This window comes from Cajanus cajan, chromosome 4 (assembly GCF_000230855.2).
Source record: "Cajanus cajan strain Asha chromosome 4, NIPB_CcT2T_4, whole genome shotgun sequence".
Lineage (NCBI taxonomy): Eukaryota > Viridiplantae > Streptophyta > Magnoliopsida > Fabales > Fabaceae > Cajanus > Cajanus cajan.
Genome location: NC_138520.1, coordinates 67,617,358 through 67,689,446, shown reverse-complemented (window position 1 = coordinate 67,689,446; position 72,089 = coordinate 67,617,358). Strand labels below are relative to the sequence as shown.

Below are 72,089 nucleotides of genomic sequence, written 5' to 3'. Positions count from 1 at the left end.
AAAAAGTTGGTCCTTCTTTGTCAGCTTAGTCAAAGGAAGAGCTAGCCTAGAGAAATTCTCTATGAACCTTCTGTAATAACCGATTAGTCCTAAGAAACTCCTAATCTCAAATACTGATTTAGGTGTACTCCACTCTAACACAGCTTCTACCTTAGCAGGATCTACAGCTATCCCACCCTTGGATATCACATGTCCTAGAAAGTTTACACTATCCAACCAAAATTCACATTTTGACAATTTAGCATACAACTGCTTCTTAAGGGTTTGAAGAACGATCCTAAGGTGCTCAACATGCTCCTCCCTAGTCTTGGAATACACTAGGATATCATCTATGAAGACCACTACAAATCTATCCAAGTAAGGGTGAAAGATCCTATTCATGTAGTCCATAAAAATACCAGGTGCATTAGTCACACCAAAAGGCATAACTAAATACTCATAGTGCCCATAGCGGGTCTTAAGGGCAGTCTTAGGAACATCCTCAGCTCTCACTCTAATCTGATGGTACCCTGACCTTAAATCTATCTTACTGAACACACAAGCCCCAACTAGTTGATCCATAAGGTCATCTATCCTAGGCAAGGGATACTTATTCTTAATGGTCACTTTATTCAGTTGCCTATAGTCTACGCACAACCTCATGCTCCCATCTTTCTTCTTAACCAATAAAACAGGCGCTCCCCAAGGCGAAACACTAGGCCTAATGAATTGTTTCCCTTGCAGTTCCTCTATTTGTTTCTTAAGCTCAACTAACTCTTTAGGGGACATCCTATAAGGTGCTATAGATATGGGTGAGGTACTTGGTACTAAGTCTATGCTAAACTCAATCTCTCTCTCAGGTGGTAAACTAGACACATCCTTAGGGAATACTTCTGGAAATTCTCTCACTAAAGGAATCTCATCTAGCTTACTATCAGTCTCAAGTGTTAAGGAAGCTAAGATCATGTACACTCTTTCATTTTCTTTTAAACAAGCTTTAATGTCAGCAGCACTAAGAAATTCTGTACTCTTACATTCACCACAGGAAATAGATTTCTCAAAGCAGTTTAAAAGAACATGGTGAGAAGATAACCAATCCATACCAAGAAATACATCTAATTGACTAAGAGGCAAACAAATTAAGTCAACTAGAAACTGCTTATCAGAAACTGTCAAAGGACATTTCAAACACACTAGGGATGTAGTCACAGGACCATTAGTAGGGGTTTCAACAACTAAATCAAAATCTAACAAAGACACATGCAAATTAAATTTCTGGACACAAGAGACAGAAATAAAGGAATGAGTTGCACCAGAATCAAATAGTACAACAAAAGGAGTCTCAGCTATGAAACAAGTACCTTGTATCAAATTTTCTGACCGAGAAGCTTCAGTACCACTAAGAGCAAATACTCTCCCCACAGTCTTTGGACGCTCAATTTGCAAATCCAATCCAATAACACGTGTTCTTGGTGGTTCAGGATAGTGGGTGCTGATGTGACCCTTACCCCTGCAATTGAAGCAAGTAACCTCCTTGTCACAACACTCAAACTGATTATGACCAATACGTCCACACTTTCCACATCTTCCTGAAGGAGTGGACACGGACCCTCCAACACTTCTAGTAGCACTAACAGTGGATCCTCTAGTAAACGACTTGCTTTTATTAGTAGCAACTTTACTCCCTTGAAATCTATTAGAACCGGAGTAAGGCTTACTCCTACCCGAAGTACTAGAACTTACAGCACGGATAGGACCTCCAACTCCTTTATAGAAAGTAGCATGAGCACGGTTGTCACGATCATAAATGCTGCACTTATTGACCAGAGTTGGAAAGTGATATATCTCCTGATAGTTAATTGTAGTTTTCGCTTCAGGACGCAGACCATTTACAAATTTTATGCATTTAGCTCTTTCACCACCCTCACCATGGTAGTGTGTACAATAACGAACTAAAGCATCAAATTTGCCAGCATACTCTGCCACTGTGTCGTTCCCTTGATTCAGTTCAAGGAATTCCATTTCTTTCCAACTCCTCACATCATCCGGGAAATACTTCTCAAGAAAGACCTTCTTGAAGTTGTCTCAATTCAAGTGCACCCCTCCATCAATCATCCTCCGAAGTGCTCCTTCCCACCAAAAGTGAGCATCAGCAGTCAACATGAAGGTGGCCAACTTCACCTTCTGAGCGAGGGGACAATCTATAACATTGAAGATCTTCTCGATCTCCGTTAGCCAATTCATAGCAGCATCTGGGTCATATCCTCCTTTAAAGGTAGGTGGGTGATTTCGTTGAAATTGCTCCAACCAGTTAGGAGCGACTCCATCCCTATTGTTATTATTCATAGCTTGTGCTAATGCTTGAAGAGCATCAGCAATCGCACGATCATTTCTACCAGCCATAGTCTAAGGAAATAATACAATTAATAAACATAATCAATCATCATACTAACATACCAACAAGTTTCACAATCAATTCAATCTATCATTCAACTACTAAATAAGCATAGTAAACTCATAATTCATGGTCGATTGGATCGACCTGCTCTGATACCACTAAATGTGACACCCTCTACCCCAACATTAATAAACAATAAATGTAAACAATAATTTTTTCTTCTTTTTGAGTAAATAAAATCTTTCATAGTGACAACCTCTTTTATTGATAAAATAATTGTCTCAAATATCATAAGGTAGAAGATTCACATTCGTAACTCATAAATCATAAGAAGTCAACATATAAGTATCAAAACTCAAGAAATCATATAAAAGAAAATATAGAATTAATTCCAGCAAAGGTGGCAGTGCCTCCTAGTTAGGAATTAATTTATAACTTCCAAATAATGTAATAAAAATAATATGACAAAGATGTACATTTTAGTCTTTTATCCAAAATGTTCAAAATTACAAAAGAAAAGAAAAGGCTTTTATAACAATAATATCCCAAACTAAGCCTAGCTATGCCCGATGTCACATCCTATCAGAGCATGCCCAACTGAAGCCTTAAGCCTCGTCACCAACATCCTCATGATGATGATCACCTGCAACATAATTTAAACATATACAAGAACAACAAGGGAGTGAGAAACATCTCACTTAGTTTCAGGTGCAGAAATAAAGGTTAAATAGCACACACACACGCACAACAAATATAAGTCACATGTAAACAATACACATAAATAATCAATATCACATATATACTCGTTTATCATGTTATGATGTCATGGACTCGACTCATAAATGCATGCATGTGGCGCCATAAGGAAGTTTCACAATTCACCACTGGTGACCCTAAGGCACACTTGGTTACATAGTGACCCTAAGGTACACCTTGTTAGCATGTTACAATTGTGGGTGACCCTAAGGTACACCTTATTAGCATGTTACAACTGTGGGTGACCCTAAGGTACACCTTGTTAGCATCACCTGTATGCGGCCTCAGCGGCACACCTGGAGTAATATATGCATATGATGCATGTCATACATTCATTATTTCATGGACTCAACATTTGACTTATTACAGAATTTCATTTAGTACGTCATGTCATAATTTTTTATATTCTCATAATCACAGCTTGTCTCAATAGTCCATTCTTATGTCTCATGTCATTTGTATATATTTCACATAGTCATGTCATAAATACTCCTCATAAGGTCCACACAGGATTTCACAGAGATCCACAGAGAACATTTTTATTTAAAACTTATTTATTTTTAACATTAATCACATATTCATTTATTACTTCCAACAAGGAACAAAGTAGAGCAAACAGAAAATAAAATAGAACACCAGGCAAGGATTGGGGGCCAATTCGACAATCAAACTATCCAACAATTATCCCCACACTCCCGAGCGAGGTTTCTCACTCCCCCCTTACATGGATAAGCAGGAGCTGGAACTTGGGCAAGACCTCCTCCTCTGGATTCCCTCTTTCTTTCCCTCTCTTTCTTTCTCTTTGTCTCTTTCTCTCTCTTTCTTTCTTTGTTTCTTTCTTTCTTCTCTCTCTAAAATTTTTCACCCTTCTCAGTTGTAATTTTTTACCCCCCCATGCCTCCTATTTATAGGCATCCTGGCGCACCCGGAACAGTTCGTACTGAATTCGGAACGGCCCGTTCCGGAGCCTTTGAACATATGCAAAATTTCCAATTGGAACGGCACGTTCTAAAATGAGAACGACCCATTTTCAAAAAGCAGAACGGCCCGTTCTAAAATTAGAACAGCCCGTTCTGGAGTCCATGTGTGACACCCTTACTACCCCAACACATATATAATATAATTTAATTAAGAAGAATAAACTTTCAAAGGGTTCGTAAAAGGGTTCACATAAAACTTCAAAACTGTTCTTTCTTCAATATAAGAAAATGACTGAAAAATAAAACTTGAAAGGTAAAATTTAAGAGTTTACAATTTTAAAATCATTTATTACAATACCAAATCCATATAAATATTCTGTCCTAGAAATCATCTGCCCCGATGTCACACTATCAGAGCATTCCCATAATTTAACTGTTGGCATTCTAGATGCCACTCGTAGCCGGATCTTCTTCACCTAAAAAATCCACAGTTTATACGGTGAGAAAAGAAAATATCTATATGCAAAGTACATACAAACACATCACAATATAATCTCATCATAATTCATTAATTAATAAAATATATATATATATATATATATATATATATATATATATCAATCATTCATCATCTTCACATCTCAATTCACATTTAACATATCTCATTTCACATACATATCTCAATCCATCATAATCCACACCAATTATACAATTTACAACATCATTTCCATATCCATAATTCATGTCAATCTTACAATTAACAATATCATTTCCACATCCATAATTCACACCAATCTTACAATTAACACTATGCCAAGACCTCGCCACATCTGACACAAGTGATACAGGTTAATTGCCTCTCACACCAAACCAGGGTCACGCCCTCCTTGTAGCATCACTTACCCAGGGGCCGTGTCATTCCTAGTCATTAAGGAGTACGCTCGTCCCTGAAGCATCACCTACCCAGGGTTCGTATCATCCCTGATCATCCGGGAGTACGCTCGTCCCTGAAACATCAACTACCAAGGTTTGTATCATCCTTGATCCTTTAGTGTGAGGAACCACAATCAAATTACAATCTATACCGTCTCTTGCAATTAAGCCTATGTCAGGGCTGCCATAATCGACATAAGTGGTGAGTGTTAATTGTCTTACTCATCCCACACCATGTTAGGGTCACGCCCTCCCTGTAGCACCACTTACCCAGGGGCCGTGCCATCCCTAGTCACTGATGTGAGGCACCACAATCACAATCATAATCACATCCATACAACATCTCATCTCATAATTCAAATTCACATCACGTACACAATTCCACCTCACATACACAACAAATAAGCCCAACAAAATAAGGGTTTACACACCCCTCAAGTAATTCACATCAAGATATCATTCATTCTTATCAATCAATACAATAATAACATTCATAAATTAATATTATAAACAATGGAATTATCAATTTCATATAACTTTAACATAAACAATAAAACCCTCAATTCTTTCAAAACCTAACTCACAGACACTTTTCTACAGTTTCGTTCTCCCTCTCAGATCATCATTCTTACAAATTAAATATATATTTCTAATCCTCAACACATACAGAACCTGATGGTATCATTAATTCCTCAAACAGAAATATTTCAATTTTTCCAAAACCTAGCCTACATGCACTTTTCTATAATTTCGTTCTCTCTCCCGGAGCATCATTTTTACAAATAAATCATATATTCATAATCCTAAATTCATACAGAATCAAATAAGACCAATAATTCTCCAAACAGAAATAATTATAAAATTGCTCATAATCCTAAAGGATTCTTCCTCTATCCAATTCCCTCATGTAACTCTACATATAAATAATTCCCTTTTTCCCCCGTACCTGGATAAACAGAAATTGAAACTACAACAGGGATCTCTTGGTCTCCTCCTCTAAGTGTCCCATGGTCTTCAGAGAGAAGAAGAGGGGAAGAAGAAAGAACAGAAGAGAATAGGAAGAGAGAATGAGAGATGTGAGAAAATGAGAGGTAAGGCCTCCTATTTATAGGAATCTGCCTCAGCTAATCCGGAACGGCCCGTTCCAAAAGTGGAACGGCCGTTCTGGACCCTCCAGAACCAAGCAAAAATCTCAACTGGAACAGCCCGTTCCAAAACCGGAATGGCCCGTTCCAAAACCCAGTAGAACGACCCGTTCTCCAAACCAGAACGGCTCGTTCTCTAACCGGAACGGCCCGTTCTCAACTAGGTTTTTTAGGCAAATTCTTTATTCTGGAACGGCCCGTTTCACTTTCGAAACGGCCCGTTCCAGGCAACGAATTGGGCCCACGGCCCCGCGAAAATTTGGGCTGTTACACCATGTGAACACACATTGACTATTATTAGAATGGCCAGTTTCTACCTAAACTTTTTAGGCAATTTTTGAATCTTGGAACGGCCCGTTTCACTCTGGGAACAACCCATTCCAGAAAAACCCAAATAGGCCTTTTTATTACTTTGGAACGGCCCGTTCCACTTTTAGAATAACCCATTTCGGCGTAAAAGACAGAATTTTATAAAATTTTTCATAAATAATTTAAATTATTACAAACTTCTATAAAACCCCTTTAATTAACAAAAATAACTATATAAAAATAATAATCAACATTGTATTAGTAGAAAATTCAGGGTATTACAACTTTTATATTATAAATTAGGATTTGTAGTTATTAAGTAGTTATATCATCAAAATAAGAAGGATAATTTAGAATAACACGTAATGATAAAGGCATGACTTTCATATTATAAATTAAGATTTGTAGTTATTATATAATTATATCATCAAAATAAGATGGATAATTTAGAATGACACATATAATTATCCAGGTAAGGGGGAGTGAGAAACCTCGCTCGGGGGTGTGGGAATAATTGTTGGGTAGTTTGATTGTCGGATTGGCTCCCAATCCCTTGCCTGTGGCATGCTCTTTGAACATGCAAAGTATTAATGTATTCTGTTTTATTTTCTGTTTTCTCTACCTTGTTCCTTGTTAGAAGTAATAAATGAATATGTGACTAATGTTAAAAATAAATGAGTTTTAATATGAATAAGAATGTTCTCTGTGGATTCCTGTGCGAACCTTATGAGGAGTATTTATGACATGACCATGTGAAATGTATACAAATGACATGAGACATAAGAATGGACTATTGAGACAAGTTATGATTATGAGAACATGAAAAATGATGACATGATGTACTTAATGAAATTCTGTAATAAGTCAAATGTTGAGTCAATGAAATAATGAATGTGTGACATGCATCATATACATATATGACTCCAGGTGTGCCGCTGAGGCTGCATACCGGTGATGCTAACAAGGTGTACCTTAGGGTCACCAGTGATGTAACAAGCTAACAAGGTGTACCTTAGGGTCACCAGTGATGTAACCAGGTGTACCTTAGGGTCACCAATGATGAAATGTGAAACTTCCTTATGGTGCCACATGCATGCATTTATGAGTCGAGTCCATGACATCATTGCATGATAAATAAGTGTATATGTGTTGTTGATTATGTATGTGTATTATTTACATGTGACTTATATTTGTTGTGTGTGTGTGTGTGCTATCTAACCTTTATTTCTTCACCTAAAACTGAGTGAGATGTTTCTCACTCCCTTATTGCTTTTGTATATGTTTAAATTATGTTGCAGGCGATCATCATCATGGGGATGTTGGTGATGAGGCTTAAGGTTTCAGTTGGGCGTGCTCTGATAGGATGTGACATCGGGCATAGCTAGGCTTAGAGCGGGATATTATTGTTTTAAAAGCCTTAGTTTTCTTTTCTTTTGTAATTTTGAACGTTCTTGATAAAAGACCAAAATGTGCATCTTTGTATATTATTTTTATTACATGATTTGAAAGTTATAAATTAATTCCTAACTAGGAGGCACTACCACCTTTGCTGGGATTAATCTATATTTTCCTTTATATGATTTCTTGAGTTTTGATACTTACATGTTGACTTTTTATGATTTATGAGTTACGAATGTGAATCTTCTACCTTATGATATTTGAGACAATTATTTTATCCATGAAAGATGTTATCAAATTTTATTTACTCAAAAAAGGAAAAAAATTTATTGTTTACATTTATTGTGTATTAATGACTGGGGTAGAGGGTGTCACATGTTGGATAGTGGATTGACCCATAATCCCTTCTCTGTTGCTTATATTGTGTGAATAAGGTTTCCCAATTGATTGCATCATATGTTTTTTTTTGTCTTCTATATGATTTTGTTTTGTTCTATTTTATATTGTATAGTTGTATATGTCTCCAATTTCATGATTGAATCTGTAATTGTGAAGTTTGGATTGCTTGTGAGTTCTCATGAAACCCTAAATGGTTATTATGTGAGTAGTTAATAGGAGTATGTAATTAGATTATGAAATTGATATTGGATTTGAGTATTTGATGATATAATATAGTAGTGTTAAGTTTTAATCATGATTTTTATCGATTGGATTGAGAGAAGAGAGTTCGAATGTGAGTTGTGTCTAATTCTGAAAATTCTAGTATGAATATACCTTAGTATTTGTCTGATTTCTCTATGTATGATTAATGAAATTGAGTTCCGAATGTTAGGTTAGAAAGTAGACATTTAAAGCTATAATTTAGACTAAAAAATCACATAAAAATGTTAAGGAATAACCAAGTTATCTGAGTTAAAAGATGAACTTCATATTTTATGCACGAAATGTAATATGCGTATGTTGTAAGCCTTTCAAGTATACTTAAATGATAGAATTAAGTTCTAGATGTTATCTTTCAAATTCCATTAGAATCGCCAAAAAAGAAGGTTTAAAACTAAAGTTATGATCAAATTAGTAAACAAAAGTCAGACTGTTAGATTTAGACTGAAACGTTGCGACTTTGTATTTTTTAAAAATAGTAGATGACATAACTAGCTCTTGAGATCGAATTAGAGGTTGAAGATAATTGTCTTAACTTTATAAAATAATTAAGATCAAGCTTGATATCATATATATATATATATTGATAGATAAATAGATAGATAAGGTGTTTGGATCACACGATATCTTAAAAAATTAAGTTGTAAAAATGTAATTTGCAAATGAGAATGATGAATAGCTTTACCCTTTAAGTGTTTGATCTTATGAATGGTTTGAGGTAGTTATATCAATGTTTAGGAATGATGAATTATGATAGAAAGCAATTGTTAATAAGTTATGGTGTAATTTGATGGTTAATGACTTGAGCTGTTTTAATGATAGCAATATCTAAAGACTTAATGTGTGATATTGATAAGACTGTGAAACTAGTTAAGTTACTTTCAGCTTTACCAATCTCTAGGATTAATTATTCTCAAATCACATTATTTTTTCTTTTTCCCCATCAATTATCTCCTTTGAAAACAATTCAAAAGTAAAACTATAAAGAGATACAAAATGTCTTTTTTTTTTTCTTCTACTAGTGCATACAATATTAATTACTAATATTTTCACAAATAAATGTAATTATTATTTTTTATTTTCAAATAGTAGAATTTATATTAGTATGAAAATTGTTAAACTAAATTTTTTCCATCTAACATTATTCGAATAGCTCATAAAAGATGTATAGTCTTCGCACCAAAAGAAAAATTGATATTAAAATATTCCGACCTGCCGGATTCGAACCAGCGACCTAAGGATATCCATTTGGCATGTTACCAACTACAGTCCTCCGCTCTACCAACTGAGCTAAGGTCGGTTTGTGACAATGGCTTTACACTACTTAAAATAATTTATTATAAAACTATGTATTCGTTTTTTTATATTGAAGTAATAGTCTATATACAAATTTATAACATCTTTCTTAATATTAGAGTGTTGGTAACTCTATATTTAAAATAAAAAATGATAATAAAAGTTATAAAATAGTAGGTAGTTTGTAATAAAAGAGTGAGTGATTTGATATAATTAATTATGAGAAAGGAAATGTCTTAATGATTTGTGCATAGTTTTATCATCTCTTTATATATTATTACAGATTAAAATTATTTTTAAATTAGACGGATTCTCAAAATAACCGGATCTTACAATGATAATTTTTTCAATATTTTTATTTTTTACTTTTGGAATATAAATAGAAAAGGATATGTTTTCTTTTTTCATATTACTCTGCTGATAATTTTTCACCTTCAAATACAATGAATAAGTTGTTTCAATGAAACAAAGAATAATAACTCTTTTATTTCCTCCAAAGATGGTCTGTATAGGAACTAGACTAATTGGAGTGTTTTTTATTATTAGTTCATCACTAATGAATATTATTTATTGAACAAAATGACATTCTCTATTAGGAAAACTCGGCTAATTGGAATATTTGAATACACGTTACTATCCCAAATCTTTAGTTTTTCAAGATTGATGTACATTAATTAAGAAATATTTAATAGATGTAAATTTAAATTAAAAATTCTTATTTAATATCTTATTATCTCAACTCTATTATTTTATTTTTTATGAAAAATTAAGTAAATAATTGATAGAAAAAGTATCTATTAAATATGAATACAGTTGTAAGAAAATACCTTTTAACATTTAACATGTTGCCAATCAAAATCATCTAGAATTTTAAATACCTTTGAACATTTAACATGTTGCCACGCATTAAGTTACTATAAACTCCAATTTAAGTTTCAAGTACTACACAGCAAACGCAACTTAATTCTTACTATTACTTTCAGTTTACTAAAAGATATTAATGATTTACATTGCAGTAATGCAGAGAGATCTTGCTTACTAGTCACTAACTACATCACGTTATGCAGTTCTTCTAAACCCCAACATTTTGAAGTTAGGAAAGGCAGATAAAATTCTTCAAATTCATGTAATTTCGACAGCTTTATGTTTTGATTCATTGTTCAAAACATTCAGCAGTCGTATAAGAAAACATATTGACTCTATACCGTACAAGATTAGAATTTTGGATGATGGCAAACAGCAGAAGGATTGTTTACCATCAAACTCTTCCACTAATCCTTTTTCATTTTTCTACTCTGCCTCTTCAAAATCTTTTTCTTTTTTTTGTGTCAAATTCAATACACAGTTTTATATTAATTTTTTCACTTCACTACAGCAAGACCCCTTTTCTAAAGAAACCGACTGTCTTAGTATATCTCAATCCAGATTACAGATATCTCTTGTCTTAATATTTACAGCTCCGGCGCTCTGTGATCTTCTCTGCCAGAAAACCTTGCTTCTTCTCTTGACAGTAATCTGCCATTAATAGCAAATATTCAAAGATATCAGAACTCACAATAAGATATGCATTTCATGACACTCAATATCAGTCAAACTAAGTGCCTCCAAACACAAGAAGAAAATGCTCAGTTTATACTTGTAGTTACATCACATGTAACATAAGCACTTCTACAAATATAGGATCCAGAACAAAATCTGCATGAGGCAATCCGTCCTTAATAAGGAAAACCTTAGCCCTATATTTGATGGAATTATAATCTTATAGCTGATGGAAGAAAACAAAATAATAGAGACAATGATATTGATTTGTTATATTCCTAATCCAGGGATTAGGACATGTATATCCTATACCAATTGAAAAAGAGCCACTTCCATACCATTGTTGGTTTTTCCTGAACTCAGTAAGCACGGGATATATGTTCTCAAAGGCTGTGTAAGTCTCATCTCTAACCTAAAGAAATGAAAATGAAAAAACAAAAAAAAAAAATAAGTAGTTGAATCAGCTGCGAAAATGGTGAAATATAAAATTACAAGGGAACATCCCAAACACGATACCTTGGCGCCTGTCAGGACAATTTTTCCAGAGACAAATATAAGCAAGACTATCTTGGGTTGTTTCATGCGATATATTAGTCCTGGAAACAGCTCTGGTTCATACTGCCAACAAGAACAAGCAAGTTCAACATATGTTCATTCGCTAAACATATAGTATATAGCAAGAAAGTAGGTAACCAACTGCACATGCAGAAAGGCACAAACAACTGAAAATGGTTCTTTGCATCATCTACACCCCTTAACCACACAAGCATCATGACCTAAACATACTTCCACACTCCGTTCTTCCTGTTCTAATTATAAAAACTTCAAAAACTTTCAAAACATAAGTATCTGCAAAATGCAATTGGCAATGGATATCATAGGTCAAACACAACTTCTACTTAATTAAAAAAAAAAAAAAAAAGTTATGTGGTTGTTTGGTTTGTTAGAGATCCCACATCAACTACTTGGGGTCGGGGTCATATATATACTACTTTGGTCATATTACTAGTTTGCAGGATACAGAATCTTCAATACACACTCTTCACATAAAATTTACAAGATTGAGCATTTGTAGATAGTTCGATAACAACTTGATAGCGAGACCCAACCACAATTGCTAGAATGTGAGTTTCAGTGTAACACCGTCTAGTCAGGTTAGAGTTGCTTTCTCACTTATATACATCACTTTAGTCATATCATTAATTAATGTGAGATCTTCAACATGGCTGTCATGGAAATCAAGAATTGTTTTGCATTCATACTAGTTAATCCATGTTTTCCATAATGTTTACACGAAGATTGTCAAACTCGAGAATTTATGTAAACTAGTAGAGCTTTGTAAACTCATAAAAGTTTACCTAATATAAAAATAATATTAAAAAACCTATAAGTATTAAGTAACATATGTGTATGAAGCATAATAAAGAAAAATAGCATATTTGACACCACACATCGGGTATATAATTGAAACAACATAGAAATTATGTAATATGATACCAAACAGCAAGATGCCAAACAACAATTGGGCAATGATAACCATTTTTCAAATTAGACTCACTAGAAGAATATATAAGCAATATAAATCAAAAGAAAAGAAAGAAAATTCATCAAATCATGTACAACATCCTATAGAATAAACTCATGTAATGAGGGCATATACAGTACTGATTACTAGAACAAGAATTTGTCAAGACTAAATAATCAAGATCATATTTCCACAAATTCACCAGGAAAAACAGAAGATTATGACATTTCACACTTACACTTGAAAAAGCACTATGGGAATAGGCAAGACCCTCAAGCCGAATGGGAAACTTGACATCACAAGAGCCAACAATATTCTGAATCTTAAAATCCTAAATTGCAATAAAAAGAATAAATCAATGATCACACACTATTTCTGTAGTTTGAAAACAACTGAAATTTTTGGAGTAGATGTAGTACCTTAAATTTAGCAGGGAAACCAAGCTTTTGGATAATTCTAGCATACTGAAAAGGGAGAAAACAAGTAAAAAAAATGCAATAAATTTTCAAGAATAAATGTGTGGATCATGCTTATACATGAGTGAAGAGAACAACAAAACCATCCCCCTCCAATGTTTTAAAGAAGCTTATTTTTCTATAAACTACAGGATGAATAGGCTGCAAACCTAGCTAACATTGATGGAAAGGTTCTCCAGTTAATCAACCACAACTTGAAAGTTTTCAATAATATATATACAGTATAAGGGAGGCCCAGGAGGGGGGACCATTAGCATACCTTCCTTGCAGCCAATTTAGACTGTTGCTCACTCTTAGCTCCAGTACAGACCTAACCATGCCAATTAAATTAAGAAGAAAAAAAAAGGCATAAGAAATAGAAACACGTCACAAGCAAGCAAAGCAACATGCTTAATCAATTTGTTGTTGCATGAGAAGGAATAGAAGCACTTCCAAAAAGGGGGAGGAATCCTAATGTTAATTCTACACCTATAACGGTAAACTGGTGGAAAATGGACAAATCTGAATTGTATAAATATAGCATTTAAATTGGCACTAGTGTCCAAATTCTTGTCCACTAATCATATCTGCCATCAGCGTAGTTAACTATAAATTATTGTACAACTTCACCTGTACGTTTTTTTGAGACAAAAATGAAAACAACAATAAAATAAACTACAACAAAAAAATGGTTGTCAAATTGGGAATCGCAAAAATATGTATATAAATAGAACAGTTTCTTTATATACTTCTTTATATGCAAAACACCAACCAGTCTGAATCAATTAGTTGCAGAATCATGTGAGTTTATGGCATTTCCAACTAAACTGGACAGAAGTAAAAGATGCAGGACAAAAAACTGACCATCTTGCCAGATGCAAAAATGAGTGCAGTAGTTTTTGGTTCCCTGATCCTCATAATCACAGCAGCAAAACGCTGCAAAGATTCAATCACAAACATTAGCCCTGCAGACAAATGACCAATCTGTATAAAGACATATCTCTAGCATGCAAGTTAATTATTGATTTCAGATAACAAAAATGCAGTGGATAAGCGGTTCGAAATCAATAGTAACTTTTATAGAAAAATCACAGATCAACCTAGCCTCACTAGAACAAATAGAAACACTGAAATTTTTTAGAAGCAACAGACAAACTCCACAACTGAACAGAAACCAAGCCAATCTCACTGAAATTGCAATGCAAATAACAACAAAATGTACACGTGCACACACACACACACAAGATGGGAGCTATTCACCATCAACAATCAAGACTTGCCTTAGGATTGTATTCTGCATTACGAGCTTGAAGTGCAATTGATTTAAGCTCCAATTTACAGTCCAAATTGACGGTTGACACAATATTTCTGGCAGAACAAATAGAAACCTTTTAGATATTCCAACGCAAATATAATCAATCATTATCAAGTCTAGGTAATTAATATAAAATATACATAACGAGCACATTCAGCATAAATTTTGAGCTAGTCATAGAAAAATCTTGGAATTCACTACAAGAAATTCCACATTAGAGTTTAACCCCCAAGCCCCTCAAATCTCATTCACTTAGTTCTGATAGCTGAAAAGAATACCACAACATATCAAATATGAATTTGAATGCTCTGACAAATACAGAAAACAGGACAGACCATTTACAGATAATCTCAAGCATAAGTTTCTGTTTTGAAGCAATAGTTGCTATTGGAATACGAGTATATGGTACATTGACTAAGCAAGCATCTTTAACCCCAAATACTGGTAAACCCACATGATCCACCCCACATAAAACCACAAGGTGAATTCGGATAACAGTATACAGTACGATACCCTATCAGAAAAAGAGTTAAGTTTATCATCTTTGCAAGTTGTAACCTCAATATCATACATGGGGGTTCACTTGGATTTGGATATAACACTTTTTTTATATTCATGAGAAATGACCCACAGGCCACAACTCAAATTCTCATACCACTCATGTGAAGCAACTAAACCACATTGCATACAACACAGTTACTCATCTCATGCTTGCAATTGCAATCCAAAGAAGCATTCACATCAAAGAACAGTGATACTCACTGAAGGGTAGGCACAATCCCAGAAGGGTGCTTTGTTAAATCCACAGGTTGGCTAGCTTCCAATGCTTGATCGGCCATGAATAATCAACCCAATTGAACCTCACTCTTTAATCTTTATGCTATGCCTCAAAACCAGCCACACCCCACAGACACAAAGCTGTCCACCAACAGAAACCACCATGTTCCACAATAATCAGCACCAAAACCCTCATTCTTCCTTATAAAAAGTAACAAAATACACAAAAGAACCGCCTTTAAAAGAACCCAGATCTTGGAAGATTTTATACGCACACAAAATTCTTATTTTAGGCAAAAAAATGTAAAAACAATAAAAGGGCACGAAAATTTTCCCACGATCAGATTAAAAATATTAACAATAAATTGTTGGGTAATCCGTGTGTGACGAGTTAGATCTTATTGAGAAGATTGTTATGGGCATCAGACCTTTTTTTTTCTGTGTATATGTATATAGAACTAGGGTTTTTGATTTTGTTTTTGTTTTTGTTTTTGATAGAGAGATCTGAGAGATTGTTGAGTTGAGTTGAGTTGAGATGAGAAGATGTGTAGAAGATTTGGTGCGAGAATTCGAATGGGAGAGTTTAAAAAGGGTTGGATTGTGTTGCGAAATGAAGAGATTGAGAGAGAGACAGAGAAGGAGAGAGAAAGAAGAGGGTAAGTAAGATAGATCTGTCAGCTTCAGGGAATTTGTAGCTGCCCATACTGCCCTTTCATCCACACAGCCTACGGGGGAATCACAACGTGAAAAATGTGTCATGTATACCAATCATACATCCTCCCAAATTTTGACCCCAACCACGTCCCAATTAATTATGAGTGACGTTTATAATTTTTTTAATTATAAGATATAAATTTTAATTAAAGAGAAAAATAAACTTTTTAATTAGTCGGAGGATATAACTTTTTTCATAATTATATACCTATCAATCATCACACTTGTCACGGTTCAAAATCTAATAAATTTAAATAAAAAAATGTTTAAATTTTTCTAAATTTACTTTAAATATATACAAAATTGACATATAATATAAAATGTGTTTTTATAAAATTGTAAGTTATTAAAAAGTATTATCTTTGGTAGAGTTCATATATAACAACGATTTTCATGTAAGCATTGACATGACTCCTTTTGAGATGATGTATAAGAAAAGATGCAAGACTTGTATGTATTAGTAAAAGGAAGGTGAGTCAGTTGTTGTTAGGTCAAAGTTAGTTCTACAAACAATTAAAGAGGTGTAGCAGATGAAGACTGCCTAGAATAGGCAAAAATACTATGTTGATCGAAGTACTTAGAGGATAGCCGGTAGGCTAATCTCATAAGTAACTTTTAATGATGGAAGCTAATGTTGTGGTAAACTCATATCCAACCTGTTCTACCCTTATAATAGTACTAGACTTCCTAGTTTAAATGGTAAAATTGAGAAATCAAATTGAGTTGTTAGTTGACTTGGTTAAGATAGGTCATATGTTGTAGTTTGTTAGTGTCTAATTACTTAAATTGTTCACTGTGTTATAGGAGATCTTAGTAGTTGATATGTGTGATGACGCATCAAATGTAATAAATATGTTGTTGTGTTGAATGTGTTGATATTGATTAAGTTGTTGTGTTGAGATTGTTGTCATGTTGTGAGTTGTTATATTTTGATGTGATGGTGTGGTTTATATGTTGATTATGTTGTACTGATGCGCATTGTTAAATTTTGATATTATGTTGAGTTCTTTTCACAAGTTTATCTTTTGTTTTCCTTGTGATTGAAATTGTAATGATTATATTTGACATGAGAGCAGAACATGATTAACAAGATGACTTGTGTATTTGGTGATTAATCACGCTAGAGGTGCCTAGGTTTTATGTATGGCTACACTAATGTAGTCAGGTCTTGTATAGACATCCACTAATGCTTATATTTATGTTGCACTAAATACTATATTTGTATATAGCTTGTATGTACATGATACTAGTTACTAATTGTATGATAAACCCAAATTATAATGTATGTTGTTTAGACTTCAACTATGTAGTATTTGAGTCGTAGTAAGTATAATGACTAACTAAATCATTACATTAATAACTTATTTTAACATAATGTTAAATTTAATTTAAATAAATGAAAATGATATACATTATTAAAGATAAGGGATCATGAAAAAATCTCAAAGAAACTTCTGTACAAGAAAAATAGTTTGAAATAACTATTCTAATTTGATATATGTTAAATTATAGATAATTTTTAAAATAATATTAACTTCAATTTTAAAAATAAAAATGACATGTGTATTTTTTATTAAAATAATAATATTAGTACATATTTTAAAAATAATATATATATATATATATATTATTAAAGATAAGAGGTTATAAAAAAATATCTTAATAATATCTTAGCCAAAAAATTTATTTTGAACTGTATTACTTTTAGGAATCATTATCTAATGAAAAAATTAAGAGAAGAAAAAGTTATGCAAAAAATGTAAAATATTTTTAAACAAATTTACACTTTCATCTAATTATAAATTAGGTTAAATTGTACTTTTAATCTCTTTATTTTTATCAATATGCAATTTTAGTACCTTTATTTTAAAATAGTGACATTTAATTTACTTAATTTTAAAAATATAAAATTTTAATTTTCTAAAAAATTGACATTTATTAATTATTAAATTTTAACGTACACTCATACTTAAGTAATGTGATATTTAGTAACATAACAATTAAAAATTAAAAAAAAAACTAAAAGAAATCATGTAAATAATATTTATTAATAAAATAAATACTTATCACTCATTAAAATATATACAATTAAAAAAATTTTGTATTATTTTTAATTTTTATTTTTATATATCACGATACTAAATATCACGTCATTTAAGTGATAATATATCACTTGACAACAACAAAATTTAATAATTAATGAACTTCAAATTAATGATAAAACCAAAATTTTATATTTTTATAAATAAAAGGACTAAATATTTTTTATTTCAACCAAAATTATAGATAAACAAAATTAGAAAAACTAAAATTGCAATTTAACCTACAAATTGTCTTGTATAACAAATTTGTTAACTTTTATAATAAATATCTTAAAAATCGCACCAATGAATTTTTTTTTAATTTATAACTGTAATTTTTGGTATTGATAGTCCATGAATATTAGACTCTCTTTCTTAATATTTTATTTATTTTAATCTATTATTTTTATTTTAAGATTAAAGTTCAATATATATTTAACATAATTTTTTGTTGAAGGAAAATGGAAGAGAAAGAATAACTTTTTGTTTGTTTTACTATTGGAGAGATTTAAAGGGAAATAAAATAAATTTAATTTTTTTAATATAATATCTAAAATATTTTTATTTATTTTTTATAATTCAAAAGTATAAGTGTACATCCCATACACAGCAATTAGTTTACATAATTAATACAGGACCTGAATGATTTGTGTCCGTGTAGTATCTTTGAATTGTTTGTGGGCTAAATCAGGGGAAAATATGCAGGTTCATTATATATATACCTCTTTTTTTTATTAGCAGGAATTGCAGTGTCAATAATTGAATTTGAATTTAAAATTTTATACATATTATTTTAATTTCTCATCAGATTTATTCTAGTAGTGATTGTCACTTAATAGACAGACTCTAATGGTAATCATATCATTTAATAAATGAATGAAAATTTCACCAAGTAATAAGTGTAAAAAAGAAGAGCATATTCTTTTATCAAAAAATTATTTAACTTTCATCTTTTGAAATTTTGAATTATTATTTAATTTTTGTAAAAAAAGTTAATTTTAATTTTAGCTTTTATATTTTTTTTTAAATTTTCACCTTTCTAAAAGTTAAAATCATAATTGATAATCTCTAATATTAATATTTCAAAATTGACAATTATTTTAGAGTTCAATACAAACTTTAGAAATCACATATCACAAATTGATATTTTTTTTTGTAACTATACTACTGGTATGAATTCTCCACTATCAAAAGTGGTAACTAATCTCTATCAAAGATTAGTAAACATACATAAAGTAAATATTCTCCTTCCAACATCGCATTATTAAGTATCATTAACTTTATTTCACACAAATAATCAATCCAAAATTTTGAATCTAACTCAACCTAAAAAAAACTAGCCTAAAAGATAAATTTTCTATACTTATATACATTATTTTGATTCTATCAAGATTATGAAATCTCACATTAAGAAATATAATATTAAATTCAAGCAATGTAAATTTTGTTAAATTTCACCACGTAAATTTAAGGCCAAAATAACTTAATACTACATCTGATCCTTTTATAAGAAACAAGTTATAATATATTTTACACTATAATTTATTACTTATAAAAAAATAAAAGAAAAACAAAAAAGAAGAAGAAGAAGATGACCGGAGGTAGTATCAATTCACAGAAAGGAGTATCAAGTTTTAAAAATAAAAAATAAGCTTCAAGCAGTGTAAGTTTAATGTCTTTTTTTTATGACAGATAACCACACAAGTTGAATTAACAAAATTACTTGATAATTACTGGTTATTCAACAATATCCCAATGAAGCAATTAATGTGGCGTGTTAGATTTTACGTCACATGATCACTATGCGCGTTAAGCTTATCTACAATACAAGTTGTAGCTTCCACGTCCATTGCCAATCAGAAGCACAAACAAACATGCGTGAACTAATTGGCCAATAAAAGTCAAAAAATAATGCATATTGTCAATTTTTAATTTCCACCCAATCGCGTTTCAGAATCCCCTTTTAAATAAAATAAATGCATAATATAATAAGGCAGAACTTGACCAAATCAACTCATAGGAAATGGGTATAGGAAACAAAAAATTTAAGAACATTACATAAACAGATATAAAGCAATCTTCAAAATGCAAATGCCGGTTCAAAACATGTGAAGCAATATAAAGCAAACTAAATATTAAGAATGATCTAAAAGGATGGAATAAAAGACCCATTTGGGCAAATTTGCAATTTAGGTACACAAGGTTTAAATTCAAGTATCCATCAAACAAGAGGAGACTGAACCAACCACATTATTCTATGAATCCCATCAAATTAAGTACTTAACCAAGACAATGACAAAAGAAGCACAGAGCATAAAACAACCAAGTGATGCAATGTGGATCATGAACTAAGAGTGTTTGAACCAACATCATAAAATCACGTCAATAGGTTCAATTGATGCAGAAGTTACTTTTTGTTGTTTCTGTTGGAACATAAAAAGAGAGTGATGATCCGCATTGCAAATTTGGTTTCAAACATGCACTAAGCAGTATGGGTAGGCTGCTGCTGCTGCTGCTGGTCTTCTTCCTGGACTACTTCATGTTGCTGTGGTTGTTCTCCTTGCCAGGTCCAAACAATGTCTTGAAGTGCTGGTCTAATATCCTGTTTGAAAAGCTTCTGGTACTCCATGGTATCCCCATTGCACTTTCTAAGTTCCACCATATGGAAGTGTGGTGTGATCTCAAAGATCTCAGCATCAACACCCAAAAACCCTTTCCTGCCTTCCTTGGAACCTTCCAACTTGAACAAACCTCCATCTTTCTTCCTTACTCTCAACCGAAGCCGCTTACAAATTTCTTCCAACTTTGAGATTATGACTGAGGCCGGCTTCTTCGACGTAAATCGCATCTCTTTCTTGAGAACAGTGTCCTCAAACAAACCAGATAGATCAAAACCAGTTGAGAAGGAGATAATATCAAAAGCATTTAAGTTACTAGGCTTGGCCTGTTCTTGCTTTGGCTCGGCAATAGGACCTCCATTCTCACAAGCTTCAAATACTCCATCAGCAGCATCCAGAGTGGCTAGTTCTTCGTTTTCAGTTGCAATTATAGTAGGCTTCTGCAACCCCTTTTTAAACCAAGAACTTTCCATAATCTTGGCCATTGATATCCTGGTCCTTGGATTTGTATCAAGTATTCTGGACAATAACCGGCGAACATCGGGTGCAAACCATTTAGGAAATTTGAATTCCCCTTTACCAATTTTCCTGTACATCTCCATCAGATTTGAGTCATGGAATGGAAGATGACCAGCCAATAGAACAAACAAGATTACCCCACATGACCATATATCAGCTTTCATCCCATCATAACCCTTTCTGTTTATTACTTCTGGAGCAACATAGGCAGGGGTTCCACATGTAGTATGGAGCAAACCATCTTGCCTCTTAGATTCAGTAAGGGCACTCAACCCAAAATCTGAAACCTTCAAATTCTCATTTTCATCCAACAGTAGATTTTCGGGCTTTAAATCTCGATGACACACCCCCCGGCTGTGGCAGTAGTCAACTGCACTGATCAGTTGCTGAAAATATTTCCTAGCAACATCCACCTTGAGCCTTCCTTTGACTACCTTGTTAAAGAGCTCACCACCTTTTGCATACTCCATGACAATGTAAATTTTGGTTTTACTGGCAATTACCTCATAAAGCTCAACCACATGTGGATGTCTGATTAATCTCATCACAGAAATTTCACGCTTAATCTGATCTACCATTCCAACTTTCAAAACCTTTTCTTTATCAACTATCTTAATGGCCACACTCATGCCAGTTATAAGGTTCCTAGCATGGTAGACCTTTGCAAAGGTTCCTTGACCTAATAATTTCCCAAGCTCATATCTTTGCATAAGCACACTTCCCTTCTGATCCATTTTTTTAACACTTTTTGCGTACAACCAACACTACTGTCAATTGTATAATATACTAAGTATATACAAATAGTAAATACTCGTGCTTACGTAAGATGCTCAAAGCTCAGCCATCTTCACAAACATAATGTTTTGACATCACATAATTGCATAGATTTCCAGCCACCTCAGGCACATGAGCATAAAATTGATGTTGGCAGTGGTTTAAATATCCAATCCCAACAAGGATTAACAAGGATAGCTCGGATGGAGCTACAACCTCATTAACCTGACAGAGGGAACTCTTTACTTTCAACCACATCTTTCAGCATTCCCTGGTTTTGGTAAAGGGCACTATAGATTATTGAAGATGAACTCCTTAGAAACTTTCAAGAACCGTCAAGGAATAAAGCAGCACCTGGATAGCTTTACAGTTTCAACTACTCCAAGGCATAACATCTAATGAAGGCACACCTGAAAAAATGACAGAAAATTTAGTAGGCAGCCTTAAACAATGCAATCCAGCTAAATCAATTAAAAAAAAAAGGTGATTAATTATCTTATGATAGGTAAATTCTAACCTTATTCTATCAATAATTATAACTTCTTTCAGATGTCAGTGTTTAACAATCTGGATGTATGCAAAACAATCCAAGAAAAGGAGTACAGAAATCAAAACCCCAAATCAAAACAGCAACAGTTGACTTTTATTTATAAATTTACAGGATTCAACTTGAGGACAAGTTAGCCAAATGATTAATTACATTTTTCCTCTATTATTCCAGTGAACTAGTTGGTTCTTGAGATATCAGGAATAAGTAATTCAAGACAGAAAAAAAGAAGACAGGTTTGAACAACTACAGAAGTACATGTCTATATGGTGCCAAAATTTAATAGATCCACCCCAGAGATGACAGCACGCTTTTCGACAAAATCAAGTTTAATCAAATAGTCATTGAACTGGTTAGATAAGCACACTGCATTTGCCAATACAACACATATGGACTCCAGACATGAACAAGACACGTGTCTGTTTAAAAGTTATCAGCAGTGATTTCATACCAAAGCCAGCTAGACAAAAACAAAACAGAGCTCACAGATCCATGTGGATTTTCTCAAAGTAGAGGAATTTGGTGAAACTTCAAAAGAAAAGGAAATTCCACAAGGATGAAAATAGGCACTACAAGCTCCTATATGCATGTGTTTCCACTTCCCATCTTATCATGACCTAACTTTGATAATCTCCCCTTACATTCTGTCCACCGAATTTCATGATTGCTTCACATGATTGTCTGTGGTCCTTGCCACATCATGCTTTGAATGGTGTGATGAAAAAATAGAGAAATTTGTTATCCATGGTTTCTGGTTGGCAATAATATCACCATATACAGCAATTCAATCGAAGAAAAGAGGCAAAGTATAAGAAAGAAAACAAAGAACTTTTACAAGAAAGGATGGGAGAAACTAGAAAACTGCCATTGACAGGAATATACTAATACCAACAAAAACGCTATAAGAACAAAACCAGTATAACATTAACAAGTAAAGTTTCCACCACCATCACAACAACAAAAAAAAAAAAAAAAAAAAATCGGAAAATAGCACACCCTCTACGCCACCCCATAAATAAGAACATTAGAGGGGTATGAAGAGAGAGTGGAGAAGCTTGTGACTTTGCGAGATGCTGAATAAAACAGTGAAAAAATATTTTAAAAAATGACGCTAAAACTCGGTATGATCTCGAACTTGAAGCCAACAAAGTAAAAAGCCTCAAACTTTGAAAGAAGAGAAACGATTCTGTTTTGTTTTTGGTTGGCAAAAGGAAAAACTCAGAAAAATGATGCAGAAGAAAAAGTGAAAATTTACCTGTTACGGGGTTTAAGAATTATTGGGTATCTGTTTGTTGCCGCAAATTGCAGTGAAGAAGACGAACCAGAATTGAGCAAAGAATGAGAGAGAGAATAAGTGTTATCGTTTTAACGTTTGTTGAGAAAATAGGGAAAAATGGAATGTTGTGGGAGTAGTTTCTTATAGACTTGAATTCTTGTCTCTTCCCTGTAGGCCCCATGACTTGATTGTTACATATTCATTAAGTTTGTTAGGTTTGTTGATGTTTATTTCTTCTGTTTTTTTTAATATATTTTTTTTTTTATCTTTAACAATCAAATTATATATTTTTCTATTTTTCAAATAAAATTTGTTAATACTTTAAAATTATGATAATAATTATATTTATATTATTTTAAAATAAATTAAAATATTTAATATTTTAATATATACAATATACAAATATGTTTATTATATATAATAAAAATTTATAATGAGTTATATACATAAATTAATATTATCTTTAAATATATAAATTATATTTAAATTTGTATAAATAAATATTTTTAAATATATAAATTATATTTTAAATTTAGAATAAATAATTTATATGATACAATTTTATTTATTTGTTAATAATTTATTTTAAGATATTATTTAATTCATAATTAATTATGATAAATAAAACACAATCAGATAAGAAATTAAAGAAAAAATTACAAATTTTCTCATCAAATAAAAAGTTTTAAAAATATTGTCATATAAGATATCATGTTTCGTTCATTTTTTAAAATAAGAATATCTTTAACTTTTTTTAATGATAATATATATAAGATTTTTTTTAAACTTCTTATCTCTTATTTTATTGTTTTTATATTATTCTTAAAGTTAATCTTAATATTTTTAAAAATATATTATCAACAATTAAAAATAATTTTATATCACAAAAAAATTTATTTATCATAAATTTTAAATCTTAAATCTAAACTATTAATTATATTTTATATTTATGATAAAAAAAATTACATTATAAATATTATTTTAATTATTAATAATTTATTTTAAAATGTTATAATTAAATTTATAAATAAATATGATAAATAGAAATTAAAAAGAAGAAGTTAAAACATTAAAAATCCTCTCATTAAACCAAATGCCTAATTGTAAAAAAATAAAAATAAAAATAAAAGTTGAATACCTTAAAACGTTTTCGTTCACTAAAACTTCTCTCGCATAAAACAATTATTATTATTTTATTTTGTGCAATATGCATACATGTTTATTGTTATATAATAAAAATTATAATAAATTGTATATAAATAAATATTATATTGAATATATAAATTATATTTAAAAAATTTACATAACTAAGTACTTTTAAACATATAAATTATATTTTAGATTTATGATAAATATTTTATATTATAAAATAATGTTATTTTTATTCATTGATAATTTATTTTAAAAATATTAAAATTTAATTTATAAATAATTATGATAAATAAAAATCAAATTAAATAAAAAAATTGAAAAAATCCTAAAAATTCTCTCATCAAAGAAAAATCCTTAAAAATATTTTCACATAAGATAAATATTCGTATTTAATATATAAGTGTTGATTATAAAAAAAGATAAAGGAGTGAGAGGGAGAGAGAGAGGAAGAATGAGAAAGAGAGTAACAGAGATACTTTGAAAAGATGTACTCTAACTATATATATATATATATATATATATATATATATATATATATATATATATATATATCACGATTCTTGATAATTACGAATCCTAAAAATTATGATTCTTGTGGATAGTTAAAATATAAAATTGGAATATTCCCAAGAACCTTTATAAGTAATCAAATAGATTTTAACTATTCACAAGAATCATGATTTTCAGGATTTGTAATTCTCAGAAATCATGATTCCAAAATATGAAAAAACTTCTCCCCTATCAAATGTCCATTAGAAGGAATGAAGACTAAAAATGTTATTTTACAACCGTCTTCTACAATCGTATAAAAATGAACAAGTGTAATACTTAGTAATTTGGGCTAGTCAGCATCTGTGTCCAATGTCCAACTATTGTGACAAGTGTCTACATCTTCTAATTGTTAACAAATTCAAGACTTATCAAACATACGTGCCTTTAAATAAGTTATTCAAATATAAGTCTTGATAAGCATTATGATAATCTATGCCTGTTATTAATGCTATAATATTGTATTTCCTTATTTTTGTATATGCACAAAATAGTATAGTGAGCTAGACTAGCGCAAAACACAAAAAAGGAAAGTCAAGTCTCAAAGAAAATTATTAGCACTTAAAGTAACACATTTAGATCTTGCCTTCTAAGCTTTATCTCCTTTCATGTCTATGCATTTATGAAGCCCTGAAACTCTGAACAAGTGTGAAGAACAACCATATTTGTGAAGATCGAAGATCACACTTCAAATGACCAAGTGTCAAAGACTCTCACCAATAGATATATTTGAAGCCTATAAATGCAAGAAGACTCAAAGAGAAATTGTCAATTGTTGTGAATATTGTAAAATTCTTTAGTTGTGCCTAATCTCTAATATTTCTCTAAGTCTTGTATTCATCATCCATTGGACAATCATTTGAAAAGTGCTTAAGTTAGCAAGTTTTGCCTTAGCAAGTTAACTTCTTTGAGTGTCCTAAAGATATACATCCTCTCAATGAGATTTAGCTCATAAACACTTGAACTTTTTTGAACTTGTACGCTTGAAGAGGCTAGTGAAAGAATAATACAATGTATTGTTAAATTTGTAGTTAAGAGTGACAGAAAATACTTGTCGTGTAGAGTTATACGAGCTAGTAGAACCCTTTGAGTTCAAAGGTTATTGGACATAACTTGAATTGAGTAAATTAGTATAAAAGCACAAAATGTTTTTTTCTATCCCTTGTTCCCTCACATTCTCTAGACAAAAGGTTTTACAAACTTATAACGATTTATTTGTGAAAAAGTTTTTAAACCTACACACACATTCAATCCTTTCTATGTGTTTTCTTAACCTTCATTAAGTTGATTTGTTTTACCCTCCTAAGATTAATTATTCTTGTGAATTAAATTAAAACATAAGTTCTTTAATTATAGGTCCAATGCACTAGAAGACAGGATAGAGAAAAATATTTTTGCTTATTGAAATAAGAAAAATGTGCAGTAGCATGACATAAAGTGGTATTTATAGGTATTTATACAGATGCTTGATGACAGCTAATAATATTAATTAGAATATATTATAACACATAGAGAATTTAAATATTAAGCCATTAGGATGTCCACTAAAGTATCTATTGTATGTCAATATTTAGTCATTAAACAAAATATAATTTTTAATAAATATTAATTAAAATACATAAACAATATATATTATATATGTACAATCATCCAATATAAAATAGTATAGAATCCCAAGTGTCAATCAAACACGATTGTACAAGCTACACGCAGTAGTACCACCATCAACAAATTCACGCATCATACAACATGTATCAATATACAACTTATTAAAATCAGTTATCCTACAATGACAACCTTCACATAAAATAACACATAGGGAGTTCTACTACTCCTATCATGCTCATTCTTATCTCATGTGAAAGATAAGAAGATTTTCTACAACTTTTATGAAGAACTCAAGTTCTAATTCCATCATCTACCATGTTGAAAATTGTAAAAATCGCAATAGTTTGCCTAAATGCTAGCAGCTTGACCTTTGCTAACTAAAAAGGTTATAACTGGAATTCTATACCTCCTTTTTAGATGATTCTAATGTCATTGAAAGCTAACATCTAAGGCTACAACTTTCATCAAGACATCAAGACCAAATTCGGTCATCTACCCCCACCACTACAATGCTCAATTTAGCACTTTAGCGTTGGATCTTTGCCGGTCCAATTTTCCCCTACCGTTGTAGCACTCAACCACAGTTGCAGTGTTGGATCTCTGCCATCACATTTTCTCTCACAACTACAGTGCTTAACCACGACTGCAACGTTGAGTTAGAATTTTCTGTACTTTCTTGGCTTCTCCCTTCGTTCCTCACTTACACTTCACCAAATTTTCTCCCTAAACACCATCTACAACTTATTTTCATTACTAGATCATACATGCAACTCATAAATTTCATAAAACATCACATGCATCCATAAAAAATACCAAAATCACCCATTTTTATCTAACTCATTCAAGAACACCACAATCCCAAACGACATGCAACCTACTCAACTCAACCAACTCAATCATGAATCACATATTTGATGATAATCCAACTGCATACAACCCAAAAATATAGCAATGATTCGAGTTCTAGCTTCTCTTACCTCAATTCGGAGCTCTCTGAGAAAGAAGAAGAGAACAGAAAACTCTAAGAGCTCCATCTACTTGCATGAAGGAAAGAGGGAGAGGGAAAAAGAAGCAACTTCAAGCTTCCAAAGTAGCAACCTGCCACTACCACATCTTGTTTTTCCTCCTTCACGGTTCAACCACGGAGCTCTCCAACACTTTCAGATCTTGAGAAGAGAAAAAGAAAACTCAAAGGAGAGTGTTACAAAATTCACTCATTAAATAATTTAAGAATAATATCTTTATTTATTCAAATTTAAAATATATTTAATTTAAATAACATTGACCAAATAACTTTTTTATTATGGTGTAAAAAAAACTTCTTTGTTATGGAATCTGAATAAGTTCCTAATAAATTTTGAAGAAAATCTAGGACTCTAAAAATCTTTTAGTAAACGATGCTCGTTGAACAATTTATATATTGTGACTCTACGAGGTTGGGTACAAATTTAAAAGAGTTTTTGATAATTTTTTATAAATAAAAAAAAATTAAGTAAAAAAACTCTTAATAATACTTTTAGTTTGTATACAAATAAATTCATATTGCTTTGACTATTTATAACTACGTAAAGTAAACATTTATAACTTATAATATACAAATTAGACAACTGATTTAAATTACGTTTTTTTTTTCTCACTATAATTACAATAATTGCAACATAATGTTTTTTTATAAGTAATCACAGCAGCAGCGTTAAAATTTATAATCTTATGATATTATCTTAACTCGTTATTAAATCGATTGTAATGACTAACGATTCTAATTTAAATTACGTTTAAATAACACATTTATGCTTTGTTTTTTTATTAAAAATAAAATAGATAAAATAAATAAAATAATTTAAAAATAAAATAGAAGATAAATGGAGTAGAATATACGCGTTGTTTGAATGAATAAAAAAAAGAATTTAATCTCGATTTGTTTGAATGAATAAAAAAAAAGAATTTAATCTCGATTTGTTTGAATAAATAGAAAATATAGTAAAAATTAATAATTTTTATAAAATATTTTATTAGTAATTATTTTCATTTCCACTTCTTTTTTCAAAAGAACATTAAAATTTATATTTTTATCTTATCTCACTTCTTTCCATTTTTTTTCCCTTTTTTATCTTCGTATAAACATGTGTCATGGCCTATTTATTTCACTTTTAAAAAGTAAAACTAATTCTTTTGGTCGCGTACACATTTTAATATTTTGACGCACATTAAATTATATTTAAAATTTTAAAATTAACTTTATGAAAATTAATTATATCCATCCTTAAAATAAACGAAAACTGAAAAGGTTCAAAAGTAAAGTGAGGTTGAAAAGATGAGAATTAATTAATACAAATCCTTCAGACAGTGGCTGAACAACCAAGTTGTTGTTGTTGTTGTCTATTTAGTTTTTAAAATATTTAGATACTGGCAAAAATATATATATATTTTTTTAAAAAAGCATATAAAATTGCAACAAGTGGAGCACTATAATTACAAACAACCATCAAATGCACTATTATAGTAATGTGATTTTTTAGAAGAAATATTAAAAAAAAATGTCTTATAATACTAACATACACTTGAATGATTCGCACATCCTAATTAGGTTGTTTAAGTATGTGATTAGCCGTTTAATTTTTAAATTTGTATATAATTTTTTTTAATTTATAAGAATTGAACTTAATATTAAAAGGTAATTTAATAATAAAGAACTTACGCCATTCACACATTTATTTAATCAATTAAGTTTGAACTTTTTTTTCAATGAAAAAAATAATCAACTAACTGAGTTAGATCTCTCTCTATATATAAAAACTTATGTTGGAAGAAATTAATTTCTTAAATAAATATATTATGACTTGATACATTAGTTTCTAATTTTTGGTTGAGAATATTCTTAAACAAAGACTAAATTATATTTTTATTCTCAAATAATATTTAATTTGTAACTCTAGTCTTTTAACTTTTTATTTCACAATTTTAGTTTTTAATTTTATAAAATTTATAATTTTAATTTTTATTGAATATTTATTTATTAATTGATAAAATTGTATTATTAGTTATGATATAATATTAAGTAAATGACATGATATTTAATATTTAATGATATTTAGGTTAAATTTTATTTTTATTTAATAAAAATAGTAAATGAAACGAGAATGATATGAAAATGTAATTTAATCTAAATATTAATGTTATTTTTTTATATTATCTACTTAATGTCAAGTAGTAATCAACATAATAATTTTAATAATTAATAAATAAATATTTAAAGAAAATCAAAAATATAAATTTCATAAAATTAAAAACTAAAATTACAAAGGTTAAAATACTTGTTTAGTCTTTATAGTTTCACTTATTTTCCTTTTTAATTCCTATAGTTTAAAATAGAGATTTTTGGTTCTTATACTTATTCTTTCAATCTTTTTTAGTCTTTTATAGTTTAATATAAATATTTATAATTTTTATATTAATAGTTGTTTTTTTATATTGACGTGATAAAAATATTAATTTAACTTTGTGTGTTTAATGACAAGTTTATTTTGCTGAAATTACTCTAAATTAAGTCTCTCAATGTTTCATGTGTTTTTTGTACTCTCACTTGTAATATCCATTATTGTTGAGACATATCATTTTTTACCCTCACAATATTGAAGATTTCTAGTACTACTATGTTAATACAAAATAAATAACGTTATAAAAAATTAACGATAAGGACTAATTTTTTTTTTTAAATTATAAGTATAAAAATTTTAAAAAAATATATCTTAAATTATAAGGACTAATTTTTTTTTAAAATACAAAAATTTATTTTAAATTATAAAGACTAAAAAGTAAAATAAATAAAATTATTAAAAAAAATTATTTAAACCAATTACAAATTAGATATTATAAGTAATAAAAGCGAAAAGAAAAATATACCTAGTGATAAACCAATGACTTAATTTGGCAACTTAGAACGACATCCATCAAAGATGAAAGCAGCATGATCTAACGTAAAAGAAAATTTCATTGAAAAAATAAAAATTAGAATAATGTTAAATATGGAAGATGTTTTTCCCCTAAGTCCGCCGTCATCGTTAGGGTCACCGCACCGAAATATTGTCCGTTTTGATGCTTATTGGATTAAGGAGGAAGAGTGTGTATAAACTACCCTTAGCCTCGATTCTTAAGCAATGTGAGATTTTTAGGCATACCGGAACAGAAGAGGAATGAATGATGGTGTTTGATTGTTGGATTTGGGGAGCTATGAAGCGTGGACTGTGAAATGGAGGATGAAGCTTCGCAGAATCGTGATTCACGGAAATAACCATTCTCGGGATGCCACGTTGCGTGAAGCTTCGTCCCAGCTGAATAATGAATAATGATGATGCAGACACAGACACAGACGCACCTATACATACCCTTCTCTCCATACACGTTTCATCTTCTAATTTCTGCTTTTTGCATTTCCATACACAAAGTCGCTGTTTGTTCGTTAAAGTCTGACCCACACCTTTATCTTTCAAATTATTACACTTCATAACCATATTCTTATAGTATTAAATAATAATAAATTTTTATTTCTATTTTTAATAAAGATCTATCATTATATAGTTTTTATTATTATTATTATTATTATTATTATTTTTAAAATAATTTACAGAGGTATAATATATTTTTTATGTTAGAAGTAATAACAACAATAATAATATTATTATTGTTTTAAAATATTAAATATTACAAAATATTATTTCTTTAATAATTTTATCCAAGACGTCCTATTATGAACTAATGAAAAATAACCGTACAAAATAACAATAACATGTAAATGGTCACATTTTGATAATGAAGCTTCGTAGAAATGATATTTGCAAGAGATAAGCTATTAGGCATTTCCTTTGTTATAAGTTTGAGTGTTTATTGGGGAAAATTTATTTGTATTTTTCTTTTCATATAATTATGTAGCATTCTCATTTTATAATACAAGCCTTTGAGTGTTTTTATTTAAACATAATTTATATCAATGTTTCATTTAATTTTGTTGTGTTTTAATATACTTTATCAAATAATATATTTTTAAAATTATAAAATAAAATGTTATTTGATTAAAAAATAACATGAATATTTGTTTATTTATGTAAATTATGAAATACCAAGGTTGGAACCAAATACAATTGATGTACCCATGATGTTTGCTTAATGAAGTTTTTGCTTGATTGTGTTTTTAGTGTCCCCATCAACAATCCATCAAAATTCGATGCCGCAGAAAGCAACAAAAGTGGTACCCCCGAAGCGTGTCAAAGAACAAGTTAAAGGTGTTCATGGTTGATTTGATTTCATCATATTTCATTATCATGATTTGGTTTTAGTTTTTTATTTTTTTAATTAATCTGAATTAAACTAATTTGATTAAGACGGAATGAAGTTGGGTTTAACAAAATAAACTCATCACATCAAAATAAAAGAAATAACATTATAAAAAAATTAATGACATAAATTATAAGATTAACAAATTATAAGTATAAAAACTAAAAAAAAATATATTAAACAATAAAAATTAAAAATTATTGAAAAGAATAAGTATACAAACTAAAAAATATATTTTAAATTATATATAAAAATTATAAGATAATGTAAGTAAAATTATAAAAACCAAAAACATATTTTAATCTAACTTAATTTATTGACTCAATACCATGAACACTCCTTAAAAAGAAAAAAAGTTATAGAGAGAGGAAATAAAAATAAAAATGGTGTCTTTTATGTTGATAAAGAAATATGTCAAAATTATAATTTTTAGTTTTTATATTTTTTAGATTTGTAATTTTGGTCTTTTAATTTTAAAATAAAAATATTTAATCTTATAATTTTAAAAATACAAAATTTTTTGCCAATAATCAATTTAACATTTATTAACAATTAAGTTTTAGTGTTGAATAATGACTTTTCAATTCGTCACAACTTAAGTGAGGTGTCATTTAATGACATCGCATTCAAAGATAAAAAATTAATAAAAAAATATACAAATGAAGTTTAATAATAAAATAAATATTAATCATTTATTAAAATAATTACAAAGGAAAATTTTTTATATGATTTTTTTATCTCTAAATGGCACATCATCAATTATCACGTCATTTAACTTTTGACAAGTCATGGCTCAACGTTAATATTTAAATTTAACTATCAATAGATGTCAAATTGAGAACCTAACACCTTCTACTTAGTACATCGATACTCATAACTAAAAAAATAATAAACTATTCTTTTATCTTAAGAAAAATTATTATAAATGAAAATCATTCACAAAATATCTCTAAGAATAGAAGTCGTATTTGTTCAAATGTAAAAATAACTACTTAAACAAAAGAATTACATATATTAACCTAGTAACTTTATGATTGGTAAGAAACTATTGCAACTCCAAAAGAATTGATATAATCCATAAACAAACTAAAGAACTCTAAGAAATACAAGATTTTAATCTAGAAACTTCAATGTTATATCCTACCAAAGTTCAACCCATTGCATATCACAAGGCTCATGCATTGTCACTAACATTATCATCATGATCATTACCTGCAAAATACACATAGGAACACCATAATAACAAAAGGGAGTGAAAAATATTTCATTGTAACTAAAAGTGTGAAATATAATAGGCAACCACGCATATCAAACATAATATAAGCATATGTACATGTAGCAAAGGTATTAAGAATATAAATAGAATAATATAACTTTCATTAATAGCAACATCACACCACCATAAACATACACATTAATTGTGGCAACACCAACAATGACAGTTGCAATAATAGAGATAAGAATACCAATGATAGAGAAAATCATCACACTGATATCTTTATTGCTTTGATTCTTGGCTCTAGAGTTTAGAATCACCTAAACAACCACAAAATCACTCTCGGGAAAGGGAAGAGATCGAAGAAATCCTTGAAGTCGAGTGAGAAATATTTCGCTTTCGACTCGAGACCTATTTTTTCTAGATTATCTCCATAAGTTTGTTAAGAATGAATTTATGAAACTCAGTTTTAAAAAAAAAATTTATACATTTTTCCTTATAGGTCAAACTTGTCATTTGTCTAAAGAAACTCTTAATAACTAAAACTCATGAAAATTCTAAATTTTCATAATTTCTCAATAATAAAACAACAATATCACTATAACACATAAATTAATAAAATCAACAATAATAAATAAAAATACATGGTGTTATATATATATATATATATATATATATATATATATATATATATATATATATAAACCAATATAATAATGTTTTTAACATAAATTAAACTTTAATTACTTTTTAAAAATTAAACTTAATTCTAGACATTACAAATATAATATTATTGTATTAGTATTATTAAATGGTAACGATTGATAAACACGAGGAAATGAGATGAGGTGGAATGGTGGATAATGGATGATCACTAGCTATGATCTTATTTTGAATGTTACCACTAATAAGATCGATATTATCTTTTTCTTTAGGTATCAATTTGGTTTTATATATTGTAATTATCCCTGTTAATGCCCCACTCCATCAGAGACTTGACCAAAAGATGGAAAATATATTTTCCTTAAAAGAACGACAACGCAAAGCTTATCCCTTCACACCAAGAATAATATAATTCTTATCTAAAATTAAAAGACGAAATAATATTCATCAACCTTATCGACTTCTGCAGCTGAGTTTGAGACCATTCCAATTAGCTTCTGTAAAGAATACTCTCGTTGACTTCACTATCATTAATCATTAGGAACATATAATCTTGATATTATTTAAGTGAAATTTAATCACATGCTTTTGATATATGAAGGTACGTTGAATAAAAAAAATGTCTAATTTCCAAAAATATCTCTTTGGTGACGCAACAATAGTTTCCGTGGCTATATACTGGCTAGTGGTCTTTATCTATAATGGAAAAAACAAGTGTCAAACATGAAGTGGATTAACGAGGTGTCTAAAAGAATTTATAAAGATATGAAAGTGATTTACGATGTTTCTAATTTTGCTTAATCAAAGATATATCCGACAGATAGTTAGGAAACAAATTATTGGAGGTATTTATTTGAAAGTTTTCAATAAATATTATATATATAATATTTATATGTAATTTTAAATAAGATTACAAGATTATGATAGAAATTTGAAGACTTATAGGAATTAAGACTCAATGATAGAGATCAAAATAAAAGGCATCATTAGTGAAGGTTGGAAGGATAATTATTAATAGTTAAAAATTGTAATCTATAAATACTAATTTGTATCATGTAATAAAAGTTAAAATTTGTAAATACTTTATGTATATTAAATTTTAATGACATTCATGGATCAACGAGTTACTACAATATTATTAACCATCATTTCAATTCTAATAATTTAGATTTGTTTGTAATTTTTTTCTTTACTTGATCTTCTTCAAACCAAAACTTTTCACTCTTTAATCTTCATTTCTTCTTCAAACTTATTTTTTTTTACTTCTTGTTCACAAATTCTTCTTTAAACTCACACTATTTTACATTTATGCAAAATCTCTTAAAAGATTTTGAGTCATACTTAAAAAAAATTTGTATTCAATTTTTGAAATTAAATTCCACCAAAATAATTTGATACTAATAATATGGTTATATGTACGAATTGAATTTTTAATCCCATGTTAAAAAATATGATAAATCACTAATTTAATGATAAGAGTTTGTGTAAATACATAAGGACCAAGATTTGATTTTTATTGCTATAGTCGTAAACTTTTTAATCAATAAGAAATGTTAAAAGATACATGATTATATGTTAACAGGGTTTTATCATGTTGGTTCTTATTTTTCAATTTAAAATATTATTCAACTTAAACAGTTTGGTCGTTAAGTAATTTGGTTACATTTTCCCTCCTTATAATTATTTGGCGTGGACTAAAATCCAAGATATTTAATTTGTTAGTAAACGATTCATAATTTATTTGTGACCATTCATAAAAGTTAATGGCTTACTTTTTCTTAAAACAAAATGAAAGTCATCACCTATTTTAAAAAAAGGCAACATGAAATAACAATATTGCCATGTTAGTGTTACCGCTGAACCTGAAAGCGTGTTGCATGGAGGATATGTGATAGAGTTTATCCTTTGAGTTTTTATGGCTTAAAAGAAATGATAAATAGCAAATGAATCCGACAGCAATAACATTATTAGTTTATTACCCTCTTTCTCAACCTATTATAATAATTTATACAACGAAAGTTTATACTTGATTCGACCCATCACACCAACAATTGTTTATAAAATGCTCAATTCATAGAACATATGAAAAGCTTGAAAATGAAATTTAATTTATTATTCAAGTGGACTCACCCAGGACTGGACATTCAATAAGGTAATTAAGACTAATGTTTAGAGTTCCTAAATTTATAAGGTCTCTAAATTCTTTTAATAATAATATTATTAATATAAATTAGTTTTTAAAAAATTAATAATATTTTAGATAAGACCAAATATTTTATAAGACACATATCTTACATTTTTTATATCTCTTATTTTTTTATTATTAAAATTACTTAAAAAACCACAATCCATTTATTAGTTTTTGTAAATGAAAAGTCACTCAACAGTCACTACTACTTATTTTTGTCTTTTACAAATGACAGATTTTTAACCTCTTTGTTTCCTCTCTAGTCTATCTCTTTTTCATTCTCTCTCCATTCTCATTTAGTCATCCTTTTTTTGTCTAATTTGAGAGCTTGCTTAGGAATACTATGATTCTACTCTGTCTTTTTTCTTGGTTGATTCTTACTCTATAAGGTCCTTTAAACTACTAAGTTAGTATAATTCTGGGTGCTAGTTCAATAACATCAACACATTTTCTTAGTTATCACCATTGACAATCCATTGTAGAGCACTTCTTGCATGATATTGTATTGTGAATTTGTCATGGGTCATCTCGAGAATCATTACCATATTCTCCTTTATTGAAATTGAAGTTTGTCATCATGACAAAATTTCTTCTTTCCATGATTTTTTGTGTATCTTTGAAAGGCCAAGATCAAACCCTTCTAAAACATTGTAAATTAATTATTAATGCATTAGAAAAAATAATTTAGTATAGTACTTTTATTTACAAATTACAATTTTTAGATCTCATTTTTTTTATTGTTTATCATTGTAGGTGCACGCAAAGTGATTGTCACTACAGTTTCGATTTTGGATACTCATAGCTGCGACAGTGCATAGTTATAGCTTAAAGAAATTTTCATTCACAGATATAATTTTTCACTTTCCTGGTTTTATTGTTTCATTGTTATCTTCTTTTAATTTTAAGAATTATTTTTTTTATTATTTTATTTTAGCCAATCAATAAAATATGTCAAATAAAAAGTATGTATCTGGTTTTGAAAAGGTTTTGAGTTTTGAGGACCATTCTGATATTGATGGTCTTGATTTGTTTTCAGAATTAAAGTTATTGAAAGAAATTCTAACAAATGACATTAACATACCATTAAAAATATTGAACTATATAAAAAGATCATGTTTTTTTTTCTTTCCAAATACATACAATTGCTTATAGAATATTATTAACATTACCTGTAATTGTTTTGACTGCTGAAAGAAGTTTTTCAAAATTAAAATTGATTAAATCATATTTAAGATTAATTATGCTATAAGATAGATTGAATGAGTTAGCTATATTATCTATTGAGAGTGAGATGTTAGAATTACTTGATTATAAAACTTTAATAAATAATTTTGTAGCTCAAAAGGCTAGAAAAATAACATAAAAATTATAAAGCTATATTAACATAGGTCCCTATCTTAATTTTTTGCCTAAGACCCCGAAATTTCTAGATACGGCCCTGGACTCACCTAAAAAAAATGATTATTCAAGTAGAGAGACCCGTGTTCTTGGGAGAGACACTATTAGAGAAGAGACTAGAATAATAAATACTTTTATTATTCTTGTACTAATATTGTATATTTTCTGTTTTCTGTTAGTACTGCCAACTCATCAAGTTGGTTAGGTTTGTTAGCCCTATATATGTAACTGATATCCTTCAGATATCATTACTGTTATTTCTCTAATAATACACAAATTCTTCTCTGCCTACTCTCTCTCTTAATTCTCTGTTTCTTATTGATTTTCTATCTCTTATATGGTATCATCGTGAGCTCGGTACGATCCTAATTCCTTGTCTGGTTGATTGATTCGTGTGGCTTGCTTCGTGCGCCCTCCCTCACCTTGCGCGATTCTGCTATCCGCGCTTGTGATTCCTTCTGCGATTCTGTTTCTGCGCCCGTAATCTTGATTCTTCGTGTGGCTTGCTTCCTGCGCACTTTTCTGGGTAACCCTGTCTTTCCTTGTGCTAATCCTGTTCGTAGTGTTTAATTTCTCTGTCTGGCCTCCGCTTCCGCAATGTCCAGCAATTCTGTTTCCCACACCTTCTCCCAATCCGTCACATGTAAACTGGATGAAAGAAATTTTATGACCTGGCAGCAACAAGTTACAGCTGTCATCCGTGCCCATGATCTTGAACGCTTTGTCGTCAACCCCAAAATTCCCTTGAAGTTCCTTACCCCTGAGGATCGTGATGCTAATCTTGTTAATCCGGAGTATACTGCCTGGGACCGCAAAGATTCGCTGTTGGTTTCTTGGCTTCTTGCAACCCTATCTGAATCCATCCAAGCCCGTGTTGTCTCGTGCCGTCATTCCTACCAGATTTGGGATTTAGTTTTTCAGCATTTTCAGTCCCTCACCAAGATCAAAGCCACGCAATTACGACTAGAGCTTCGCACCATCAAGAAAGGAACAAGATCGTGTTCTGACTACCTCCTTCGCATTAGCACCATCGTTGAGACCCTTGCCTCTATTGGCAGTCCCATTTCACCTCGTGAACATGCTGAGTGTATTCTTGGGGGTCTTCCACCAGAATATGATTCCCTAATCTCCACTGTCACTGCATTTGTCAGCCGTGATGATCATTTTTCCCCTGCCGAACTTGAGACCATGATTCTTGCTCAGGAAGCAAGACTGGACCAAGCAAAGACTGCTGCTATTCAAGAACCCCTCTCCATCAACCTTTCAATGGCCACTTCGCCAACTTGACATTAATAATGCATTCCTAAATGGAATGCTTGAGGAAGACATTTACATGTCTCAGCCGCCTGGCTTTATTGAACCCAATAGCAAACATCTTGTCTGTAAACTCCACAAGTCCCTTTATGGTCTCAAACAGGCCCCTCGTGCCTGGTTTGACAGGTTGACTTCGGTTTTGCTCAAGCTTGGGTTTCACAAAAGCAAGTGTGATCCTAGTTTGTTTATTTTCTCTACTCCCTCTGCCATTGTCTACATGCTCATTTATGTGGATGATATCATCCTCACTGGCAATTCCTCCTCCTTAATGCAACAATTTATTAATCACCTTCATGCCACCTTCTCTCTCAAAGATCTTGGCACACTTGACTACTTCTTGGGTATTGAAGTCAAGTCTCTTTCTAATGGCCGGTTACTGTTGTCTCAGCATAAATATATTTCTGATCTTCTCACCAAGGTTAAAATGGAAGACTCTAAGGGCATCTCCACTCCTATGATTGGAGGTCAACAACTTGCCAAAACCGGAACTCTGTTTAATGATCCTACCTTGTATAGGTCTGTAGTTGGTGCACTGCAATATGCAACCATTACACGGCCTGAAATTGCCTTTAGTGTCAATAAGGTAAGTCAGTTCATGTGTTCCCCTATGGAAGAACACTGGAAGGTAGTTAAAAGGATTCTAAGATATCTCAAAGGCACTCTCAAACATGGTCTTGTGTTCACGCCTGCTCGGTCCTCCTCTTCCTTCAACCTTACTGCCTTTACTGATGCTGATTGGGCTGCTGATCCCAATGATCGACGTTCTACCTCGGCAGCCTGTATTTATCTTGGGCCTAATCTTGTGTCGTGGTGGTCCAAGAAACAGTTGCTTGTTGCCAGATCGAGTACTGAGGCTGAATATCGTGCCTTAGCTCAAGCTGTCACTGAAGTCTTGTGGATTCAGTCCCTTCTTCAAGAACTCAAAATTCGTTTCAACACTCCTATGGTACTCTGTGATAATCAAAGCACAGTTGCACTATCTCACAACCCGGTTCTTCACTCCAGATCTAAGCATATGGAACTTGACATCTTCTTTGTTCGGGAAAAAGTCATCAGCAAAGCTCTTGTTGTCTCGCATATTCCTTCTCAGCACCAATATGCAGATCTATTAACCAAGGCACTGTCTCCCAAGCGTTTTCTGTCTCTGCGCTCCAAGCTCAATGTTGCTGATCCGTCTGACATGCTTCATCCCCCTTGAGCTTGTGGGGGGTGTATTAGAGAAGAGACTAGAATAATAAATACTTTTATTATTCTTGTACTAATATTGTATATTTTCTGTTTTCTGTTAGTACTGCCAACTCATCAAGTTGGTTAGGTTTGTTAGCCCTATATATGTAACTGATATCCTTCAGATATCATTACTGTTATTTCTCTAATAATACACAAATTCTTCTCTGCCTACTCTCTCTCTTAATTCTCTGTTTCTTATTGATTTTCTATCTCTTATAGACACTACTAGAATTTCTCTTATTACATGCGACTTTTCCTACAAATTTTTCATAAAAATTTGCAGGAAACGTTGTTCCTACAAATTTTTCTGCAAAATTTTATTTGCAGGTAATACCTTCGTGGATAATATATTTTTGCGAATTTTAAAATTCGCAGGAAATTTTCCTACAAAATTTCTTGCGAAAAAAATTCGCAGGAAAGTTTCCTGCAAAAAAAATTTTCAGGAAATTTTCATGCAAAAAAAAATCATAGGAAAATTCGCAGGAAAGTTTCTTGCAAAAAAAAATTTGCAGGAAATTTTCCTGTAAAAAAAATTTGTAGGAAAATTCGAAGGAAACTTTCCTGCAAATTTTTTCGCAAGAAAATCTACAGGAATATTTTTTACGAAAAAATAAAAAAAAATTACTATAAATTATATATTTTAAGAATTCATAATCTTTTATTTTCATGCCTGATACATAATCTTTTAAATTCTAAGATCGTAGATTATAAGCCTAACACTTAACAATACAATTCAACTTATAAGATAAGTGTTGCCCCAACTTATATACTATTTAATTGTTTTATTTTCAATCGATGTGGGACTTGGAGATTTTTTTAAAATATTAAACTTATGAATTTAAATAATTTTTTATTTTTCTGTGAATTAAAATTTGCAGGAAAATTTGCAGGAAAAGTTACCTGCAAAATTTTTCTACCATTTAGTAAACATTACTTGCGAATTTATTTTTGCAAGAAAATTTGCAAGAAATAAAATAAAATTCTTACAATATTTTCTGCAAATTTTTACCATGGAAATTTTTTTTCCATGATTATTAAAATTGTAGCAAAATTTGTAAGAAATATCTGTAAATTATTTTTTTGCAGGAAAATTGGCAAAAAATTTCTGCGAATATTTTTTTACAGGAAAATTCGCAAAAAATTTCTACGAATATTTTTTTGCAGGAAATTTCGCAAAAACTTTCTACGAATATTTTTTTGCAAGAATATTTGCAAAAAAATGACACTTTTCTAGTAGTGAGAAAGAGAGAGACATATACAAAATGTAAATGTTTAATTAACTTTGTTAATAAATTAATATTTTAATTAAGATATTTAAAAAAAATTATAAAAAAATAGAGTTCAAATATATTTATTGGTTGTTAGATTAATAATAATTAAAAGTTTAGTTTGTAATTGATTTATGCGTGGGAAATGTTAGTGAAATTAAAACTTCAAATCTTTAATATTTGTGATCATAACATAACCCATTTTAATATGAATTTCTAAAATCAGAAACCCAAAAATATAATTTTTTATTGCTCTCTTTAAATTAAAGTACTTTACACTACACCAAAATTAGGTTTTTGTGGCAATTAATTTATTCTTTAGCGACCATATAAATGGTCATTATTCTTTTTACCAGCATTTAAATAATGACTGATGTATCCAGTGTCGCTAATATTATTACCGGCATTTATATAAAATGCTGGTAAAAACTTACTAAATTGTCAGGAAAACTTATTTTTTTTAGTGGCAATTTTAGTAGCCATTTTAAAGGCTATTAAAAGTTATTTTTTCAATTGTCTCCTTTCCATCCATTTAGTGACTTTTATCTTTTGCTAGTAAAACTTTAAATAATTTATTCTTATAATTTTCTTTTCTAAATTCATAACTTATATACTCTCTTTTTTTATCTCTAATGTGAGATTTGTAAGATGAGGGTTGTCTTCTATTTACATATTTTTAATTTATTTTTTTAATTGTCTTATCTCTTAAGAGATGTGAGATTTATAAGGTGAAAGTTGTTCTCTAATTGTTTTATAGCACTATTGAACTTGGTAATAGTGGGTGATTTGATACTAATTTATTATAGTGAATTAAGAGTCTAACTCAACCCTATAAATCAACTTATAAGGTGATAGTTATTACTCACTTATATACTATTTAATTATCTTATCTCTAATCGATGTGGGACTAATTTTTTTCAATAAATAATTGTCGCTAATAGTAAACTTTAGTGTAATATAAATACACTTTTAGTGACTATTATATATTAGCCATTAATATTTTTATTATATAATTAAATAGCGGCAATTAAATTATTGCTATTAAACAATTATCGTTAAAAATAATTTTTGTTGTAGTGTTAATTTTATCAACAAAGTTCCAAACAAAATATTTTCCTAACTAGCATTATATTTAATTGAGTGAATGTTGCGGGATTTCATGTGAATTCCATATTTAGATTTTCCCCCCTCTATTTTATTACTTGTGATTTTAGTACGTTTGTCAAAATATTATCAATGACGTGTTAAAAATATCATTTGGTTTTTTTTTTATTTTATGCTTTCCTATTTTAATCTTTTTTTTGTTTTTTTTTATTAAATTTTAATGAGTCACCTTCTATTCCATAACTTGATTTCCTAACTTGTTCCATAAACTTCTTAACTCTATTTAAGGCCCCTAGTTCCATGTGTGCGTTACTAATTACTATAAGAATTATAGACTTGAGTATTCCTTAATCTCTCTTGAGTTACTTAAGAGAATTATCTCCTTAAACACATTCATTAAGAAAACTCTCTTTATAGCGAGTGTATCCCTTCTTATTTATCTTCTCCATTGAGAAGTGGCACGCCTCACTCTTCTATTCTCTCCATCTTTTCACTTTTTAATTTGAGTTGTGAACCCATGAAAAGTAACTTGAAGAGCTTGGAAACAACTTAGGTAAATTCAACCACCATTCACCAAAGAGTTTCCATAAAAAAAAAAGGTTCAGACTTGTCAATTGTCATTACTCTATGAATCATTTCCGATCATAAAAAAATATAAAATAACTATAATTAAACACAATATTATTGATATAAATTTCATTAACTTTTTATTAATTATTATTCCTTTTATAATATAAAATTATCATATATATTACTTGCTTATACAAATTAAGAAGATCCAAATCTATAGATGCAAAGCTAGATCAGATTTACAGACACACACACGCAATGAACTCACTGAAACACACAACACAACATAACGACAACGAAATCTAAACGTGACTTAAAATGTCATGCACATATATGTCTGAGAAACACTTTGCCACTTGGATGCACTGCATGGCTCGATGAATGATGAATTATTGACAATAACGTATGGTTCAAAGAGTTGGAGTGGGTGAATTTTCATTCATAGGACTATAGGCCATATAATAACGAGCAAGACCAAATAATTGTCCACGGATATTTTTACATAATGCCACAGCCTCAAGTTATTACCCCACATGATACTTTCCTTCCATGAACTACGATGGCTTTAGTCCACAAAAAAAGAAAACAAATTCAAACATAAATTATGGCGGGTATTTTCCTTAATTTATCAATGCTAGCACAACCTCTAATTAAAAAAATTTCCTGGTATGCTTAATAAGAAGGAAAGAAATTGGGTGAATGAAAAATAAAGAAAATAGAAAAAGAATGCATAAAAACAGGTAAAAATAGAGTGAAAATAAAAGTATTTATTTTAAGAAAAATATACGGAAAAGAGAATATAAATTGTATAATAATCAATTATTTTTCTAAAATAATCAATTGGTGGTGCATTTTTAATTGACTAATTTAGATTCTAAACTACTGATTGTGTATATTTAGTGAAACAATCTATTATAACACTCAAACAATTAGTTATCAAAGAGAATTGAGTTATTTCAACGCCATTTCTTATCATCTTTGTGCAAATATATATATTTTTTTTCCGGTAAGACTCATCAAATTTTTTTATTTCTCTTCTAACTATTTCATTTCTATCCAAACAACTCCAACTTTTACTATCCTTCTATTTTCATTCTCTCATCAATTTTTTACCCCTGATTTTACCCCTAAAAGATGTAACGAGATAAATGCACAAAAGAAAGAAGAAAATGAGAAATTGAATGTTTAGAGCAATAAAAAAAGTGAATGAGAATGTGACACATGTACAAATCACTGTTTTAAATATAGTGAATATATTTCATTGGTATATTATTTGTTAACATAAGAAACCTCAAATCCACACAAACACAATACATCAAGTATCATGAACCATACTATATTGTCATCATCAACATGGGTGGACCCTCTATAAGCAGGGACCAGAATACAGAGTTGCTTCCAATCCAAATAAGTTAACAAAATGTAGTGGTCCTGCATTAAGGAAAACTATATCACATCAGCTGCCAGATCCTGGTTTCCGGTGTATTGTTCAACACTTGAAAATATGGCAATTCAACTAAATATCATCTCTGTCGACCGTGTTTGAAGTTGTGGCACAACACACATTTTAACTAGATTGTTGTGTTATATATGAGCCATCAATTTTCAGTGGCCTGAGTGATTATAGCACAAAATAACACCATGTAGTTATCAGAAAGATTTGTCACACTACAATTTTTATTTGTCTGGCGGTGACGAGCAAATAAATTGGAATCAAGCAAATGAATGGATTGTGAATAGCTACAATTGACTTAAGTATGGTTTAAGTGTTGGAATATATATTATAACAAGTGAGAAACAACTTCAATTTTGTTAAATTGAATTAAACTTCAATTCTCTTTCTTAGATGTAGCAATAGAATGCTCACAAAATGAGGAAATACAAACAAGTTAGCATTTTGGAATTTTACAATTTATGAGTAGATACTGCAAAGCAAAAGCACAATTGTATAAAACGAATTTAGTTACTCTAAAATGATTAAGTGTGTAACCTAAAAAAGTAAAGATACGATTATTCTTAATTTAAAATGAATTAAACTTATGGTTTACTTTAATTCAAATCAAAGGTGGATGCACCCTTACTTTCTCACTTTATGGGAGTACATCTTTTTACTTTACAACCGGCAAGCCCAAATAAAAGCATTAAGAATTTCAACATGTATACCGTAAAATATATACGGATTTTCTTTTGAAAACTGCCCGTAAACATCCAATAATGTATTGTCAATAATTAAAAAGTATCACAACCACCACTACACAGGAAGTCTCAACTTTTTTAATAATAAAAACTTTACATTTATAATGTATCAGATTTGATTATTATATTGCATAAATGGAAAGCTTTCAGCAACAAGTAAAACACATATCTGCTAGTGCTAGAGATTTGTTTCTATAATTAAGAGTCTGAAAGAAAGGCTTGCTGGGCAGTCACTGTTGAAGATTTGCATGCATGTATAGCAGTGCATATATCTGTCTTCTCCAGGAATTTTTCAGCATGGTTAAACACCAAGGGTCCATACTCGAAAACCATCCTCTTGCACTGCAAAAAAATTGGAACATTAATGAAAAATCTTGAGTGAATCGATGAAAAGAAAAAACTGGAATAGGAAAATTATGCTCTTGTGCACTTTCTAGTTCACACAACACTGCAAAAGTTCTTAGTTGTGCATACATATTGGCCTAGTTCATGATGCACAATAAAATAAACAGTCCAGATCTTAGAATGATTATCCTTGATTAAAAAATCCTGAGTATCTGATGAAAATTGTTGTAGAGTTTGTTTCTCTAGGAGGTATGAACATACAAAAATTTTCACAGTAGAGTCAATTATTGATGGTAAAGGATTCAGCCAAGTCCACGAAATTATCATTGCATGGAAATTACTGGGACACCAAGCATGTTAATTTCTAATTTGGTCGATAGGATAAAAGTTGAAAATTGAAACTTCGCATGATTGAATACAAACTGAGAAAAATGGAGGGACTTGTCAGGTTTTGCTCACCTTATTCGCATACTTCTCCACTGAATTGCACACCTTCAGTAATGTCTCAATTATCTCTAGCTGAAATTTTAAAATAAATGGTTAGCAATTTACTCAATTAGATTAAGACAATTAAGAGTATGTTTGGATATAAGCTTAAAAGTGCTTTTGAGAACTTTTTTTTACTGAAAGTAACATTTATTTTCAGGGGAGAAACTCTCAAAAGTACTTTTAAATTTATATCCAAACATATTTTAAGAGAATAAAGATGGTAGAAATCTACATATTACATATATCTTTCCTTTTCTTCCACTTGGATATATATTTTTTTATTTCTAATGAAATATTGTGAATATATATTCATATGTTGCTACACCTGAATATTATAATCAAATTTCTTTTTGATTTCCCTGCAACCATAGACATTCTCAAATAAAAGAAAATCTAATTTGCAATGAAATATCCATACAATCATTGCAAAGCTGTGGAAGTCGAGTAGAAGTAGAAACTAAAGAAAAAAATTTCTCATGTCAACACACAATTCACATCATAGTGCCACACTTCGTTGGAGTAGCAGAAAGATGAAGTTACTTACCCTAGTGTCTCTATCTTTCAACTTAGCCAGCAAAGTTGAAACAGTATCTTGGCAAAACTCACAGCTATCTTCTTGAACTTGCAAGGAAATATATGTAACGTGCTGACAGAGATTCACCTTGTGGCAGAACTCTCCAGGCTGAATTGTAGCTAATTCTAAGAAGAAAAGGGGAGCATAATAGTCCACCAAAGCTATGCACTGTTCAATACAAAAGAAACAGATGAATTCATATAGGATCTGATAAATTGTGATTCATTTGCTTATGCTCCCTTTGAAGTCTAAAATGTGTTGATGATTGTGACCAGGTGACTATTGTCTTAAAGACAGTCAACTTATACAAGTTTTCATCAAGTTAGTTCATTGGACATCAAAACTGGGCTTGGTTATTATTTATATGACAAGTTATTATCAGTATCATAGACCATCATCCATTGAGAATGAAGAGGGTGCCAAGAATATTGTTTAAACATTAGAGAGCATAGTGGGAAACTAAAGTTGATTTATTCACAACTAATAACAACTACAGTATCTATACCAAAAAATGAGATCCAAAAGATGACCAACCTTCTGTTTAAAAGAGGCAAGTTGGTGGCAAGTATTGTGCAGGATATCAATGATCTCTTGCTGTGTCTTGTTTTCATTTAGATAATCAACTGCCTTGGCAGTATATTCCTCACAAAGTACACACACATCTGGTTTTCTGCTTGGTTCTGCAATTTAAAGATAGGTCAACATGATGACTTATGCCACATTTGCATTTCAAATCATATTTAACAGAAAATTTTTCAAAGCAAAGTTCCAAAGGTTTGCACATAGTGTTCAGTCAACCCACATGATGTCATCTAAAGGGAAAGTCTTTTGATAAAATTAAAACTCATTAGTCAAGTTTAGAGGAGGAAATGCCATATTGATGTTAGACAAGGTGCTCCATTTCCATCAAGTGATGAGCCTTTGGAAAACAATCAGAGCAGTTCAATCAATAGTGTTTGATGAAAATAGATGTTTTATACAACCACAAATAGAAGTCAGATTAGGAGGAATACCGGGGCTACACATATACCCCCTCCTCCCATAAAAAAATTATACAATGTTAGAACAGATCTCTAATCAAACTTAGCAATCTGCCTCTATTCCAAAACATGAGCCATTATCTATGTCTTCATGTGACACGATATATCTCCCATGTCTTCACCGTATCCAACTTTTCACATTGGTCTCACTAGTATAGGACTTCTCAACCAAAGCATCCAGCAATTGTAGGTGTGGAGAAGGTGGACTCGAGATCATATTATGAGTTGGTTCATTCAAGAGACCTTATCTTTAGACTAACACACCCACAATAATGTCACATAAGACATGTTTGGATAAACTTCTCTAGAAACACTTTTAAATATTAAAAAAAAAAAAATAGTAGGAGAGAGCTTCTACAAATTGAAATAAGCTTCTGCATAAGTTAAAACTAACTTATGTACATGAAAAAAAAAAAAAAGATTTTAGAAAAGTTAGTAGGAGAGAGCTTCTACAAAATAATCTATTTCATTTTCCCTTGTTTTTTTTTTTCTTATAAAAATGCTTCTAAAAATGTTTATCCAAATAGACCCATAATTATTGGTCACTTCTACCATAATAGTGTATCCTTAAAAATAAAGTCTCGTATTTATTGATCTAAAAACATATAACATAAACTTTCCAATTGTCCTTTAATTAACCAAAGTATACTCTTTTTTCTTGTGGGAATGGGAACCCAAGTTTACTTTATCATAACTGATTGATGCCAGTTTCTGAATAAATGCTTTCTCCATTGATGGCCTTATCTGAAAGTATACACTATACGGCCATTATTTTTTCCCTTCATTGTTGAGAAGGAGGGGATTTAGCAGATCATGTTACCACCAGACTTTTCAAGCTTTATGAAATGACTGATTTGATGAGGTTCACTGTTGAACTATAATACTAATCAATACTGTATCCCATTCTCTTGCCACTTATTATTTTAGATTATCCCACAAAATTAGTTACCTCGATAATTTCAAACTATAAACGTTTCACCTTGTATTTTGATCTGATTTTACTTTTGACAATTGATTAGTTGTCATTGGAAGCATTTTTTTTAATTGATGATGGGTAAAATCTTTTGCATAATCAACCCCCCAGTCAAAAACTCAATTTTCACGTTCACTAAAACAGATTAATAAATGGGGGGATTGAAAATGTCATGTACAATATATGCCTCTACTCTATCATCTTCCGAAGCAGGATAATTAAAAATTGTTTAAGGCTCAAAATGAACAATATCATATTAATGTGGAGACGTGTTTGGAGACCCCAAGTGTACAACAAAAACAAAGAAAGCCAAGAATGAAATAAGCGAACAACATTACCATAAATCCCAGTGTTTGCTGTATTGCTCAATTGATCAGTGTTAGCCAGTTTTCTTGCATCACAAGCCCAGGCAGCACCCAATACAACAAGAAACAAGAGTCCCAATCTCCCTTCCATGGTTACTATAACAAAAGCAATTTATTTTTAAATGACAACTTCAATCAGGGAAAAGGTAGAAAATTAAAATTTCAGGGCTATTATAAAGGAAACCATTAAAATAAAGATCTTATATTCCAAACATTTATTAATAAAACAATAACCGAATGAAGGGCATATCAAATGATGAAGTCATTTTGATAGAATAACGTCATCAATTAAGTATAATTTATTCAGACACTTGTAGAAATATATACCATATTGGATTTTAGCAGAAAGGAGTACACAGACAAAAGAAGAAAAAGGCATATTAAGAATTAGGACCATAATATTTTTATGATGTTATACTCGTAAATCACCTTATGCACTTCAAAAATTACGAGGCACAATTCTTAATTGACTTGGTATAATCAAGCCAAAAAAAAAATACAATTAATTCAGTTCATGCTCTCCGCCCCCCACGGAAAAGAAAATCCTGGAAAACAGATAACAGAAACTGATAACAATGATTGAAATTTTATCCGTTAGCCAGAAACTGATAACAGATAAAAATGTTATCAGTTTTTAAGTTTTACAGGTAACAGAAAATCCTGAAAAAACATATAACAAAACCATGAACCAACTATCAAAACTGAAAATCTGGCTGAGAACAGAATTGAAGTAGTAGCAACTAACTAGCAAGGCCAATTGAGACAAGAACAAACAAAAGCTGAATGCATGACACAAAATGGGGAAAAAAAGAGAGTAGTGGGTGGGTAAGTAAAGAGAAAAAAAGTTACAATTTTTCTGAGTGATCTTAATTGGAAGCAAAGTGAAGAAGGAATGAAGAGAAGAAGGATTACCTTAATTTTGTGGAAAGAAATAATGAGGAGAAGAATGGAAAGGTGGTAGTGATGATTCCTTAGAGTGGCGTGTTGGTTGATCCAAGGAATGGTTGGTTTGCAATCTTCACTTTCTTAGGTTGGTTTGGTTGTACTTCAATGCTACTTTCCTTGAAACTTGAGAAAAACTTGGGTGTGGGCAGCCTCATCGAGAGGATTGTGTGCCTTACACTTTGTCATTACGTGGCAGAATCGAGGAGGGTGATGTACTCTCTCCCCAAAGAAATTCTGCCAAAATCATTAATCTTAAATCTTACGCAATCACCTTCTCTTACTTTCTATTTTATTTTAACTTGTTCTACCAAAACAAAAACTACATTTTAAATTTAATAAAAACAAGTACGTACTATAAACTTGTATTTATATATATATATATATATATTTTTTTTTTTTTTTTGGTTCGTCTATGAAGTATCAACTGCCGATAGCAGTGACTAATCTCCTCGCTACGTTGGAGGTACCTCAAAGTTGGAGGTACCTCAAAGTTGGAGGTACCTCAAAGGGTGAGACAGCTGACCCCAAGATTTAATGCGGCTACATACACAAGGCAGAATTCGAACCCCTGACTTTGTTTAAGCGTGGATCAACCCCTAACGCTGAACCATACGCTTGAGGTTATATATTATTTTTTTTTTTACATTGAGAGCGAAAAATTTAATCAAATGTGTCCATTTTAGTTGGCTTATATATTTAAAATTTATAATGAATAAATATTTTTAATATAAAATCATATTATAACTAAAATACATAATAAATATTTTTGAATATATAAATTATATTTTAAATTTATAATAAATAATTTATGTTATGAGATAAGCACTTTTAAGATAATATTAATAAAATAAAAATGATAAATTAAAAAATAATTAATTAAAGATATGAGTATACGGATAAAGGTTAAAGGATAGTGATTTCGGATATGTTAGTTGTTAAATCAAATTATATTTAAAAAAATAAATTTGTTTGCTAAGTTGGAGGCACTTCAAAGGGTGAGATAGTTAGTCCCAAGATTTAACGTGGCTGCATACACAAGGTAGGATTCGAACCCCTGATCTTGTTTAAGCATGGATCAACCTTTACTGCTGAACCACACACTTGGGATTAATTATATTTAAAATTGAATTAAGAAATCTTTTGAAAAGAATAAAAATTAAAAATTAAATATAATATTAAGATTTCTTTTTTTTGTTTTGATGAGTTATAATATTAAGATAAGACATGTGACTTGTAATAATTAATAATTCCAATAAATATTCTTAATAAAAAATGGTAAATAATGATTCTTAAAAATATTTTTATTTAAAATGATTATTTAGATATATAATATAGAAGTACATATATTGGTAATCTTATACCACGTAATAACTGTTGAGTTATTATATCGTTAAAAATTATATTTACAACTTTACTTAATTAAAGATGTTTTATGTTGATTGTATATTAAAGTTAAATTATTTTTTCCTATAATAATACTGTTAAATTCTAGGCTAAAAATCTATTTTAGTCACTTATAATAATTGTTTGTTTCAATTTAGTCTCATTTTTATTTTTTATCTCAATTTGGTCCCTAATAAATTAATTAGTTGCAATGTCGGACTTCCGTCCAAATTATTTAGACGGAGTTAACTGTTGGTCACGTGGATGCTACGTGAATGTCACGTAGAAGCTACGTACATGTCACGTGGATGTCAAATTTTATCATGCATATGAAACCAGAACGGCCCGTTCCGATTGCACTCATGGTGTGTAAATTTTGTATCTGGAACGACCCGTTCCAGATGCATTATTTAACACCAACGCATGCAACAGAACGGGTCATTCTGAGATCAGAACGGTCCGTTCTGGCTTCAAAACAGGCCGTTCTGGATTCAGAACGGGCCGTTCTAGAACGCCAACCAACATAGTGCACCAATATGGTTCAAAAATTGAAAGTAAACCATTTACACATACACAATTTTTTTTATCTAAAAAATAATATTTTAAAAAATAAAAATTATATTCTAATATATATATATATATTTAAATTATCGTATGTATAAAATATAAATTTCGAGGAGTTATTTATTTATCTAATATTTGTCAAACTTTTTTACTTTCTATTTATTGTTTATGTTGATAAAAAAAATTAAAATTGTAAAAAGGCTTAAATATGTTTTTAGTCCCTCAAATTTAAGATAAATTTGTTTTTGGTCCCTCAAATTTAAAACTGTTATTTTTAGTCCGTAATTTTCAAAAATCTTATTTTAGTCCCGTAGGTCACCAATAACATATTTGAAAGTGACTAATTAAGAGTTTAAGACAGTTATGCAATATCAACCGGATTTAATGTGATATTTTCATTAATAGGGACACCAATAGGTAGATTTTATGCAATAATGTTTGATAAATTTCTTAACAAAATTTGAATATAAGGACTAAATTAAGATTTTTTGAAATTACAAGGACTAAAAACAACAATTTTAAATTTGAGGGACCAAAAATAGATTTATCCTAAATTTGAGGGACTAAAAACATATTTAAGCCTTGTAAAAATTTATATCACATATTAAAAACATCTTTATATGATAAATAAATTAAACTTAATTTTTATAAGATTTAACATATTTATTTATATGTTTTTATTAGTGTTAAATTATTATTAAGTATATTTTTAAGATTGTTATGTAATCAAACATTTTAAAGAATGTCTATGACAGATAAATAGATAATATTTATAACATGTATTTTTAACAAAAATTAGGTTTAAATCTGTTAAATTATAATATAACATAATCTGACCTAGTTTATTTTCATCCTTAATCATAATTGTAGATATAAAAACTTGTAAAAAAATAACTATAATATATATTTATACTTTAAAAAATTATATATAAAATTTTTAATATTAAAAATATATGAATAAGTATTATCATCACAATAAAAAATTTACGAATATAATCATTAATTGTATGTGTGACATTCTGGAACCAGAACGGTCCGTTCTGAAACTGAAACGACCCGTTTTGGTTTCACTCCTGGTGTGTTAATTATATGATTTGTGTTATCAAATTGTTAGTTGTTGCTTTAGAACTTTAGAGTCAAGGGACTCTAAGAGTTAGGTTATCTCTGAAAGAGAGAGAGAGTCTTAGGCTTAGTTGAATTAATTCAACTTAGGATATGGTATATAAAATTTTCTTAAAATGTGAGTCTCATAAGTTCAATTTTAAGAAAAATTTAGAGAGAAGCTAGTAAGAAATTCTCTATAGCTCAAGAGAACCTTCTCTACTTTTCTTCACTAAAAACCCTTCTCTTCTTCTCCTTGTAGCTGATCAAGCTCAGTTGAGTTGGAGATTCAAAGTTGTGAAGCCAAGAACAAAAGGTCAGAGTTGTACGAAGTTGGTTCTTCTTTTCCCTTTTTGTTGATTCGATTCTCCAAGTGGTAAGGAAAATTTGTGTTGATTGTTAGAATTGCATGTTGATTGTTGTTGTGGATTTTATCTTATGTTGATTTCTTAATTGATTGGAGAAGAAATCATGAGTACCAGTGTCGTTGGCTTCTCTTAAAGTTATTATGAGTTGAATATGTTAATTTTTTTTATCAATGATGGATGCTTGTTATTTCTGTTGTTGAAAATGAGCTTGAAATGCTGAGAATTTGTTGTATAATTGGTTGCATGCGAGTTTTGGCTGAGTCTTAGGTGGTTTAGGTTCACAATTAGGTTCTGCATAAGTACAAAATTGATATTGCGCCGAGCAAGCCTATAGGGCGTTAGGCATGAACTTTTGCCACACCAAGCGCGAGAGAATGGGAGACTCTTTACCTTAATCATATTGGACGTGGGTAGTTTGGTGTCGGGCATGAGCAAGATAGGAAACCCTTCGCCTCAATGGCATCAAGCTTCCTCTAAGTGGCACCAAGTACGAGTTGAATGATAAAAATTTGTTGTTTTAAGTTATTTTATAGTTGAATGATGATGAATAAATTGTATGGATGATAAAGTATGATGATGAATCGGTATGTTGTAAGTTGATATATTATATGATGATATATAAGTTGTTAAGTTGTAAGTTGTTATAATAATGAGGTTGTATAGTTATATGATGCTGTAGTTGTTTATGTTGTTGAAGTTGTTAGGCATATAATGAAGATACATGTGTTTGCTAATATACATAAAAGTTAAAGGAGAATAAATGATGTTTTAGAAACTAAAATATCTCATTTTATGGATAAATATTGTGGTTTTTTAATAGTTTGATTGAAACCCTTTAGTAAGGAAGTTGACTTCTGAATGTGTAGTTGTTTTAAGTTGTCTCCTTTAGGTTTTATGTGGTATCTATATGTAGGCAAGGTTGAGGTATACATATATAAAGTGACCAACCAAGTAAAGTACTAAATCAAGAACTTAGTTTCTAACCGAGTATTGAAGGGTAGTCGGTGGACTAATCTTATAAGCTTAGGGTTGTAAACTAATGTTGTGGTAGACTTATATCAAAATTGTTCTATCCTAACAATAGTATTAGACTTCCTAGTTTAAGTAACAAAACCTGAGAAATCAAATTAAGTTATTAAATAAGTTTTCTTATAGGCTTGAAGTTGTCTATACTTGACCTAATTGCGATAGGTCAAACATTGTGGTTTGATAGGGTCTAGGTATTTAAACTACTCATCCTTATTATAAGAGACATCCTTATTTGATATGCGTAACGATACATTAGTTGTATATTGTTGTATGATGATTATATTATTGAGATGAAGTTGTTTAAGTTGTTTTATCTTGTAAGTTGTATGAGTAGTATTGGTAACAAGTTGAAGTTGCATGTTGAAATTGATGTTGTTCATGTTAACATTGATGTTGTGCTTGCATGTTATTTTTATTCCACAAGCTTACCTTGTGGTTGGAACTATTATGATCATACTTTGGTATAAGAGTAGATCAGGACTAGTAGGACTTAGCTCGGATGGTTGGTGGAGATTCATGCTAGAAATGACTCCTTTTGTGATGTCTTTTGTTGGTGGCTAGATCTTGTATAGTCGATTAACTGGTGAGTAGGGTTATTTATATATTTTTGTATTTTTTTATGTAGATTGTATACGTGTACATGTTATGCTTTTATATCTTTTACCTTATACATATATCAATGTGCATGATAACCTAGGAAAGTTGTTTATTCCATTACGTAGTGATTGAACTGTAATAAATGCAGTGACTTGTCAGGTCATTACATAGCATGTAGTAACTTAATATTAAAATAAAATATATATTTTATCTTCAAAATTCAAATATTAGTTATCTACATTGTTTTTGTAACACCGTACGTTTTAGTGATTGTTGTCGATTTTATTAAAATATATGTTATTATGTTGATTGTTGTTTTTATGTTGAGAAACTCTAGAATTAGGAGATTCCTTATAAATTTTTAGTTTACAATGTTTCTTTGGCCAGAGGTTTAGTTGGACTTTGAGAGGAAGGTATATATGATTTCTTTTGAGAATTGAGTTTCATAAGTTCATTCTCAAGATTCCTAGAGAGATAAACTAAATAAAGGAACTTTGAGATTTTGAAATCTTTCTTTTTCTTTTTTGGCTTCCTGAATGCGCAGCAGACCATTGTTCACCTATGAAGTTGTGCTTCAAAGCTATTGGAGCTAAGAATCAAGTCATGGTGTAGTGAGGAGCTTCCTGAAGCTCGGAGCTTGAAACAATTTCTTCTTCCTTTTTCCTCTCATTCTCTTGGAGATGGAGGTAGAGGAAACTAGATTACTCTTGTTGGTTTATATAAGTTGTATGCTGAGTGAATTTCATCAAGTTGTTGTTGTGTCAATTGATTTTAGATGAGTTTTAAGGCTCGGGAGTTAGTTGCTCATGAAGAATGTTGGGGGTGAATTTGTTATTGTTGATCAAATGTGATTGCATGTTGATTTTGTTGTTGAAATTGAGTTGTTTGAGTTGTAGGAATAGGTTATTTTACATTGCATGTTGGAAATATTATGAGTTTCAAGTGAATTGAGCAAGATCGTGATTTTGCTGTTGTAGATTTCACTATCACACTAGGCAGGCCTTCATGGCACCAAGCGTGGTTCAAATTAGAGGCCCTCTGTCTTACTTGTATCGAGCATAGGATTGGTGGCATTGAGTGTAGAGAGAGAATTGCCTCTGACTTGGTCATACTAGGAGTTAAGTTGAATGGCATCGGACGTGAGGAGAGAAAATCATTTTTTCTTGGACTGACACTAGGTGTCAATGGAGTAACATCAGACATGAGTCAAGTAGAAGCTCTCTACCTGAAATGGGGCCAATCATAGACTTTGTCATCCTAGGCTTTAAAGTACAAGGGTTCCCCACCTCATTTATGTCGAGCGCGAGCTGAATGACGTCAAACATGGACAAGGTAGAGAACTCTTTATTTCAATGGTGTCAGACGTGGACTTCTTTGTGAACACTTATTGTTTAAATGATCAAATGATGAACATAAATATGTTAGTTGAATCTATTACATGTTGTATGATGATTAAGTTGTGTTATATGGTGTATGTTGATGTATGATGTTGAATCTTTATACATTGATTTAGGATAATGTATATAGATGATTTAATCATTGAAAGTTGAGTTGAATTGTATGTTGTTCAGTTGAGTAGTTGTGTTGAAAATGCTTAAGGCATGATGTTGGAGTTGTGTTGATCGACTTAGGACTAGAGTGAGGATTAATATCCCATTGTGATGATATTATTGGGGTGCTATACAAGCTTATTTGTTGAAAATTCTTCCTGGGAAGTTAACCCTTAAAACAGATTGTTGAGTCTTTTTTAGGACTTTAGTCAATGCAATACGTGAGCAAGGTCGTGGTATACCAACTAATAGCAATCACCATTGATTCGTATGAGGACAAGGTCAATGCATGTGTAAAATGACCAAATTAGAGTAAGTTACAAGGTCGGGGGCCAAAATTCCTAAATAAGTATTGAAGACCGTAATATTTGGAGGGTAGTCCCCAGGCTAAACCCATAGGTAGCTTAGTTATGCATGCTAATTTCGTAATAGGCTCCCACCCAAATTGTTCTACCTTGACAAGAATACTAAACCTCTTAGTTTAAGTGGCGAAATCTAAGAAACCATGTTTCTTTTCTTCTAAATTGACTGTTGATCTAGCTAAATTGAAAAGATCATGTTGTTGGTTTGGTAAGGTCAAGTCACTTAGACTGCTCAATTGCGTTGTAGGAGATCTAGTTTAAATGCATAACGACACATAGTTGATTTGTTGTGCATATGCAGTTGTTGTGTTATGTGATGCATATGTCATAATATGATGTTTTTCAAGTTGAATGATGTGTCGAGCATGTGTAGCATTGATGTTTATGTTGTTTTTTAAGTCACACATAGAGACATACGTATGCACGCACATAGACACAAACACATGCAAACATAGACGCACATGACATACACAGACACAGACATAAACACACTCACAAGCGCACAAACACAAACATAGACACACATTCTTAAAAGATATGAAATAAATATTTATTATGTATATCGTAAATGTTAAATAGTACTTCATCCATCTCACTGAAAATGTAATTTAAGACTTTTACATATAGATGAAAGACATGAATAAACATATTATTTTTTGATATAATTTTACTAAAATAATATATTCTCTTAATAAATACATTACTTTAAATTGTATGATCAAATGAATTATAAAGGGACAAATAGAAAAACATCATTTATTTTATGATATTTTTTAAATACTAAAACTCTAATAATTATACGGTATAAAATCAATAATAGTACCTAAGTGATAAAAAAGAATTAATATAAAGATATGGTAAGAAAATTTAAAATTGTTCTTCACAAGGGAAACATCCCGAAATCCGACAAAAAAAATATGAAACGGTGGATATATATCTACAAATTAAACCCAGTACTTCTTATAATGCAAAGCACCCTTCTCAATTACGCAACATAAATTGGTGAAAATTTTTCACGCCTTCATAAAATTTAACATTTGGATATTGTTCCACTTGCTCATCCATCTTTGCATGAGAGAAAAAAAACATAGAGGTGGAGAGAGGGAAAAATGTATTTTTTATTTAAAAAATAGAAAGAAAAAAAAATTAAACTTTACAAACAATATTTTATTTATTTATTTTAATTTTTTTCTTAAATTATATATTTTTTTTACATTAATTAACTTTAATATATTAAATGTAAATAGCTATCTTATACAAGAACATTTTTAAGAGTTATTTTTTAACAGAAGAATTTTTAACTATTTTCTTATAACTTCTTAACAAATTAAATTTCATATTTATTTATGAATTAAATAAAATAAATTATGAATAGATAAAAATAATTTCGTGTTATAATATGAATTATTTATTTTAATTTAAGATATAGTTTATATATTTAAAAATATTAATTTATTCGAATTTTAAATATAATATATAAATTTAAATATAATATTTTATTTATATAAATAATTTATTATAAATTTTAGTTATATAATAAATATTCAATCCACGAAATGCACATGGTAATAAATTTATTTATGCTCATGTGTTTTACTAATTACTTGGTTTAATCTCAGATTTTAAATAGCATATATAAAATTAAAAGTGTTAGCCTAATATAATATCTATCCAATTAATTACCCGTGATCAATATTAAATATTATTCATTATCTGTACCAAAATAATCATGTCAATTTTCTTTATTTTCACGTCAAAAGAAGATGTAGAAAGTAAGCAACAATAAAAACGTACTCAATTTTATTTTTAGCTACTTTCACAAGCATAATTTTTTAAATAAAAAAAATCTTTTATTTTTCATAAAAACTCAAGAAAAATAACAAAAGTAAGCGACAATATGCATGACAACAATCTTGAATAAAAATAAGAGGAATCACTCATTTTGCATATTAAGTAATTATTATCAAATAATAAGTAATAAATACCATAGTAGTTGCATGACAGTTGATAAGAACTTTGTCCATATGGAGAGGAGGAAGCAACGTTATTTCTCCATTATTGTTTCTATACGTATATGAACTCTTATGTATTTAAATACTGACAACTACTATTTTGTACAAAAATATTTTTAAGGCTTATTTTTTAAAATAAAATTAAGAATTTTTTAAACTTATTTTTATTTTAATTTCATATTTGTTAAAATTGTAGTCATTGTGAAACTGAGAAATAATAAAATAATAATAATAGAACATGCTAGAAAGAAAAAATACAATTAATTATTAATGTTTTAGAATTTGATTGCACAATTAAATTTGATCAAGTGTTTTAAAGAATACCCATCATTTAAATATTTGTTATTAGGTAGTTTTATTTGAATTTGGTATCTTTAACTTTTTCTTTTCTCGTTCTATCTAAACCTACGTATCATAACATAAGCATGCAAGAATTGTAGATAATAATGGCATCTCGGAAAATCTAAGTTTTATGAAACTTATTAGAGCATCCTCGCGTCAAGTGCTTATGCATTACTTTTATATATACTAGCATAGAAGAGGTGGTTTGCGTTTTTCTATATTTTAAAAATAAAAATAAAAAAATAAGAGAATTAATACTGTTTCTACGACCGATCTCTTAGGTAAGATTGGTGAGCCTCCTTCGCCGGGTACGCTTGTTGTTTCAGAGTGGGGGTGGTACCTGCAAAAGAGACTCCGATGCTAAAGTTAGTATTTGTGAGTGTATGGGTCTTGTATAAGTAATGTACGTACCTTAGTGTGAATTAGGGTTTTCTTGGGCCTTGGACCTGAGATTAGTTATAATCTATTTAGACAGTGGGCCTTGTCTTGGCCGATGTTACCTAGCGCGTGTCCGAGGACGTTCTGTATTGTGGTGCCGAGCTGGAGCTCGGCTTCACAGTACAGGTAGTACAAATACTTATTTAAAAAGTGAGAGTGGTTTAGAAAAGGAAATATAAGTGAGCGAATTAATAATAATTATAATTTATAAAGTAAAGCAGTGTAGAAAGATGATATAACATCCGAAAAAATGTTTCGAAGATTAAAATATTAATTTAAATTATAAAATATTAAATTAAATAATTATTTTATAATAATTTTGTTAAAAAATATCAATATTTTAATGATTGAAAGGTGATTCGGAAGACAAGTCGAAAAATGTATTATTAGTGGGCAAATTTATCTGTTAAAATTGAAAATATTCAAATTAGTTTAAATAGTTGAATCACATTACAGAAAAATATATTTGATTAAACAATAAAAAAAATTCAATAAATTATTACTTAGCTAAGAAAATAATGTAAAAATAATAGTCATAGTACAATTATTATAACAATGAAATAGTGAAATATATTTTTAGTCCTTAGTATTTTATCGTTTTATCATTTTTATTTTTTTAATGAAATTTTTTATGAGTTTTAGTTCCTTTTTTTTAATTTTTAATTTTAGTCTCTGAACTTTTCTTTTTTTAACATTTTTTAACCCTGATATTGATTTTTTATTTGCAGAAAAATTGTAAAGACTTTTTTATAACACTATACATATTTGTTAATTATTGTTAATTTATATAAATAACCAAGTTGAGGTGATTTGTTATTAAGAAATTCTGAGAATTAAGGAATTCTCGTGAGTTTTAAAAGTTTATGGAGTTTCTCTAGGAAAAAGTTTAATTTGACCCGAAAGAAGAGTATATAAGATTTTTTAGAGTCAAGGTTTCCTTCTTCTTCTGACCTTCCTAAGAGTGAGCAATTCTTTCCTTGAAGATTTGAGTAATTGTTGTTGTTGATTTAGGATGGTAGAGATGTGAATGAGAGCTTCGGGAGTCATGCAAAGTTTTCCCAAAAGAGTTTGTTTCCGTTCTTCCTTCTTTTTCTCGTTTCTCAGATCTTGAGGTTTTGAGGTAAGGGAAGTTAAAACTTGGATCTTAGTTGATTTTGTTGTTGTATGATTGTTGCATTACATTCAAAATGTGGTTGTGTTGATGATTGAACGATGGAATTTGTATAGAGGAGTTTTAGGTGTTTGAATGTGTTTGGGAATATATCAAGGTGAATGATGGTGAAATTCTTGTTGCATGTTGTATCTTTGGTTCAAATAAAGTTGGAATAGCTAGTGTATGTGTGATATATGCCTTTGCATGTTGAAAATTTTCTAGATTTTAGACCCTTTTGTTGGGTGATGGTGTGACCTTAGTGTAACTTGTATAATTGTGTTCAACCATCACTAGGATATACGATTTATTTTGGGATTACTATATATAATTTATATAACTTATATTAGTACAGAAGTTACACTTTTATAGTCATGTTATATATGTTTATCTATACTTATTTCTTCCGTAAACTTGGTGTATCCTTAATATCTAATTTTGGCTTTCAATAATGTTGATTCCACCAAAATGTATGGATCATGACAGATCGTTACATAGGTATACCGACTAGTTATGAGAATGTTGCATAAGTATCCATCAATGCCAATGTAGAAAAACATTATTTGTACTTTTTTTTTGTAAACAAAAGTTTAGTTTGGGACAAAGCACGACACCATATAAAGTCAAAATCAATCACCAACTTCTTTAAAAAACTCTAAAAAGATTATAGATTGTCTACCCTATTCCTAGTACAAGTCTATGTGGAAAAATATAAAATATCATTTATACACCTCTTTGAAAATTTTCAATAAGATTACAAATTGTCTATCTTATCCCTAATACTAATCTTCATAAAAGGATATAAAACATCATTTATACTCTAGCCATGTATAGAATCGTGTATGGCTATAAATATAAAAAGAGTAAAAACATTAGGCAAATGAAAATTATAACACCATCACATTCACACGAGAGGCTAAGAATTCATATGAATCATCTCTACAACTAGCAAAGAAGGCAGAGGAAGTGCATATCTAGGTAGTTAATATACAAGTAGGGACTGCAACTTAAATAAATACTATTGAAAAACACAAGATTATATTCAAGCAAGAAAAACAATAGAATGACACAAGCACTGATAATTGATGCAACCAGGGTTTAGCTTTTGTCAGTGCTAGATTGAGCAAATTGTTAAAACAATCTATAATCTCAAATTCAGTGTAGGCTTCTTCTTCTTCTTCTTCTTCTTCTTCTTCTTCTTCTTCTATTTTGACAAAAGATGCAAGATTCGTGCAAATCTAAATTTCTTTCTCTTAATAGAAAACAAATTATGGCCAGATCATTGTGCTATTTGCCAAGCATCTGACCCAGTGACACATTTTGTGATTGATCCAACAACTTCTTGCTTAGTATTTGTCCTATTGATAGGGTTGGCTTTAGAACTGGCATGACTTCATCATTCACTAGATGTAGTCCTTTCACATCGAGTAATCGAGAATCTCGCCGATGATGAGAAGGACAAGAGCTTTTGAATTTGGAAAGGTTATTTTAATATATCATATAAATATTTCTTGTTATATGACTTAAAAGTTTTATATAAATTAATTAAATTTACTTTAAATTTTTTTAAAAATTTTCATTTCTAATTACTTATCTATAATTATTAAAGGAAAATAAATAAAATAAAATATATTTTACATATTAAAAAATATAACAAATGATTTACTAAATTAAAATATTAAATTATATATATTTGAAATATTAAAAATATATATTATTATTATTTAAATTTTAATTATGAATTTAAATTAAATTTAACTAATTTTTAAAAATAATTCAAATTTTATAAAATAAATAATTTCTTACATTATCTTTATTTTTAACATAAAATTTGAATATTAAATATAATTTTTATATTTAATATATAATTATAATATTTAATATATAAATATTCAAAATAATTTTCTAATTCTGAGTTTTAAATTAAATTAAATTAATTTTAAATTTTATAAAATAGAAAACAAATAAAAAACTAAAGAAAAAAAGGTACAATTGAGAAATCAATTTCTAGGTAATCGATTTCTCAATGGACCAAAAATAAAAAATAAAAAATCTAATTTTCTTTAGGTGATTAAATAAAAAATCCAGATGGACCAAAAATTAAAAAAAAATCCAATTTTTTTTAGGTGATTAAATAAAAAATTTAGTTGAAAAATCAATTACTCAAAAGTTAATTTCTTAATTTGGCTAAGAAAACGGGTCATTTACATAAATAATAACCAATCCAAATTATTTAATAAATAAATGTTTAAATACGTTCAAATTATCTTTAATTAACCAATTTTTAAATTATTACCTATTAAAAAAAATTTAATTACTTGACAAATTCTTTTTTTAATTTAATATTTTAGTTTCCATTCGTTAAGGCTTTGATTGGATTTGAGAATGGAAAAGGGAGAGTGGAAAAGGAGGGATTTGAAGAGAAAGTGAGTGAAAAGTGAGGTTGATTGGATTAATGGAAAGTGAGTGGAAAGTGTAGAGAAAATTTGTGAAAGTTTGTGAATGAATTGATTGATGTGATAGATAAAAATAGATTTTTTAATTAATAGTTGTGAAAGATTACTATTTTGCCCTTAGGTTAAATTTTTTTTATAATTATTATAATTAAAAGATAAATATATAAATTTTAACTAAAAAAATTATAAAAAATTAATTTAAAAATAAATTAATTTAAATATTTGCTTTAAATTTAATGATAGATAAAAAATAAAAATTTAAGAGATGAATATATAATTTACACTTTTACCCTTGGATTAAAAATGAGTATAATATTATTTATTGTAATTAATAATAATTACAATAAAATTATATTAATAGGGTTTATTTACTAAAAAAATAATAAATAATGATAAGAATAATAATAAATATTAGAAAAATAATAAGAATCATAATAAATAATAATGATACTAATTATAATAAATAATAATATTAATATTAATAAAAATAAAAACAATAATATTTATAATAATAAATAATAATAACAAAATATATTATGATAATTATATTTTGTAATATTATTTTATTAATGTTTATGAAAGTGTTATTATTATAATTTTATAAACATGTTTTACTTTATTTTTTTTATATTTCCACTTTTTGATGTTAATATTTAATATATAATACCTTAAATTAAATATAATTATTTAATATTAATATTTAATATATATATATATATATAAATTAAATATTAATATTAAATAATTATATTTAATTTAAGGTATTATAAATTAAATATTAATATTATATATATATATATATATATATATACGTATTAAAAACAAATTAATGTGCCCAGAACGGCCCGTTCCGAAAGTGGAACGGCCGTTCTGAGATTATAAAGTACTACGCAAAGGCCAAAAGTGGAACGGCCCGTTCCACATAATCGATTATGTGGCAACCATACATAATCGATTATGTGGCCAATCGATTATGCTCCTTCGTTGAACGTGAATCCTCTACTGCATGGCACATGCATGGGAGGGGCATTTTCGGATTTTCACAAATCCTACGTGTCTTTCACCTCTTTTCTTCCCTCTCGTGCGAGGAGAGCAACAGTACTTCTCCTCGCTTTTCTTCGCCTTTCCATCGTCGCAAATCGGTGGAAACAAACGCCAACTTTCCTCGTCTTTCGTTGCTCGTAAACAGTAAATCACCCGAAACAAGCACTACGTAAGTGTTCGTTAAGTGATGAGGTTCACGGAGAATCCCGCGGCGGTGCTGCTGGCGGAGCAGGCTAGGGCCTATTTCGTGAAGTTCAACACTGCGTTTCATGAAGCGTGTAAAAAATAGTTGTCGTGGGTCGTATCCGACCCGAAAATCAGACCTTAGGAATTAGAAGAATACCCTTGCCGCCGTCGCTGGTGCAGCTTCTGGCGTCGTTTTGCTCTCCTTTATTTTCGCTTTCTTCCTCATAAAACGCTGGAAGGGTTCCAGCAAAAAAGAAGGCCGTGGAAAATCATCGCTGCCAACCAACCTCTGCCGCCACTTCTCGATCGCGGAAATCAAAGCCGCCACCAACAACTTCAACGAGCTCTTCGTGGTCGGCGTGGGAGGCTTCGGTAACGTGTACAAAGGCTACATCGAAGACGGTGCGACACGTCACGTGTCGCAATCAAGAAGCTCAAACTGGGTTCTCAGCAAGGTGCGCGCGAGTTCATGAACGAGATCGAAATGTTCTCTTAACTTCGTCATCTCCATCTGGTTTCCCTCATCGGTTACTGTTACGAGAGCAACGAGATGATACTCGTCTACGATTTCATGGGTCGCGGAACCCTCGGTGACCATCTCTAAAACACCGATAACCCTTCTCTATCGTGGAAGCAAAGGCTTCAGATCTGCATAGGCGCTCCAAGAGGACTGCATTATTTACACGTGACCGTTTTTCAGATGACGTGACAGACACTGTTAGATGTTGATGTAACCATCCGTCAGTCATGTCATCACTTAATAAAAAAAGACTTACTTAATATATTAAATTAAAAAAAAATTAATTAAATAATTAAAATAATTATTTTTAATAAGTAATAATCTAAAACTTGACATATTTAAAAATAATTTAAATATATTTAAGTCATAAATAAATATTAAATTACTGTTTACTTATCTACAGTGGAGAATATGCTAAACTTGTACACAGTAGCAAGCACCATTTTTAAAATCCTATTTGAACTGTAATGACTAGGAGATGAGGTGACCTAACTAATAACTGAAAGTTCAGATTGGCTGGGTGGTGTGGAACATCCTAAGTTTTTTAAATGTAATTCATAAGAATATATTCATGCTTGTGTTTCGGATGGTGAAATAAATGAAGCAAGTAGGGTGGTTTCATAAGAATATATTCACTTTACTGTTAAAAAATAATAAGGGGGTATTTGAGAATGGCATATACCTTTCTTGCTTAGTAATACGTCCATGTGTATATTAGTATATTACCAGTGGTTGGAAGAATTTATGTCTATTTTCCCTTTTGGCAAGAATTTTTTGTGAATTGATACAAAATGACATAATTAGAGGTCGATATAGCTTCATTGACTTGTAAAACTGAAATATAAGGTGGAGGATCTAATGATTTGTGTCGAATTTGAGAATATATTTAAGTTTAAACTTTATTATCCATAATATATCCTTAATTCCTTCTCTTAACTTTTAATGTTTATACATTCCCTCATTTCCAGAGGATATTAAGAACAATAGAACCTCACACTTCACATGTTTCAGCAACACCACTCTAAGGTTTTTGTTGGCATGATCACTTTGACCAATCTCTTATTTTCCCTGTAGTTCCACTTTCTGATTTATCCGTTGAAAATCAAGGCTCAGAACATTCCATGTCTTTACTTAGGGAAGCAATTAAAGATTTCAGGTATTTTTAAGATTTTGTTTTTAAAATGACTTCCTGTTATTACAATATACGTGAGCATATTAATAATCGTTGCTATTTGCTTCTTAGAGTTTTTGCAGCAACATGGAATGTTGGAGGGCAATGCCCCACTGAGAACCTTGATTTGAGTGATTTTCTTCGGTTTCCATATGAACAAGATATGTATGTTTTGGGGTATGTCTCTCTCTCTCTCATGCTTCTGATTTTTATCCATGAATAAGATTTCAGTTAAGAATATGCCCCTTCTTTTAAGGGAGTTAACTTACTACCCTTCCTTTCCTCAATTTGTCAAAGATAAGGCCATTCATCATTTTGGATTTTAATTTTTGACCTTTCTTCTGACTTGTCATGAAATAAATCAATTTGCAATATTTTAGCATATCCCAATATAGTTTGGTGCATGTGGTGTTGTCTGCTTGAACAAAAAAACACTGAATAATTGGAAGTGCTTTGTTAGGCAGGAAAATTAAGTAGTCTAATTGCAGACTTCTGCTTTTATACAGGCCTGTTTGTTGTGCTCAAAGGAAAAAAAAAAGTGATTATATAAGATTGTAAAAAACTAATAATATTATCTTAAGAGATTTTTTAATAAGCTATTATTCATCTAGTTTTTCAAGAGAATCTAAAAGATTATATAAGGATGTTAACACTTCTCAACAGTGTTTTTTCTAGCATAAAGAAAGTGATTTTTTTGTGCAGAAAAATTCTTGAACAAACACTCTAATTAATTTTCTCCAATTTTTCAGATTTCAGGAGATTGTCCATATAAATGCTGGAAATGCGCTCATATCAGAGGAAAACGAGCCTGCTGCAAAATGGCTTGCTTTAATCAACCAATCACTCAATGGTCCTTCAGTTTTGGCTTCTAAAGGACTAAAACCGACAACATGTTTGTTCTTCCAAAATCCTTCTCTGAAGAAGCTTGAGGAATGCTTCAAGAATGTAAATGGACAGAGGCTAAAAAGTTGTAACTGTGTCCTTGAAAAGGAAAGGAATGCTGCCAAGTATTTCTGTTTTCGCGGTCAAAAAACAAACTTAAACTCAGATGACTCTTCTTCCACTGAAGAGGAGGATGAGAATTTCTCAATTTATGTTGCTTTGTCTAGTTCTACGATGAAATACAGTCTTGTTGCAAGTAGGCAAATGGTTGGAATTTATGTATGTGTATGGATGAGGAAGGAACTTGTTCGGCATGTAGGCCATTTGAGAATATGTTGCACTAGCCGCGGGATCATGGGTCAACTTGGTAATAAGGTAGTCTTAAGAAATTTTATCTTATTTTATTTAGGATTTGTTTGGGCAAACTTGTGCAGACACACTGACTGCAGAAAAAAATAATAAAAAATGAAATAAATTTGTAAAAATCCTTTTTCTTTATAAGCATTTTTAAAATCTTATTTTTAATTTTTGTAAAGGCTAATTTTAACTTATAAAAAAGTTTATTTTGATTTTATTTTTACTTTTCTCTTCTAAAAGTGTTTCTAACCTTAATGAAAATTCATACCAAGTATAAATAAATAGGTAACAAACTTTTAACGTAAAAGTTTTTTGTTACTAAATACATTACCATGATTGTTATGTGACTGCAGGGGTGTATATCAGTGAGCATGTCATTTTATCAGACAACTTTTTGCTTCATCTGCAGTAATTTGGCATCTGGAGAGAAAGAGGGCGACGAGCTTCGCAGGAATCTTGATGTCATAAAGATTCTAAATAACACTCAGTTTCCAAGGATTTGCAAGACACCATATAGTAGGATGCCTGACAAAATTTTAGAGCATGAGTGAGCATCTTTTGAAGCTATTTGTAGTGTTTTAGTTCAAAGATTTCTCAATTGCTTAATAACATTGAGTAAGTTTGATAACAATGGTCCGAAAAAATTCTGATTATGTGACAAATGTTTTCTCCAGACGAATCATATGGTTTGGGGACTTGAATTACAGAATCTCTTTGAGCTATAATGATGTAAAAAGGCTTATGGAAAAGCTTGACTGGGCTTCTCTTTTGAAGAAGGATCAGGTAGTTTCCTTTGCTAAGAATGTTGTGTTGATTTGAATATCATACATGTTGCCATTTGTTATTTGGAAACTCATCCATGCCATTTTAACATCATCCTAGTTTTCTTATTTAGGTGTTAAATTTCATGGTTTTTATTAAAACCAAAAAAGCTGTGGACCACGAAATGGAAGATATTCATATTAATATGCTCATAATCTTGATTCTTCATCTAATTTTGTGGAGCCTCTACTGAAGTTTCTGATTATGCATTGTATATTTTCTTCTTTTCATAGCTTAAAATGGAAAGGGAGGCAGGTCGTGTATTTAAGGGGTGGAAAGAGGGAAAGATCTACTTTCCACCTACTTATAAATATGCCTTCAACTCAGGCATTTACTATGATGAAGGTGTAGAAGTTTCAAAGAACAAAAGGACAACTCCAGCATGGTATGTGTCAGTTTAAGATATTTTTTTCGAGTAAATATTCAATTTGGTTTGTATTACTTTGGTTCCTAAATTTTCCATCTAAATTCAAATTGTTCTTTGAAAATTTCAACTTGCTAACAAGATCACCCTACCAAAATTGTTAACTAGTAAGTAATAAGTTTCACTTTTTTCCTGGGAGACCAATTTGTATAAACAGAAATTTTTGCAAACAAAACAATATCCATATAATCTTTTGGAGACCAAATTGTACTTTAAAATTCTTTATTGTAAAGCTGAATGATGAAGGGTATTGTAGGTGCGACAGAATCTTGTGGCATGGAAGGGGAATTAGGCAACTTTGTTACTTCCGAAAAGAATTTAAGCTTTCTGACCATCGACCAGTTTGTGCAACATTTATAGTAGAAGCTGAGGTTATGCACAGGGGACAAAAGGAGAAAGTTTCAACTTGCATCTTTCAGAATATTGATGATCTTGCAGGCTGATCGACCAATTTGGAACTATTTGCCAGACTTTTTATCAAATTGAGGTTGTTTTTGAAACAATTTTTGAATTCGAAGTGGTTAACAAAAGGTATCACCATGGTTTTAAATTGCGGTTGCGGTCGCGGTTGCGGTCGCGGTTGCAGTTACTGCGGTTGCGGGTATTGCGAGTATTGCGATTGCGGCTGTTGCGGTGTGAAATTATTAATTATTTGCACTAAATATAAAAAAATTGTAATTATTGATATATGTTTTATTTTTAAAAATTTATACATTTTTATTCCTTTTTTAAAACATTCTATTATTTTAATTAATAATTTAATTTATTTTAAAATTAATTTAAAAGTAAGAGAAACACAATAGTGGTTAGATTAATTCTTACATAATATTTGTCATAATATCTCAAAAGCAAATTGTCTCATTGACACAAATAAAAAACTTAAAGGTACACACATTTAGACAAGTTTTAAATAGACAAGAAAGAAAAAAGGACATGGCTTGACATAAAGTAATATGATTGCCCACAAGTTTCATTGTCATCAATTATCTGAGAAGCAATGCCACCCTTCAGAGATGCATTTCACTACAAGGAAAAAATATGAAATTTTTATTAATATTGTAAAACTATAAAAAGCATGAACTTTTTTTCACAAGTGAAAAATTATAAATATAATAAATTTATAACTCACATGATACTTATTACCACATAGTAGAGTGACGAGGATGATCATAGCCTCCACTCTCGCTTTGGCTATCCCCTTGTGTGGCTCCTTGTCCAAAAACATAATCAAAAAATCCACCACTTTGTTGTTGATAATAAAGATCATTATAATTCATTGATGGTTGGTGGTATGAGGGAACTTGGTCACTTCCATATTGATTGTATGCATTAAAATAAGGATGTTGATAAACTAATGGTGGATAGTACCCTTGACTACTTTCTGAAGAATCATCAATATTGAATTCACTAAAACTTTGTTCAATATGAGAAGATGAAGAATCTTGACATGACACATTTTGTTTATTTTTTCCTCTTCTAACTTGTGAATTGTCTCTTCTATTATCACCTAAAAATGAACGATCAGGAGGAATCATACCTGGCATAGAAGTAGTGAAATCAATTACCAGATTTGTGTCACGCCTATTATATGGAGTCTCTTGATATGGATCATTTTGTCTTTGTTCATCCTCATCATCCTCACCATCATTTTCTTCACCATCAATATCAACACCATCATCACCACTATTATTACTTGGTGGGCTTAAGTCACCCCCATCATTATCACTATCTCCACCTTCCACATCTTCATCATCTGTATCAATTCGAGGCAACCACTCTGAATTTTGAACTCCATCTAAAAGTGGATTTTCTCTTTCTTCTATCCATGCAGATAATGGATCATCTTCTCGAAATATATAATCAAGATTAATTGGATTGAAACTTGATTCAATTTCTTCTTGACTTTTTCTCATTTGATGCCTCATTTTCAATTTCATGTTGTAATGTGTAAAGACAAGTTTTTGCAACTTTTTGTACTTAAGCCTATTCCTTGTCTTTGTATGAATATAGCTAAACGTACTCCAGTTTCTTTCACAATTTGTGGCTGAAGTTGTTTGACTTAAAACTTTAATAGCCACACGTTGAAGTTCAGGAGAGCATGAACCAAACATCAACCACCATTCAGCTTTTTAAGAGATCAAGAAAAAAAAAGTTATTATTTATAAAAAAAATACATTTATTTATTGAGAAAGGAAGAAACTATATTTACCTGGATTCATTCTAGACCAAGCTCTTTGAGCTTGAGGTGTAGCAAATGTTTCACCCATGTCTTTAAACAATACCAACTATATAACATTATATTGTATAATATATCAATACATAGTTATATAACAATAATTTTAAAAAACAAAATATAATTATTTATTACTAACCGAATTTAAAGCTTTAATTTGATCATCCATGTTTCTCTCCAATTTCATAATGACCTTTTTGGTTCCTTCAAATGTCTCTCGATACACATCAGATCCATGTTCAACTCCATATTGAAATTGTGGATTAAGAAAATACCCTAAAAAATAAATAGTTAATCAATATGTATCTATAATTGTATGTATTAATGTATTGCTTTATATAATAAACGTAAAATTACAATGACATACCAGCAAAATGAAGATCAGAATGCATGAATCTCCAACGCTTGTCAATTATTTCTTGGTATTGAGAATAATAACGAGAACTTTTTTGAATTGATTGTTTTGCTCGATCAATTGCCTCATATATAAAACCCATTGTTGGTTTCTCATCACCATCAACTAGCCTCAAAACTTTTACTAAAGGCTCAAATACCTTCAATATATCATTAGCCTTGCTCCAAAAATCATTGCCAATAACAATTTGTCTTGCTTCAAATGCCAATCCATTTTTGTCTCTTCCAAATT

The 72,089-nt window shown here is 30.1% G+C and overlaps 5 protein-coding genes and 1 non-coding gene across 10 annotated transcripts in view; 1 reads left to right on the top strand and 5 right to left on the bottom strand.

Annotated features, from left to right (window-relative positions):
• Positions 1-9,704: 9,704 nt before the first annotated feature.
• On the bottom strand, positions 9,705-9,798 carry TRNAY-GUA (transfer RNA tyrosine (anticodon GUA)). Its single transcript has 2 exons — positions 9,762-9,798; positions 9,705-9,740 (listed from the first exon to the last, which is right to left on the bottom strand). It is a non-coding gene; the product is annotated as a tRNA-Tyr (tRNA).
• A 936-nt stretch (positions 9,799-10,734) lies between these two features.
• LOC109818252 (TATA-box-binding protein) lies at positions 10,735-16,112 on the bottom strand. 2 transcript variants are annotated; one of them, XM_020383687.3, is made up of 10 exons: positions 15,834-16,105; positions 15,391-15,546; positions 14,594-14,681; positions 14,178-14,249; positions 13,594-13,644; positions 13,278-13,322; positions 13,097-13,189; positions 11,850-11,951; positions 11,672-11,745; positions 10,735-11,309 (listed from the first exon to the last, which is right to left on the bottom strand). In XM_020383687.3, coding segments are annotated over exons 2-10 (603 nt in total). In that variant the 5' UTR covers positions 15,468-15,546; positions 15,834-16,105; the 3' UTR covers positions 10,735-11,308. The 2 variants fall into 2 exon arrangements, with proteins under 2 accessions (XP_020239276.1, XP_082929001.1); XM_083072875.1 differs by lacking the exon at positions 13,097-13,189 and having other exon boundaries at positions 15,834-16,112.
• A 4,243-nt stretch (positions 16,113-20,355) lies between these two features.
• LOC109818249 (CBL-interacting protein kinase 2) lies at positions 20,356-24,071 on the bottom strand. Of its 2 annotated transcripts, none has more exons than XM_020383684.3 (2): positions 23,914-24,071; positions 20,356-22,521 (listed from the first exon to the last, which is right to left on the bottom strand). In XM_020383684.3, exon 2 carries the CDS (start codon positions 22,069-22,071, stop codon positions 20,683-20,685), a length of 1,389 nt encoding a protein of 462 aa, XP_020239273.1. In that variant the 5' UTR covers positions 22,072-22,521; positions 23,914-24,071; the 3' UTR covers positions 20,356-20,682. The 2 variants fall into 2 exon arrangements, with proteins under 2 accessions (XP_020239273.1, XP_029124628.1); XM_029268795.2 differs by lacking the exon at positions 23,914-24,071 and adding an exon at positions 22,629-22,652.
• Positions 24,072-45,705: 21,634 nt separating this feature from the next.
• Positions 45,706-50,578, bottom strand: LOC109818258 (uncharacterized). 3 transcript variants are annotated; one of them, XM_020383698.3, is made up of 6 exons: positions 50,420-50,578; positions 49,481-49,603; positions 47,664-47,809; positions 47,100-47,297; positions 46,526-46,585; positions 45,706-46,063 (listed from the first exon to the last, which is right to left on the bottom strand). In XM_020383698.3, the coding sequence occupies exons 2-6, from the start codon at positions 49,596-49,598 to the stop codon at positions 45,920-45,922; spliced, it is 666 nt and encodes a 221-aa protein (XP_020239287.1). In that variant the 5' UTR covers positions 49,599-49,603; positions 50,420-50,578; the 3' UTR covers positions 45,706-45,919. The 3 variants fall into 3 exon arrangements, with proteins under 3 accessions (XP_020239287.1, XP_020239288.1, XP_020239289.1); XM_020383699.3 differs by having other exon boundaries at positions 50,357-50,420; XM_020383700.3 differs by lacking the exon at positions 50,420-50,578 and adding an exon at positions 49,937-50,058.
• Positions 50,579-65,834: 15,256 nt separating this feature from the next.
• On the top strand, positions 65,835-70,531 carry LOC109818260 (type I inositol polyphosphate 5-phosphatase 10). The gene is made up of 7 exons (XM_020383702.3): positions 65,835-66,710; positions 66,798-66,902; positions 67,475-67,982; positions 68,318-68,511; positions 68,639-68,747; positions 69,020-69,171; positions 69,467-70,531. Exons 1-7 carry the CDS (start codon positions 66,676-66,678, stop codon positions 69,651-69,653), a joined length of 1,290 nt encoding a protein of 429 aa, XP_020239291.1. The 5' UTR covers positions 65,835-66,675; the 3' UTR covers positions 69,654-70,531.
• Positions 70,532-70,731: 200 nt separating this feature from the next.
• The window catches only part of LOC145957483 (uncharacterized), a 1,893-nt gene continuing 535 nt past the window's right edge, over positions 70,732-72,089 (bottom strand). The window contains exons 1-5 of the mRNA XM_083073748.1: positions 71,811-72,089; positions 71,583-71,719; positions 71,420-71,495; positions 70,792-71,335; positions 70,732-70,747 (exon numbers count right to left, since the gene is read on the bottom strand). The exon at positions 71,811-72,089 is cut by the window's right edge and continues 535 nt beyond it. Of these exons, the coding sequence (XP_082929874.1) occupies positions 70,732-70,747; positions 70,792-71,335; positions 71,420-71,495; positions 71,583-71,719; positions 71,811-72,089 (1,052 nt within the window). The remainder of the gene's footprint in view (positions 70,748-70,791; positions 71,336-71,419; positions 71,496-71,582; positions 71,720-71,810) is intronic.

Bases quoted from the DNA above. Each gene is read 5' to 3' on its own strand.
- LOC109818252 (XM_020383687.3), bottom strand. From the start codon at position 15,467: ATGGCCGATCAAGCATTGGAAGCTAGCCAACCTGTGGATTTAACAAAG. The intron at 14,682-15,390 runs GTGAGTATCACT...TTGTTCTGCCAG, and splicing joins GGGATTGTGCCTACCCTTCA to AAATATTGTGTCAACCGTCA. The intron at 13,645-14,177 runs GTCAGTTTTTTG...TGGCATGGTTAG, and splicing joins TTTTTGCATCTGGCAAGATG to GTCTGTACTGGAGCTAAGAG.
- LOC109818249 (XM_020383684.3), bottom strand. From the start codon at position 22,071: ATGGATCAGAAGGGAAGTGTGCTTATGCAAAGATATGAGCTTGGGAAA.
- LOC109818258 (XM_020383698.3), bottom strand. From the start codon at position 49,598: ATGGAAGGGAGATTGGGACTCTTGTTTCTTGTTGTATTGGGTGCTGCC. The intron at 47,298-47,663 runs GTTGGTCATCTT...TGTATTGAACAG, and splicing joins TTGCCTCTTTTAAACAGAAG to TGCATAGCTTTGGTGGACTA. The intron at 46,064-46,525 runs GTGAGCAAAACC...ATTTTTTTGCAG, and splicing joins TGGAGAAGTATGCGAATAAG to TGCAAGAGGATGGTTTTCGA.
- LOC109818260 (XM_020383702.3), top strand. From the start codon at position 66,676: ATGTCTTTACTTAGGGAAGCAATTAAAGATTTCAG. The intron at 66,903-67,474 runs GTATGTCTCTCT...CCAATTTTTCAG, and splicing joins CAAGATATGTATGTTTTGGG to ATTTCAGGAGATTGTCCATA. The intron at 68,512-68,638 runs GTGAGCATCTTT...TGTTTTCTCCAG, and splicing joins GACAAAATTTTAGAGCATGA to ACGAATCATATGGTTTGGGG.